Raw genomic sequence first — 57,877 nt, 5'->3', positions numbered from 1 at the left:
TTTGCCCCCCACACTTGCACTTTGCACTTTCTTTGGCATTATGGGGGAGTGCTGTGTTGCTTCATTAACTGGAATGTCAGATACAGTCACTCTTATCTTTGTTTATTGGTGACAGGATATGCAATTGACAGACACTTTCGTCCTGCAAAGCCAATCAACTCACCCTTGCCTGGACTTCTCAAGGTTGAAGCTGTATCCAATTCATTTGCTTGCTGAGTTTAAACTGTCTTCATTCACCATTCCTCTGTTCAGAGTCTCAAAGCACATCCTGACTCATTATACAGGCCCACTGGAGGATGGTCTCACCTCTACTGCTCTTAAAGTACCAGATAAACCCTTCAGTCACCCTTTCCTTTTTCCTGTATCTTCGTCCTCGTTTTACCTTCACAGAGGTATGTGGTGATTTATTTTCTCTTAATCGAGTCTTTTTTGTTGTATATGGTCTGAGGTTTAAGGCATTCTTTTGGCCAGTGATCCGTGTCATATTTTCACAGAAAACTGAGAAACTCAGCAGAGCAAAGCTCCTTCTTTCTGACAGTGACTTCTGTCAGGGTGTCAAATGTGTGCCTCTTGAACTGACTGACAGCAGATCCACTCCCTTGGCCACTGCTTTCTTGACTATGACTTCACTTACATGATTTCTTCTCCACAACCTTCAACAGCACTGATACTCACTGTAGATTATTTGGGTAAATCATCCTTAAATCAAGAGAAAACAACTACACTTATGGCAGCTCAAGGACTAAGTCACAGTCAGATCTAAAATGGCTTTCCTTTCTTCCATCTGACTTGAATTTCCTGACTGCTGACTAATTTCTGTTTTCTAAAAAAGTTAATTATAAATGTCAAATATAAAATAGTTTTTAAGTTTTAGTTATTTTAAAGGGATAGTTCACCCAAAAATGAAAATTATGTCATTAATAACCCTCATGTCGTTCCAAACCAGTAAGACTTCTATTTATCTTCGGAACACAGTTTAAGATATTTTAGATTTAGTCCGAGAGCTCTCAGTCCCTCCATTGAAACTGTGTGTACAGTATACTGTCCAGGTCCAGAAAGGTAAGAAAAACATCTTCAAAGTAGTCCATGTGACATCAAAGGGCCAGTTAGAATATTTTGCATTGAAAATACATTTTGGTCCAAAAATACTACGACTTTCTTCAGCATTGTCTTCTCTTCCGTGTCTGTTGTGAGTGAGTTCAAAACAAAGCAGTTTGTGATATACAATGTAACCAGATCTTTTTGAACCAGTTATTAATTACATAATTATGATTTTTGGGTGAACTATCCCTTTAATACACCAACTTAAACTTAAAGGGGGGGTGAAATGCTATTTCATGCATACTGAGTTTTTTACACTGTTAAAGAGTTGGATTCCCATGCTAAACATGGACAAAGTTTCAAAATTAAGTTGTACGTTTGTTCCTAAAATACTCCTTCAGGTTTGTCACAAGTTTCGGAAAGTTTTTTTTCGAGTATGGCGCTGTGTGACGTTAGATGGAGCGGAATTTCCTTATATGGGTCCTAAGGCACTTCTGCCGGAAGAGCGCGTGCTCCCGTATAGCGAGGCTGAGCAGCACAGACATTTCACTGATCAGAGCGATTCACTGATCAGAGCGAGAGCGTCGCGAAAAGTCACAAAAGAAGTGTGTTTTTGGTTGCCAGGGCAAGACAACCCTGCACAGATTACCCAAAAAAAACAGCATTAAGGGACCAGTGGATGGAGTTTATTTTTACAGAGCATCAACGGAGTTATGCAAGTGTTTTTGTTTGTTCCCTGCATTTCGAAGATGCTTGTTTTACAAACAAGGCCCAGTTTGATGATGGATTTGCGTATCGTTTATTTCTTAAGGATGATGCAATCCCAACGAAAAAGGGTCACGATCGTGTGTTGGAACCGCAGGCGGTGAGTAAAACTGCTTCAAATATCTCTGCCTCCTTGTTAGTGCATCCCCTCCCATGCCAGAGACCCGGGTTCGAGCCCCGCTCGGAGCGAGTCGTTGCTGCTGCTGCTTTCGATCAGTTTCAGCCTCTGGATCTGATTCTGGATGATAAATAAACGGCTGAATCTGACTGTAAGCCATGGTTTGTTTTGGATGATGGGTTTTCCCTCACAGTAATGTCACAGCTTCCACATGCTCTCAACGCAAAAGCCTATTCGCGCTCGTGATTCTTTAGCTCCACCCACACGTCACGCCTCCAGCCGGTCGTGTTTTTCCGGGAAAAATCGGTACAGACTATCTTTCTCTTATGAATATAATAAAATTAAAGACTTTTTGGATTTATGAAGGATGCAGTACTACTCTATAGGTACTCAAGATTAACAGGATATTGAGTGAAAACGAGCATTTCACCCCCCCTTTAACGAGCATGTTTATTTAATCTAATTTAATATTAATTTCAAAGTAATGTGAATTTTCTAATGGTAAGTTCACTACAGTAACAGTTCAGATATCTAAACAACTAGCTAATGCCTATGTAAATGTTTTAAAACATCAAAGCACAAAAACGGAGAAAACACAAACATACAGAAACACTGAAAAACAACGATAAAGAAGTTTTTTTTTTTTCAAAAAGGTGCGACGGGTCCATATTGGGAACTACTATAAATGTGTTTTTGCCTCTAAAGTCCATAATTGACCGCCATTGATTTTGCGTTGCCTATTGAGACTCGTACTTGAGCGACGCTCCCTGCTTTACCAAACGGCAGCTGACTGGATGTTGGAGGACTGAGAGGAGGAGGACTAGCTGTTGCAGTAACAACATCCTGGATATTGGAGCCTGGCGGCGCACACGGCTACAGAAATAAAGGAGGAACCGAGACGTTAGGGAGGCGGTGGTTGTAATCGCAAATGCCTTAGTGTATAGAAGCACAGACATGAACTTGGCAGCTTTCAGGCATTATTAATTGTGGATTTATGGTCTATGGCGCCGATTGATCCCGAGGCACCGACAAGGTGATGCAGCAGCGGCAGGACGGGATCAGTCCGCTACACGGCTGCCAGCTGAATGCCTTTACTGAAGGGAAACGGCGCAGCACACGTCCAGCGCAGGCCGGCGTGATCTTTCATTAAAACAGGACAGTATGTAGAGAGGATCAGCCAACAGCTGCTATACCCCCGTGTTTACTTTCATTATTGTATCGGCTCTCAATATCGCTCTCCGGCTAAGGAGTCACTGCCACGGCATCAAGCGGATCAGGCCTGGGCTGAAACACCGTGCGCACTTCGCGATATTTACCGTGGAAAGCGCGTAATGTGACGCGAACTTCTATCGTTAACGAGCATAACAAAAGCACCTAGTGCTATATCATTGTGTTTACTATCCGCTCGTCCGGTTTTCTTTATGTGTACTAGGGTTGCGATACAGTTTTCTCTTCTTCTTATCAAACTGTTTCCCCCATCGACAACAGATTTTTTTATTGCTAGTTTAAGATAAATAACACGCCTAACGGAGGTGAGGGTGGACTCGCCGTTTACCGTGAAGATAACGACTCGACCCAACCCGCCTTGACACAGAGAAGCGAGGATCATGGATCGGAATGATAAAAAGACCCTCACGGTATGTGCACACATCTGTTTCATCAATATATACAAATACTGCGTGATGTTAAAGATAAAACCGGCTTTTTTGCGCGTGAACCGCTTGGTGAGGCAGTGTAATCAACAGCAAACACTTGTACAGGTGTCACATTGGCATGCTCACCGCTAAAAGTGTCTCCGTGACGAACTGTATGTTTTTGGTGCACGTAAATTCACATGCTTTGATATAATGGCATTTTATTTGATTTTAATCTAACGTTACTTGTTGTTAACCAGAGCATGATAGTCCAAACATAGATAAACAAGACGTTTAGATAAACAAGAATGAAAATGTTTGGGACCATACCGTATGATAAATACCCTCTCTAAATGTTTACCATTTGCAAGGCTAAACCAAAGGTCCACGTATTTATTTATGGGTGGTGTAGTACTACGAATAAAGCTATGATTCCTCAAGCAATCCCTACAATTAATCACACAAGCGTGCATTAGAGTACTGTACTCAAAGAAACCTTCATTTAAAACAACTGTAGCACTTACTAGACAGTATGCAATTTTAGACACAGCTACTTTAATCGCTGGACTCCAGCTCTACATTTTCTATTTTTTGACTTGCTAGTGAAAGGAACCCCATTCAGAGCAAGGTGGTGTCAAAATAGCATTCTAGTAGTTGCATAGCACTCTATTTGTGGTATCTATTGCTGCCTCCAATTGCACATGGTAACGTCAAAATCTAGCTTTGGTTTTTGTAGCATGCCACACATTTAAGATGGAAATAAAACAGTCAAATAACTACGCCTGATGTATAACGTCATCTTTCACTTATTTACTTTATGCATGGTGTCACAGCTGAATGCTAAGCAAACCGTGAAAGTTGAGTGCTTGATGCATACCTATATATTTTCAAAACGACATATCTCAATTTAGTTCTCAATTTAATTCATCTATACTTGTAGCTTGGAACTCATAATTATGGTATTTACAACACCACTTGAAAAGCATATATTATATTACAGCAATATTAAACCAAATATATATTAAAGAAATATTAAATACCAGTTTACTTCCAATAACTACTAAAATGATTACAAGACCCAGAGAATCATATAAGAGGGCTGGAGCTCCCTGTTGTATAGTGAAATTTAGACTCCTGTCCTTTCTGTTGATAAATTGCCATGGAAACTGAGGTTCATTTTTAATGGCAAGCTTCTGTTGAATGCCTCATGATAGTCAGTTTCTGAAAATGTTTGTCTTTGTTTTCAGAGCAAGTGGAATCAGTTGTGATCTACTGGACAACTCCATTTCTAAGAGATAAGCAGACGTTCGCAGTCAAGCTCTCATTACCGCAATGAGATAATAGTGTGGCTCACACAAAAACAACCTTGACGCTTATCCCACCAGATTCCAGATTCATCGTCAAAATATGACCACGCCGGCTCTATTGCCACTATCGGGACGTAGGATACCTACCCTCTCGCCAGGTGCCTCCTCATTCCCCCATCACAGAGCCACCTTGCGGCTCTCAGAGAAATTCATCCTCCTCCTCATCCTCAGTGCCTTCATCACCTTGTGCTTCGGAGCGTTTTTCTTCCTCCCGGACAATTCCAAACACAAGCGCTTTGACTTCGGTTTGGAGGACGTATTGATACCGCACATCGAGTCGGAGAAGGAGGCCAGGCACAGCAGCAGACAGGGCATACATGGCGTGGGAGCTCACGACGAGCATCGACACAGGTGAGAGCGCGTAGACGGCTTAATCTCCTCAACAACACCATGTGGTTTTGTGTTTGTGTCTATAGGTCAGGGGTTCTCAACTCTGGCTCTCGAGGTCCACTTTCCTGCAGAGTTCAGCTCCAGTCGTGACCAGAAACACCAGAAATAAGCTAATCAAAGTCTAAATTAAAAGCTAAACCATAAGTCTAAGTTTCTGGCGGTTGAATTTGATCCAATTTGGGGCTGATGGTGCATTCCATTTGTTTTTGGAAGTCAGAATTTCCAAGTTCCCAGTTGGAACTTTTAACTGAAATGCACACCTTAAGTTGGAATTCCGGCAACAACCCTGACTTTAGAATCAAGTATGGCTTCTCTGAGCATCAACAGAAGTGATACAGTAGTAATATATTAAATTTCTGTTTGTCTGTGTCTAAATGCACTAAGTGGTGAACACAGTACTGTCAAACCTCTTTTATTTGTCTTTACAAAATACTGCGTTTTTATCGAATGGTATTGCTATCAGTGAACACGTCCGTCTTGGTTTTCCGACGTGTACTGGAATGTTGTCAACTCGGCTGTGACCTCATTCGCAGCTTCAACATCCGAGGTAAATGGAACGCAGCAAAAACTCTGCAGGAAGATGGACCTTGCGTGCTAGACTTGAGAAACCTTGGAATAGGTTGTAGATCATCTTTAGTGTGATGATTTATCTGCAAAACAAAATGTGCTGCTTTCCTACACTGGACTAAATCTTCATAATGGTTTAACAAACAATTTAACTGCATGGTGCTCATATAATGTTAAGAATGTTAGGATTTATTTCCCAAAAACATAAAAGTCGAAATGAATTAATTAAACAGTTTTCCTTTAAGACTTTTATGTTTTCTAGTGTTCGAGGATATTTAATAAAACAAAACAAAAAAAGATCAATCTTGATTTTAATCTGTCAGGAATTAATTGGACCATAAAAAGTGAGTGTTACAAACCATAATGGAGTTCCACCTGAATGAGAGTTGTGAAAATGATCACTGATGGAGCCTGTGTGCCCAGATTATGAAATGTCATCTTTCTTTTAATGCTGTAACTCATGTAATTGGAAAGTCGCATACCACTAGGTGTTTCATGACTGTTTCATGGAAGAAGAAAACATTTTTTTTTAGACATAAAATTCAAAAGCATATCTTAAAAAAAAGTGTATGTTAACCAGAAGGCAGAGATCCTCAGTACTCCTACTCATAAACACACACTCCATTCACAGTTTTCTTAAAAAATAGAGAGAACAGAACATACTTTTCCTTATTCTGAGATGGATGTTTTTATCTTCTTGATTTGTCCCCTAGCAATACTACCAAGATTATTAAAGGCTTTTCTTTCACGCCTGAGACGCTTGTAGCCACACAACTCTCATTTTCTTTCTTCAGCAGTGGACCACAATCCATTGAGAGTTTAAGTGAACTTCAGTGAAAAAGCGTTTTGTGCTTCTTTGTTGTTACAGGGGCCACTAAGTGTTGTTTCTGCCTTGGCCGTTGAGCTGTGGCTTGTTCTGCCTGTCTTAAGAATCAAGAACCATTCATTCAGCCTTTTATATTTTGAAAAGATTTTAAACCAAGTAAGGTTTGAATGCAAGTTCCGGAAAAAAAAGAGAGTTTGTATTTTGATAATGAATTTGCATTCTTAGGTTGCTTGAAAATCATATTATTTTTCCCAGCACAACATAAGATGAGTTATCAAAATGTCAGCGCTTCTCTTTTTCATTCTATAAAAATACATTCAGAGCTTTGGTATAGGGATTTTTTTTCTTCACTTTATAACAATATGATCCCTTGTCTTGCACTGTTGGAAATATTTGTATTAAAAACAATATTTATATATATATCGTTTTTTTTTTCTGTGGTCACCCAAGCTTTCACTGCTTCTGGAAATGTGTGGCACATTTTATGTAGCAAAGGCTGACTCTGTCTCAGCTAGGCATTAGTGTGACTGAAGACCATCTTGAAATTGCGTCGGCTAGACTGAACTCAGCCTCTTGAAAATGAGCCCGCTGAGCTGATGAAATGCTAACTTGTTTATATTGTCATTTTATTGGTAGCAAGGTAGAGTTGAAGTGCAGTCAGATGTACTGCATAAACGAGTGAGAGTGTGCAGATGATAGCATTGTTCTGATTTTATATCACAGACAATGCGGCATGAATTGTTAATTTCATGAATTCATTTTTCAGCTTTGTTGATTTAACTGTTAATTCTAAACATTCAATCAGTTGGTTTTGAGCATTTATTTGCACATCAGAGAGTAGTCAAATACGCAAGACCACATGATCAGCCATTAAGTTTTTCAGTGTTCAGGATGAGCATGTGATCCATCTTCAGCTGTCATTGCGGTGCTGTTTAATGTAATGCTGTGTACATATGGCATATCTCATCATGACCGTATATATTTAGCTTTGTGTGTTGTCTGCATTGTATTTTGGCCTGTCATTACAGATTTAGTTGCATTTATTTATCATGCTTAGCAAATCCTTGGATGGCATAGTCATATTCCATGCTCCATTTTCCACATCAGTCAAGCGTGATCGTAAAAAATGGGCATTCATGCTCTCATACAAGCATGTTCATATTCCCTGTCCTGTTATCATCATGAACCTTCCATTTAGCTTGACTTTCATGCAGGCACATACAATGGCAGTTTGACACTGCAGTCATGAGGCATTGTCTCAGATGGCCAATTGGAATCATTTGCATTAGCCCATTAGTGTAATGCAGTAGTCCTTAACCTTTTTGACTAGAAGATACCCCCCCATTGTCCACAACAATAGGCCCTATGATTTTTCCAGTTGTTTTGTGATTTACTGGAAAAAGATTCAAGATAAAGACTTGTACATGCTTGTATTTTGTACATAAAATGTCTACGTATTTATACCTGTTTTAGAGCTTGTGACTAGAAGGCTTAACTAGAAAAATAAATATTCATAAAATTGTAAAAGAGGGGGTTAAAATAAGATATATGTTGTTTGTATCTGTATTTTTAGTTGTTGGGCTTATTTTAATGCTGGTTTTGTTTTATTTTAAAATATTTAAGGTCATCCCGAGCTCCTAAAACCTTTTTATTTATGATAGATTATTTCTAGGCTAAATGTTCAACAACTGATGTGCAGAAAGGATTTTTTTATTTTTATCTCTGCAATTGAATATCGGGATGTATCAGTAGGCTCAACATTTAGAAGGATAGCCATTTAAGTAAATTGGTGTAAACGTATGTAAAAAATATATATTCATGATGATATTGACCAATTAATGAACTGAATTTACAGGGTTAGTTCACCTAAAAATGAAAATTCTGTCATTAATTCCCCGTAAGACCTCCGTGTTCATTGGAACTATACGTGAGGGTGAGTAATTAATGACAGAATTTACATTCTAGTTGAATTATCCCTTTAAACAACTACTTTTCATAAAACCTCACTGCACAGAGTCAGTAGACCAATAACCAGCTTTTGACTGAGATATATGCACCTCAGTTGTTTATTTGGTCAGTATTCTCATTCTGTGGCTGGATTTTTATATGAAATTAGTATGTATTAGCATTAGCGCCATATGTAACATGGGACCTTTTTTTGTACCAGTGAAATCTGAAATGTGGTTTCTTGGTTCTTAACCAGGTTTTTCTCTCATCCTAACTAGACTTTATTTCCCTGTTGCTGCTCACCTTTGTCTTTCTCACTTGGTTATGTGAGACCGTTTTAACATTTTGTTAAAGTATGTATTGTACTTTACAAATAAGTTGAACTGAATCTTCAGATAAATCCGCTTGATTTCATGAATAGAACAGTGTGTTCTGTTTGTGTACAGACATTACAAGTTGGCCACTGCATCATCATTCCAGAAAATCTATGTAATGCTCCATCTGTAGTTGGCTGAACTGTAAGTCAGACTTGGTAAATCCAAAAAAGCAAAGTCATGTTTGTGAATTATGAATAATGCTTATTGAACCTGCAGCCCATCTGCTTTCACTCATGACCCGAAGAGCTCATCCTGGCCATGAGCTCAGAAGCCAAACACAAGCTCTCTGTCTGTTTGCCTCTTACACCCGGGGGCACTGTGGTCTGCGCCAGCCCATGTCCTGTTATTCCTGTCAGTAGGGCAGCCTATACCCTTGTTTACCTGGGTCTGCTCATTGTTGGTTTTATTGGTCCACCAGTGTGATTGGTACCAGACTGGCAGTTATTCTTTGGTGCTTGGCATTTATTTTCTGTCTTTGGTGCCGTTTAAACTGGTGTAACTCAAACATTTGTTTATAAAAGTACTCTGTGTATCTGTGAATTCATTGAATTGTTGTTGTGGAATTGTTTTATTGTTTGGATGTGGGTGTTAGAGAAAGTAATTTCCTGCGTGTGTGTGTGTGTGTGTATCTGCCGATACCGATCCAATCCGATACCAGCACAGTATTCTTTTTGAATCAATGTAGAATTTCTATACATCTCTGACCTGATCGTCACTCGTGTTAAACACAATCTGCTACATATAGACAACTTCATTTTAATGAAAAATAACAAATGAAAAATTATATAATCATAATCTATGACAAAAATACTATTATAAAATAGGTTAGTGGATAATTCAGCATGGATACTTAAGGTGCCAATATAGGCGCATCCCATGCTAGGGCTGGACGATTATGACCTAAAATCAAAACCTTGATTAATTGAACATTTACCTTGATTACGATTAATTAATGATTATTTTGTCTCTGTGTAGTTTTTTTTTACCCTCATAGTTCACTGACAAGGTTTGTACTGTAAATATGATTGACTATTAAAGGCGAGATATTTTTTACTATTTAAAGAGTGATCTGACATCATAACGCACTATCAGCAGTTATTTTATCTATGTTCATAACATTTCTTACAGATTACTGCTCGGTGTAAGAGATAAATAAAGATCAGATACAGATAAATTAGCACAGTACCAGTACGAGTGATTGTGTGTGAATTAGTCATACCGTCACTATATTATTGTGAAGCTTAGGGTTGTAAATAGCCTAGTTCCTCCAAAAGTAAGCCATAAGTTTTGAGATTCTAAGCTACTTTAGTGATACATAGCAGGACAGCGCTGACAGCTAGTTTCTGCATTCCTCTGTGTGCACGATCTTCACAGCTACTGTTTATATGAGTGTTCGTGCCACAATGCAACTGCGCGAACATGGGAGCTCGATGTAATAATACATATCCGATCATCTAATCGCTTGATTGTCCAAACCATAAAACAAATACAATTGAGAAAGTTTAGTGAAGACGCAAGGCTCACTGCTCGTGTGCCATCACCATGTGTTGAACTGGCGTTCACCTCCGTGTTTTGCTTTTATGCCACTGACTGGGCGGGGCAGAGTCATGTGGCTACACACGCGCTAGTATGCTTTTAAGGGGGACGTATTAATGGGTTTAAAAAAATGATATAACCGACATAGGAAAAATACGTCGGTTAGAGGTTGTGAATTTTGGTTTTGATTACTTTTCGATTAATCATCCAGCCCTATCCAGTGCTCAGAATGAGCACACCGAGTCAGGCTGCGCAGCCCTCCGAATTCATCTTCAGTTCTCACTTCACAGCAGTTCAGTCAATGTACTGTTTCAGTAAATGGTTTACTCTGGGATATTGATTAATTTCCACTCAGAGAGAGTGGCCAGCCACGTTAAAAAAATTAATAACTTAAGTAATTAGTGGATTAATGCTATTAGTGTTAATTAGTGTTCCTGTAGCTCAACTGGTAGAGCGTTGTGTTAGCAAGCAAGCTAGTGCAAGGTTGGGGGTTCGATTCCCCGGGAACACATGATAGGTAGAAATTGATAGCCTGAATGCACTGTAAGTCGCTTTGGATAAAAAAGCGTCTGCTAAATGCATAAATTTAAATGTAATTTAATTTAATGCTTACTGGAGACATGACACATTTCAAACGATTCAGTCCGGTTTGGTGAACTGGTTCATTAAGAAGAACCGGTTAAATCACTGGTACAAAGGGAAGAGATATTGATACTTACTGTATTAAATCAGTGCATTAGTTTAATGAGCCTTTTCTTTGCTGAATGGAGGATGACAGACAGCCGCAGCAGAAAGAAGAGTTTATGTGAACTTGAATTTAATGACTTCAATATTAATCTCTACTTCACATGGAACTATGGAACAGCTTCAGAACACTTGAAATATGTGCACTAAAACATTTTGGTGCTTTATAATGTTTTTGTGCCTTTCGTGGAGTTTAACAATAAAACAGAATAGTATATGCACAATATCGGATTTGGATCGGTCTCTCCTGTCCGATACCTGATCCGCAGAAAATGCCAGTATCGGAGCCGATATTGATCCCGAGTATTGGATCAATGCATCCCTAGCTAAAACACATCTCTTCCATCTTTATTTGACCCACTAACTCTATATTGTAATTCTATTCTTTAAAAAAAACATCCCCCTTTTATACATGCACTCAATTTATTTACTAACAACTTAAGATAGTTTCTCTAATCTTTTTGTATTATATCTATTTTTTCTTTTTTATTATATAATTAACAAAAGTTAAAGAAAGGCCTCTAACACTTGCTTGCTCTCTTTAAATTTTTTAGTTTTCTATTTATTATATGATTTAAAAAACCTTGCTACATGTACTGCATTAAGCTAACTATAGCATTTGCATATCATTGATTTTCTGCTTATATTGATTGCTTCATTGTCCTCATTTGTAAGTCGCTTTGAATAAAAGCGTCTGCTAAATGACTAAATGTAAAGTTTAATGTAAATATACATGTAAATATTATTACAATTTAAATTTCTGTTTGAATATTTAGTAAAAAGTAATTTATTCCTGTGATGGCAAAGCTTTCAAAATATTCCGCAACCATTACTCTAGTCTTCAGTGTCACATAATCCTTTAAAAATCATTCTGATATGCTGACTTATAATTATATTTGTAAATCTGTCAGAACAGTGGCCATTTTCTTCTTTTTTGAGATATCAGATGGGGTGCCAGCAGGCATGCATGAACCACCAACTGTTATTTTACCCATAAAGTTGGCAAAAGGTCTGAATCCATAATGAAGGGGCATCAGGCAGATTTGCGCACAGTGGATAGCTATGATATCCAGCAAAGTTCAAAAGAAATGAGAAGCATTGTGGAAATATCCAATCTATACAGGCATTCATAACCAGATTGGATTAGATTTCTCATAGGATGGCGCGAGTTAACCAAACAACGCTGCAATATTTACATAGCTTCGCACAAGAAAAATATTTGATACAGACGGGATTGAAATTGTGAAGAACGTCTGCAAAAGACAAGTTTACTTGACCTCCTGCCCTGGGAAACTGAAACTGAACTTGGCTGTTTGGTACATATTTCTTCCAGAAAGCATTCTGCATTTGAGTCTGTCATTTAATTTGGTCTCTCAAGGAATCCCCTCTTGATCAGTGTAGACTAGAGTAGTGTGAACTTCCCCATGCGGTTGGCCTGTCGAGTTGTGGAAGATTAGTGGACGTGTGTCACTGTGGTGGGCTGATGTAACAGATGCCCTGTGACTCGCGCTAATTGAGTTAGTGCTCACACCTGCCAACCTGACAAAGAGCTCAAGGCGCCTCTGAAAGCGAGAGAGTGTTCAGCTTGTGCTAAACCAGACACTTTCTCCAAAATCTGACACTTTATCTTTTTAATTTTAGTTCCTTAGGTATGCCGATCCTTTTTTTTTTTTTTTTTTTGGGATGAGCTACATTTGATGGCATGTCAGAGATTTGATCAGAGTGAAAAATGTACCTGCTCCTTCCGGAGCTTAAATAGGAGGTAGATTAATTTGTAATGTCTGAGCTTAAACACTATTGGAAATGGCTTTCTTTAAGAGTGAGGAAGCAAAGACTTGTTCACATCATAATGTGCTGCTCAAAAAATGATGATAAAACTGCTGAAAACGTGTAGTTTCATTGCAGTTAGAGTTGATAGAAAAATGCAAGTGGAGGGGACAGCTTTTGTGAGTGAGGAAAAATCTATGCAGATTATCTTTCAGAGCTAAATTATTGGTTAAAATGATTTTCATAATCAGCATCAGTAGCAATACACAAGAGACCACAAGAGTATTTAAAGGCGCAATATGTAATTTTTCTGCTTTAAAAATAGCAGAAATCACTATATCTATGTTATATATATTTTTTTAGTTGTGTACTTGCATCATCCCGACAGTTTCCACAAACTTTCAAATCCGGAGAAAATTATAGTTTAATTAGAAGACACGACACGTTTCTTTATTTTCGTTTTGTCGCCCGTCTATGGTGTCATATAAACTTTGACCCCTCTAGTTTATCTAACTTCCTGCGGAACCGCCAAATACAAAGGTAAACAGAAGCAAAGACGAGACGAAAAAGAAAAGTAGTAGCTAGCCTTGATCGAGACTATTATATTTATATTTATATTGTTTATATTCGTATTTAAACCTCAATCAATAACTTAGTTATGGATCATGATTATGCTTTGCCTGCACGTTCTGTGAAGCGCAAAAGTACGGGTGAAATAAATGACCCGAGATGGTTTTGGGACAAGAGAAGCAACAAGACACGGGTAAATATTGGAGTTGCATTTCCAAGATTCGTGACAAGCTGAAACTACAGAGAGATGCCGAACTCGCTTGCATTCTGATAAACAGGTATGCATCCATTCAGCTAACTGTATCTATCCGTATATTTTGTGAAACGATGATGTCTTGTGTAAAACACAGACGGACTAGCTCTCATGTAAATCTACATTTGTTTTATATCTAGCTGGGTAAAGTAGCTTCAAATGCAGTTCACTAACTTGTTCGATATAATATTGTAACGTAATTATTATTATTAACGAAAGGCGACCGTGTTTTTTAACATATATTACTACTAGCTAGATGGAAAATTGATTTGATAGGGGTCTCATAATTCATATATCTCTCCGTTCGAAAAGACGTGATTGTCAAAATACGAAGTTAGAATGAGTGAGGAATGTGGGAAGCGACAGAGCGCGTGTTCCAATGAACAACAACTCACATGAGCCTTACGCTCTTTCCCGACGTCATCAAAGTACGTCTTATGTTATTATTTTGATTGAGTGACCCCTGGTGGCCAAAAATTCCATACTGTACGTTTAATGTAGAAACATTTAGTTTAGATAATTTAGAAGAATCTGCCAGACTTTTGCTGCATTCTCCATTCATCTAGTGTTTGTTTATTTTGTAACATTTGCAAACTTAAATATCTAGAAAATGATTAAATGATAATGCTATGATTTTCTTTTACTGCAAATGAAAAACTTTTTCAGATTAATCGAGAAAAAAAAAACATTTTAATTTATTCACTGTCATCTTGTCCCAAACCTGTTTGACTTCCTTTCATCTCTGGAACACAGAAGAATGTTGGTGACAAAACTGTAAAGTAAAATAAAATAACCTCTCTCCATATATATTAAAACAATAGGCCAATATATTGCTAAAAATAAAATATTTGCAGGACAGTTAAATCTATACTATCTATACAATGTTAAGATAAATATTACAAACACTTGAAGGCTAGGTTGTTACATGACTTTACTATGTTTAATTTCTACGTTTAATTCAAGTGGCATCCAGTTATTATCTCTAACGTAAAAAATACGTTTAAGTAAATTTTTAGTCCTATTGTGTGTAAAAATGTCTAAATCTAATGTCTTATAAAATGAGTCAAGATAGCAATGTTAATAATCATGGTCGACATTGCTTCCGGTTTGCTTTTTCCATTAAAGTGATTAAAAATGACTCCGAGTCCACTGCACACAGCTGTCCATCCTCATGAGGCAGATTTTTCATCAAATAAGACTGGAAGGGAAGACATACAAAGTAAGAAAGGATATTTGTTTTTAAAAAGAGACATGAAAAATGTAGGAAGGAATAAAGAGAAGCTCCGCTTGGCTCAAGTGTTGTCCACTTTAAAGGCTGTAGTCAGACCTGTATGCATCATTTGATTCCAGGAGGCTGTTATTCCCTAGAGCAGCTTCAGGCTGAGAGTGATACAGTAAGAAACCGACACACAGCGTTATGTCTTTGAACTCTTGAAAGGCAATACAGGCCGAGAAAGCGAGGGATGCTGGGGAGGCTGAGGAAGAAGGCCCTTCCTGAACTATATATTGGAAATATGAATTGCTGACCTTATTTTCTCGTTTTTTTGTGAAATGGGCCAGTAGCCACGTGGCTCCGCAGGTGTAGGTGGTATTTTGTTGAAACTGAGCTCAGTTCTCAAGGGGATTGTCTGCAAGTACGATCACATAAACATTTGCTGGCACTGTGGATCTGTCCTACACTACAGTAAATACTAATGGAAAGCACATACAGTTAAGCAGTGTGTTCCTCTTATTTCTTAATAACAGTGCTGAATACTTCAAGCTCTCCTTGATGATACAGATTTCTATCGGTCTGTTTCCATTCTCTCTGTATATCCTCTGTCTTTATCTCATCTGTTTTTTGTATGTGAGCAAGGCAGAAAATGAATCCTGATCAAAGCCTAATGACGGGGCTGAGGAATGGGTCTGTCTGAGATAGATTGGGTCTCCTGAGGCGTACAAAATTAATCTGCTGTAACAGAATGAGAACCTGCTTTACACCCAGTGTGCCCAACATGGGGGATAACGGCTCCAAAAGTGCTTCTGGACCTGTAGACAGTGTTTGGAGCACTTCCACGATAAGCCCTCACTAGTGAAGCAGCTGAGGTTTGAAGGTGGATGTGTGGGTAGGTTGATGCTAGATGGTGTTGAGCACACAGAACTGAAGGAAGCTGTGCATCTTTAACACCTGCTTGTGGTGGGTGTAATAAGATCAGGGTTTATCTCTTCTTCACAATGGCAAGTTCTGTGGAATTTACCAGTGTTCTGTTGGCATGGCAATGCCATCTAACATCCATTATACAATGCTTTTGTCTCAGTGTATCTATCATAGTTATAAGATCAGCTAGTATATTTTTATCTTAAGATCAACTAGTGTATTTTTGCTTCTGTAAGCGATGGATATGGCTAGGTGATGCGTCTGTTATTTACCATATATTCAATATTTTGTTGGGGATATTGACGATCAAAGAATATTTTGCTAATATGAGTGCAATTTTTACTTGCATTTAAAGTTTCCAAAAGAGAGCAAAAATGTGTCTCTCAACATACAACGATAAACACAACAATAAAAACAACGCCGTCTTAAGACTGTGCCAATTGGTTTGTTTCATTCCACTCCTTCTGTGAAACGTAGTGGGGTTTTTTGGTTCATAAATTTAGTCCGGTTTAAAGGTTGAAATAAATGTATTGGAATCATTTCCAAACACAACAGGGATTCATGCATCATGGTACTCTTGTGAATGCTTAGTAAATAATGACACGAAAGAGCAGAATTGTTGTATAAAGCTATTTTAGTTTTATTTGGACAAACAACCCTCTATGGATAACTTGGCAATTGAATTGCTATTGGCTAGTAAATTTTTTTTGTTTACTCGCCAGACTGATATTTTATATATATATATATATATATATATTAGGGCCGGGACTTTAACGCGTTAATTGAGATTAATTAATTACACAAAAAATAATGCGTTAACTAAGATTAATTAATTACAGAAAAAAAATTCCCGCATTTTTAATAACTTATTTTTGCACCGCGGAACGTTTCTCACTGGATGAGTTTCGGCGGACCGATTATACTGGAGCACCAACTAGCATTCACATATCACCGCAGCACACATCGAGTCTCAAGTATCACCTCAACGCAAAACATATAGCAGCTAGCGTGGACTTTACACTTTATGTTGAACTATGTATTATTTTGTTGGTGCAACAGTTTATGTTGAACTCTTTATTGTTTTGGCCAAGGTTGTTGAGAGTTGGACTTAGTATGTTATGGCCTCTGAAGCAACAGAGAGATGTTTTCTAATAGTCAGTGTTTCCAATGTTCTGAATGTAATTGACAGTATTGTGTTTTACTTAAAAAAAAAAAAAAAAAAAAAAAAAAAAAAAAAAAAAAAAACACTTTATAGAAGGTTCCAGCACCTATAAGCTTCCTGAATTTCTGAAATGTACTATTTCTAAATTGTTTCTAAATATGCTATTGATACACTTCATGGCAAAAATTGCACTGGTCTGCTAGACTTGGTTGAACAAAAATAAACAATATTTTGTTGCTTAAGCTTATGTATTCGGTCATTATTCAATGGTATACTATAAATCCATGTGAAAAAAAAATTACTTCTCACTTAATTACATTAATTGATTAACAATTTTTTGTCCCTCTCTGTAAATTTTTTTTATCCCTTATAGAGAAAGTTTGGTCCCATTAGGCTAATGACAGTCATGACTCGTGCCGCTGTAAACTTTTTCTTTTGTTTTCAATTGTGATCTTTGCTCTCAAATCGTGAAAGTGCTCTCAACATCAGTTCTTGCATCAACACATGCAGACGTGTGTGAGACATAGTGACAGCGAGTTCTGTGTCTTCACATTAGAGTACGTCAAATACAGCTGCGCTGCACATCCATTGAGATAAACTGTAAAATAGCACAGATGGCTTGACTGAGAATGAAGCTCTGAAGCGCTCAGTGTGTTCGGCGAGTAAAAATATATCTGTGCTAAACTTATACTCCTCCAACTCACACACTGGTGAGTAAAAACTGAGAATTTATTAGCCAATGGCTAATATTAGACATCATTCAGTCACCCAGACTGAAGATTTAGTCACTTATGCAAGTGATTTACTCACAGTATATAGGTTTGACACAAAAAGTATTCTCATAGCTTCATAAAATGATACATGCATACATTGAGCACTTTTACGTTCCAAAGTATATTCCAGCTAGAGCATGTGAATGTTGTACTGTAGGTGGGTTCACATAATGCCTGAGATAAAAGGAATTTATCATAAAAAGTAGTACCATACGTAATTGATTGAGCTAAACATGTTAATGCAGCCACACTTTGATTTGCCCGAGACTGACTTTGTCTCAGTTGGGGTAATTGATTCAGACAAATGTTGACATGCTGCTGATTACATGTTTGACATAATGAACCTTCCATGAAAACACCTAGACTCTACTGCAGTTTTGAGAAAGCCTCTCAAAGAAAGAGAGATTATGGAGCAAAAAAAATAAATGAATCCAAAAGAATAATGTGAGAGGCGGCGAGTGGTTGCAGGCTGAGATTTGTAGGTGAATCCATTATAGTGGAGCTTTACCATAGACATTAGATGTCTCTATTTTAATGCAATGCAGAGTTTTATTGGTGTTTACTGTCATTAGCAAAGCCCTTTGCTCTCATGTCCCTCGCAAGGAGCCATTAGTGCCCACATTTGTCCAGTTCACGCTCGCCCCTGTCATTTAACCCGCACATCAAAAATGCATGTATCAGTACTCAGTAAAGCTTTACTGTAATTACAGCTTTTATCCTTCAGTACAATGACGCTACTGTCCGTTGCATGTATCGTTTATGCTAATGAAGCACCATGATGCAAAATAGTGACTAAATATTGTCATTAATACACAATGTACCAGGGCAGTGGTTCCCCATCCTGGTCCTGGAGAACCCCCAACACTGCACATTTTAGATGTCTCCCCTAAGAGAGACCCCAAAACCATGCAGTGTTAGGGGTTCTCCAGGAACAGGATTGGGAAACCCTGCACTAGGGAAAGCATTCAAATGAATGTTCAGCCAGTATGGTTTAGCAGATGTTTTGTCGGTCTTCCCCACCCAGGCTCACTGTCACCTTGGGAACGTTTCCAGGCCGTATTTAACAATGAGCGAACCAGTCTGAGATAACCCGCGTCGCCCCAGCATATCACTGTCTGTGTCACTGTATCCACCTGACCTCTTTTCCTCACAATCCCCTCCTGCTCTCTCTTTAGTCTGGTGTGCTTCATTGATTCACAAGACCTAAATAATCTTCTGTCTCCACCCTTATTCTTCTTTGTGTGTCTGTGGTATCAGATTGTTACTTTGTGGCTTGTATTATATGATTAGTCTCTTGTGTGTTCTCCCACACTCGGCTCCCATAATTGCTTTTAACTACACACATACGGAACAAAATCACATTGTTTCTTTTAATTCCATTTTATTCCCATTTATTACAAAGCACCATGTAAATGATTTCTGAATAACCTACGCGTGGTTATGAAAAAAGCAGCCAGTAATTATGGTAATTTAAGTCACACAGTCTAAGTGTGTTTGGTAAACACTTTTGGTTCATTATATGTTGAACATGAATGGAAATAATAATTTGGGGTTCACTTAATCAGTCAGATGTTTACTCAAAAACTACTGATTCAGTGGAAGGTTCATTAGAATGTTCTAAACTGATGATTCTGGAGTCTCTCTGACTGATTCATTATGAGAATCAACTCTCACTTGTATGTTTGTTTTACGTTTTATGCCAGAAAAATCAATGCAGTTGAAAGATGTATATGTCTGTTCACTGTCTTTCTTTTATTTCACAGTATCTGGCTCTTTTTAACTCGTCGCATTCAATTCAGACTGCAAGCTTATAATGTACAAATATAATTTATTTTGCTTTGGTGCTTTAGATTCAGCAGCGGGGCAGAATCGCAGGCTCAGTGGCATTACATAAGCTGATGTTGCGATGTTCTGTGTTTTTCAATTGTAGAAGAAATGCCTGTAGTAGATTGTCTGCCTTATTATAGAAGCTGCGAGCAGTGTAAAAGTCTGTGATTATTGTCCCTGCAGTCAAATAACTGCCATTTTTCCACTGACTGGAAGATTTACAACAGAACCCCAAGATATTTATATGAGCTGATTGTTTGGTTCTAAACCTATGTTGGTTTGTTGGAGAGATTGATGTGGTTTGTTTGTTTGTTGGTGTACTGTCCTCTGGGGGTGGAGTTCAGTTCTTGCGTCTGTGGATATTTGTATAAATACATTTTTTTTAAATAAATAAAAAATAAAGTTTTTTATTTTAATATTTTAAAATGTTTTTTTTTTCTTTGACATCTGATTTTTCAGTCTTCAGTGTCATATGATTATTTGTAAATGTTTATAATTTTATGATTTCTATATGATGATTTGGTGTAATTTATTCGAATTAGAATTATTTTTTAAATGCAAGGTCTTGCTGAATAAATGTATTCATTTCTTTTTAAAAATTAATTCTTACTGACACTTAACTTTTCCACAAGCAGTAGATCTGTAAAAAAAAAAAAAACTGGCACACATTTATATTTATATGAACAATTTATATAAGTTTTACATTTTACAAAACATGTTGTAAAAATAACACCTTTTTTTTATTTTTATTGAAATTAAAGTTATTCTTTGCTGATGTATTTCACTGTGCGTCTGCAGGGAGGAAGAGGAGAGCCTTCGTGACAAGATCCGGGCAGATCACGAGCGGGCACTGCAGGAGGCCAAGGAAAAGCTCCGTAAATCCAAAGAGGAGCTGAAGGCAGAGATCCAGACAGAGAAGACCAAGGTAGTCGAGGACCTGAAGAAGAAAGATGGACCCAAACCACTGCCTCCAGTACCTATGCCCAAACTAGTAGGGGTCAAAGATGGTGACCCAGGGGACCCTGACACCAAGGAAAAAAGGGACAAAATCAGAGAGGTGAGGGGTGTGTGTGTGTGTGTGTGTGTGTTTGTGTGTGTGTAAGTAAGACCCAGTATTTCGGTACCAAGTCAGTACAAAAAAACAGAAAACATAACAGTACCAGGTTTTCTTAAGTACTGGTGGTACCAAGTACCCGGTCAACCTCGGTTCATGATGCGCTATCTGTTAGCTATCCTCTTCATAAAAGCATTGAGACTTGACGACCTTAAAAGGAGGAAACGCATCAAACTATCAAAATGCAGACACCCGGATCAAATGAAAGAGTTCAAACAGTTAAGTTTAATTAATTTGAATTTGAATGTCAGATTGACAAACATCGCCATTAGCGTAGTTCATCGTTTGAATAAGTGTGGCTAATGCTAATATAATAAGCATTAGAAAACCAGTTCTGAGCTTAAAGGGATACTCCACCCCAAAATCAAAGTTTTGTCATTAATCACTTACCCCCCTTGTCATTGCAGACCCATAAAAGCTTTGTTCATCTTCGAACACAATTTATTTTAGGTGATATCTGCTCTGTTAACATCCATGTTAGTATTTCCCTTTTGAAAATAACTAATGAAAATAGATCACAAAAGTATTTAGTGTTTTCAGTTTGTGCATCCTTTACATTTCATTGGGACCTGAGGCAGAGAACAGGAAAGATTGTGTTTTTTTTTTTTGTTTTTTTACCTATGATTAATGCTTTAAAAGGGATAATAAAGAACAATGCTAATGTATTATTAATATAAGACTTCTAAGTTTATTTATCCTGCAGGAGAATCTATTAATAATGAGGGAGATAAACTAAACTATTATTATAATCAACCGTCATCCATATGTATTCATTTTAACAATTCATATGATTTTACATGTAGCCTGATAAAATAATCTATATTATTTTGGTTTGTGAGATCAGAGATCGCGCTGTGCACACATACAAACACTCAGGCGGACACACACTTGTTGTGAACGCTGTCCCTTGACTTTTTAATTGCTTAGATACTGAATTGCTACATTACATTTATCAGCAACAAGGGGTAAAAAAAAAACTAGCATGTTTGTAGAGAGGCGCAGGTTCACACACGCACTTTTCTTTCTCTCGATCAAATAATTAAAGTAGCTAAATGTTATAAATTAATTAATTCAAATAAATGTGATCTTACCGCACCATTTCATCTCTGTCTGATGTAAAGCAGGCAGAATGCTGAGCTAACGAGCCATGGCTTCGCGTCAGTCTTGCCTTCATGTCGTGCGTTAAAATAGTTTAAAGCTTTGTATTCGCTCTTTAGCAGCAGTTTCCATGGCAATATTTTAATGAGACACTGGTCATTCTTGGTGTACCCAAAATGGTCCCTCACTATCGACTTCCCTATATGGACTAGCATCTGTAACTATTAATCTGCAAAAGTCGATTTAAATATTAATTCTGCATGTTCTGCATGACTCGTTTATAAATGCTGCAGACGCAAGGTTTGATTTGTTCATTTACACACATACTGTAGTGCGCGTAACGCTTGCGGTGATTTCAGCATCTGCAGTCTCACGAAATGAGGACGTAAACACATGAACAGCATCTCCAGAACTTCTCTGAGAGATCCTTCATGAACATCTGATCATTTGATTGAAGTAAAACTAGCGTCATATCGCATGCACAGAACTATAAAGGTATTCACTGCAACCTGTCAAAATAAAAGTCCGGTTTGATTTGAAGTCTATTTTTCAGTAGAATGTACATGGCTTACTACTAAAATGAAACCAACGTTATTTTTTAAGGAATAATCACACAACATTTCTTCCATGTTTTAATTTTAATAGTAAACACCTTTTGTTTGCCTAAAAAAAAGTTTTTAATACTACAGTTTCCATCTGTTGGTTATGTACATTTTTCTAAACGTATTATAAAAGCTAAGGTTTGTTATTTAGTGTAAAGTTATATTTTAGCTGGTGTCAATTATCTTGCATTTGGTCAGACTTAGAAATATGACAAACTTTTGGGTGAAACTTGTTTTCCTTTTTTCATACTTTTTTTTAATTGTGGATATCGAAAGACAATTTTAAATAAGTATAAAGAATGGTATTGGTTGTTTAATGTTTTTAATATAAAATAATGCTGTTCAATTAGCATGTTTTTTGTGTTTTGCTTTGGTACCGAGAACCGTTTCACTGACATTGGTACCGAATACTATAATTTTGGTACCATGACAACACTAGTGTGTTTAGTTTACGTGCTTTGAACTTACAAGCACTCTGTATCTTCTAATATTTGCAACACCTGCAAATGTATTCTCTCTCCATCATTGTTTTTCTTCTCTCTCACTTAATTACTTCACATTCCTTTTTAAATTGAACAGTTTTGGCCCATTTAATCTGTAGCATTTGAAATCAAACCAGGCTCTCTACAGGTAGAATTATCATTTTTTGAAAATGGGTTGCAATCTTGGATAAAAATAATTCTCGATAGTTATAGCCACTGGCTGATTTGCGCTTGACTGGAACAGACTGTCTTAAAACGCTCTTACAGATTTCTACTGATGTTATGCAGCATTTGATTTTCACTCTTCCAAATGTACCACAAAATGTGTCTTACTGTGTGAGATGTGTTCCTAAATGAAGCAGATTTGAAAATGTCTTTTTAGAGTTGTTTGCTAAGCATTACTGTTCCAGTTTTCATATTCAGGGTTTTGGGATTTCTTGCACCGCTCTTGTTACTAACAAAAATTATATTCAAATCTAGTTGACTTTTTATATTGATCAAGTTTAATGTATTTTAGTTGGTGGTGACACTTTATTACCTTTTACATAATGCTGAATAGCCTGTGGGCTGAAGATGATGAGTCAGCACTGCTTGCAGTAAATGCCATTATTTGCACTTTCAAATTGCTGCTTGTCTCTAAACTCCTAAACCTGGAAATAAATGTTTTTCTTTTGTTTTAGTACTTGGGGGGAATGATCATTTTGTCCCCACATAAGTGTGTGTTGGTAGGTAAGGCTTATGTTCTAAGAATAATTAGTGTTTTTGTGTGTGAAACTGAGATGATTGTTGAGCTTTTCAGCTAAACTCAAGTTAGCATCACCCTAGTTCTCTTGACAAGAACCCAGTACCATTTTCTATTGGCTTTTGGATTATTAGAGAAAATAATTCTGCAACATTTTTTTTAATCAAAAAAATACGGACTTTGTTCATCATAAACTTCACAAATGAACACAACATTTATTAATTTCGAAGTCTAAATACAGTCGGCAGCAAGTAAAAGTCTATACATGGGCTATAAACAAACAAACCCACAGTTGAGGAACTCTTTCAGTTAAAGACTGTTATAATAATTTACAAGAGCGTGATCAGAAACACATTGAAGCTGTAAAAATGGACTATTAAATAGCCAGTCACTCTGTAGCCGCTCGTTATCAACCATCAGTTTGTCTAGTGTGATTAAATTTGCTAAATTGATTTATTTTTTTTTATTTTTTTTGTAAAGCTTCTTGGAAACCATTTGTGTTTTATAAAGTGATACATAAGAAAATGTGGCTAGTACTAGTAAAAGTCAATAACCTAGGGCAGTGGTTTTCAACCTGTGGGCCGCGATGGTATTGCAGGTGGGCCGCCAATTACTATTAAAATAAATAATAATATTGTTCATATATGTAAAAATGTCATAACATAACATAATTTCATATAATTAACAAAAAATAAATATTAAACTAACTATGCTTCCACTATTCGAGCTCGCTTATTGGTTTAAGAATAAACCGTCAATTTATCTTAGATTTTTTGCTGCATAAGCTACAGAACAACAGCAGTTGTGCCAAGTGGTGCCATGCAGCCTGAGTTATTTTCTGTTGATTGCCAGTTCATTCAATAAAGACAGTTAACAATCTAGCTTCTGAGTAATAAGTTATTAACCCAACTATAGTGGGGTCAGTTAATTTTGTTGCAGTGGGCCGCACAAACATATGTGTTTGGTTGTGTGGGCCACGAGTTGAAAAAGTTGGGAACCACTGACCTAGGGTTTAAAAATGTAGCCTAGTCTAAAAAAAACATGACTACCTTTGATTAGTTTTGAATTCAGGGTATTGTGTGAACATTGTGGTACATGTGGAACAGGACTGTTTACCCAGGATTAAAAATGAGTTGTGAAAGTCCAGAATTAGCCGTAATGAGAGGTCTGCCAGGTAATGTGGATGAGGGAATATAGGGCACTGCCATCTGCTCTATCTTAGTGTTAATGTGTTTTAGATTGGGAATGTGGAGTCTTAATGTACTATGCAGGTTATAGAGGAGACATCTGCTATTCATCAAAAGATATCCACCACCTTTTCTTTTTTTCTCCTCATTCCAAACACATAGATCCTGTACATGCATTTGTATGAATACCCTGCAGGATGAAATCCAGCATCCCAGCATCTCTCAGCAGACTCCTCACAGCGGGGCCATCTGCTGCTCGCTTTGGGGCCTTAACCCTCTTTTTACTCTCTGGATGTGTGTGTTCTGCCTTCATTTAAATGCACTCTGGTACCGCGATACACATTACTCCAGTTTCCTAAACCCACCTTTGCCGTAGCTTTTCATTTGTATCACTGACCAATTTCTCTGCTTTCTGAGAGTGAGTGACAGACTGGCTGCTGATGGTACTTCTCCCAAAAAACACTCTTGTTTTGTCAGTGAATTATGATAAAACTGGACCAAAGTGTCCTGCTGTCCATTTTTTCTACGCAGTTTTCATTGCTTGTTTTAAATGCTAACAGCTGTGTTTGTGTTTGATGACTAAGAGCTGTCACAGTTTAATAGCAACTTAGTCAGTGTTTGTGTTTGTGTGAGTCTAGGACAGTACTCAAACTTTACCTTACTCATCACGTTTGTGACTTTTTTTTTATCATATGTATTTACTTTTATACTCTCCCACTCATGCACTAGTTTACAGCTCTCATCGGACTAATCTAACATAGGATGCGTTGGTATATTAACATTTATTAACATGCTGTATCAATTCCATGTTAGTTTTTGTCTTGATCAGCAAAAGCGGCATTTGATGGCTCAGTGATTTATCTTAGGTATGTGTTTTGAACAATATTAAAATTGATACTTTCCCTCAGGTGTTGAAAATAACTTCAAACTGTGAAGCCTGTGTACAAAAACAAATGTATTTGATGGTAAAGACTGTATCAAGTCACTGAGTATATGTTTTGAATAATGTTAAAATTATTTTTTTTATGAATTTGATTATGTACTTATCTGTTTTGTTAGTGAGAGACAGCGCTTGCAGAGAGAACCTACCCACAAGCTCTTTTGATTGACTGTATATTGTGATTGATTTTGTTGTGTCTTGTAGCCCTGTTGCATCTGGTCTGGGAATACAAATTGCTTATTGATATAATTTTATTACTTTTCATCTTGTTAGGACATAGTGTGTCACAAAACCACTAGTCCAACGCTAGATTTACTAGTCTTAAAATGCCAATACACCAGATTTACTTCATGTAAACATAGTGCTAACATATTCACTGTTCAATGCAAACATTCTAAATTTTCCTCAGTGTTAACATACTATATTTTCTTATGCACAAAAAAGTACAACATTCATTTGATTTACCTCACACATACAACCTTTGAAGAACTACATCTCGTTCATTCATGTCATCATAACGACACCTGCTGATTGTCGTCTTTCATCATTTTTTTTTAGTGACTAGTACAGATCTGCCTGTTGTATTTGTTTTGTATGATTTACTGAGCTTCTGTTGAATGAGCGCAGTGCTAGCTCTACAGAGCCTGTTGAAGGGACAGGAGCTGACAGCTGAAAGATGCTTCCATAATGCCTTTCTCTCCTCTGCTACGGTAACACACCTCTCTTGCTTCGTGTGATTAAACGAAAGTGCTGAATTCATCTTTCTTATGTGGATTAGCTGCTATGTTTCCAAAGCTCAGAGGAGAAAGATAAGAATGCAGAGAAGTTAGCTGTGAACATTGTTAATGGTGTCTGTCAGGGTTTGTTGTTTGCTTTTGCATGTGAAGTGTGTGTGTTAAAGGAGTTTACGTGATAGAACCTGATATTAAAGCATGAATCTCAGATCTGTTTCACAAGGTAAGCTTAGAAGCAGTGTAATGGAAACAGCAGACTCTCATTTTTATGCAGTGTAACAGAGGTGCAACTTTATACAGGAAAGCAATTATTTACTCTAATACTGGATGTAAATGATAAAATGGCTATTGGAAGTGTGATTATTAAGGAATATTACAAACTTGGTCATTATAAAATCTCATTAGATCCAAATTTAGATTTATGAATCTACTTGAACAGCACATAAACGCAGAACTCTAGCTCAAACTCAGATGCATAGGAGCTCCCATTTATTCGCGCACATACACTCACCGGACACTTTATTAGGTACACTGGTTTAATTGCTTGGTAACACAAATTGCTAATCAGCCAATTACATGGCAGCAACTCAATGCATTTTAGGCATCTAGATGTGGTGAAGACGACTTGAAGTTCAAACCAAGTATCGGAATGTTTTGTGCCAGATGCGCTGGTCTGAGGATTTAAAAAACTGCTGATCTACTGGATTTTCACTAGCAACCATCTCTAGAGTTTACAGAGAATGGTCCGAGAAAGAGAAAATATCCAGTAAGCGGTAGTTGTGTGGATAAAAATGCCTTGATGTCAGAGGTCAGAGATGATGGAAAGGCTACAGTAATTCAGTCAACCACTCGTTTAACCAATATATGAGAAAAACCATCTCTGAACGCACCACACAAAAAACCCTGAAGCAGATGGGCTACAGCAGCAGAAGACCACACTGGGTGCTGCTCCTGTCAGCTAAGAACCGGAAACAGAGGCTACAATTCGCATAGGCTCAACAAAATTGGACAATAGAAGATTTCTTCGATTTTTCTTTCCACTCAACTTTCTGTTAACATGCTTGGATACAGCACTCTGTGAACAGCCAGCTTCTTTGTCAATGAATGTTTGTGGCTTGCCCTCCTTGTGAAGGGTGTCAATGATTGTCTTCTAGACAACTGTCAGATTAGCAGTCTTCCCATGGTTGTATAGCCTAGTGAACCAAACTGAGAGACCATTTTGAAGGCTCGGGAAACCTGCAGGTGTTTTGAGTTGATTAGCTGATTGGCATTTCACTATATTCAAATTTGTTGAGATAGGATTAGGGTTAACCCTAATGGATTTTTGTTAAATGTAAGCCAAAATCATCACAATTAAAAGAACCCAAGACTTAAACTACTTCAGTCTGTGTGCATTGAATTTATTTAATACACAAGTTGCACAATTTGAGTTGAGCTACTGAAATGAATGAACATTTCCACGACACCCTAATTTATTGAGATGCACCTGTACGTACGTGTGTGTGTGTGTGTGTGTGTGTGTGTGTGTGTGTGTGGTGGGGTGGCAATATCTAATCCAATTTATGTCATCCAGTAAACTGAAGTATGACTTCACAAGCTATGTGTAGCAAAAATAGACTAAAATTCTATTCACTCGTATACTTTTGTATATTTCTGCTAACACAGGCTATGTAGGGAGTTCATTTTTTCTATAGCTCACTCCTTTCTCTTTGTATGTATTTGGGTTTTCACATTTTTGTCTGTTTGTTCAATCTTCTGCCTTTTAAATGGATTTATTATCCCAGTGCAGTGCTTTTTAGAATCTTTTCATAATCTCTTCTCTACACACTTACAGAAGTCTCATTTTGACAATTCTCTGAATGTAATTACTTCTAATACTCCCTCTGCATTAAATCAGTGATAAGCTTACAGTCATATTGATTTGTCTAAGGGGTCTTCAGCACAAGCTCCATAGTTCCTTCCTCCACAACACTCCGCTATAACGGATTACGGACTGTATGAGTGTGTGTGTGTCTTTTTTTCTCTTGCTTGGTCTGATGGTGGTTTGCTTGAGTGTGCCTGGTAGACAAAACTAGTGGTCAACCGATATATCACCAAGGCTGGTATATCGGCTGATATTTGACATTTTTCAAATATCGGCAACGACCAATACATTTTTTTTGCTTGACCAATGTGTTCGAGGCGGGACTTTTATTTTGAACGTGCTGAGAGCGGCAACATCTGAGCACACAGTGCTCACATTCTCACTCTTGTTTACTGTCATTGTTAACAGTTCTGTCTAATATGGTTATAGATCTGTCTTATTATCAGATAGAATGGTTAAACAAAGGAATTCATGTTTACAGAAAGTTTGTAGCAATTGCTTTTATATTATTAGTAATAGAAAGGCAAACATTATAATACTTTAACGTTTGCAGTTAACGTTAAGCAAATAAGCATTTATATAATTTAAACAAATCTTTGAATGACTTATGAACATGTAATTTCACAAACCTAGCAAACGTAATCGAATCCAGCTGTGAGATCTTGTGAAGTGTGCATTTTTATCCAGCATGATTGTGTGTTTCTGTGTGACGGTCGGTCCGTGTGAATTGAATGCTTTAAACTTTTAGCTATTGGCTATCTGCCCCTCTGCTTTCCAAGATATCAGCATCGTCTATCAAAAAAACAATATTGGTCAACCACTAGACAAAACTGCACCATTCATACACAGAACCACACTAACATTTAGAACTTGAACTCTTATTATCCGCTTGAGCTCCACCTTGTAATACGTCAAATCTTGTCTACTAGCCACCAGGCCAATTATCTGGCGTCTGTTGTGTTTGTGACATGTTGCTGTGAGAATCTGGATCTCTGTGCTGCTATGTTAATGTTAGTATTTTTGGCAGTGTGAGCATTTTCCCTGCAGGGTGCCAATACCTGAAGAGCATCAGAGGGCAGGTTCATGGCTGTGCATATGCATAGAAGATGAGATGGGGAGAAGGTGAGACTATATGCAGCAGTCAAGGTCACTGAGGGAATAATAATACCAAAAGCATAAGTGAAATCACAATACAATATGATACAACATGACATTGTAAAGTACAATATGACCCAAATGATATAAAATGTGAATTGTCAAAATTTGTATAATTGTTGTGCAATCATATTGTATTCTTCACTATACTTTTATACAATATGATGATATAAATATAAATATTATAAATAATGCAACATGATGAAATGACACAATATGATAAAACATGGCACTATACAATAGGCAGAATTTAGCCCCAACCTGCCTGGAAGTTTGTAGGGGTGCATTTCAATCAGACGGCTGCTTCCTAGCAGCCTGTGTCCTTCCTAAACCCCCAGTCCTTCTGAGGCTTCTAAGCTACAGTCCTTCTTTTCATTTAATGCTAAATTGAGACCATCTAGTAAGCCTGTATGGCTGCATTATAAAAGTTTGTGTCAACAGTCATGGCATGAAAATGCTATTAAAAAGTACTTTTACTTTTGTATACATAAGTTTGTTTTTGTGAAAAGTGAATTCATCCCATAGGTGTAATGGTTTTTATACTGTACAAACTGTATATTCTATGGCCCTACACAAACCCTACACCTAACCCTTACAGGAAGCTTTGTGCCTTTTTTTTACTTTCTCAAAAAAACTCATTCTGTATGATTTATAAGCGTTTTGAAAAATGGGGACATGGGTTATGTCCTCAAGTCACCCTTTCCTTGTAATCCCTGTCATACCCATGTCATTATACACAGTTGTTTCCTGATATGTCACAAAAACTTGCGCACACACACACACACACATAAGCCCTATAAAGTGGTCATACCCCTTCATTTTTTTCACATTTTATGTTGATACCTTATGTTAAACTGCTTTGAATTACTTTTTTCCACATCAATCTACACCTCACTACACCCTAATGAAAAAAGAAAAACAATTGTCATAAATTTATTTTATACAAGCTTTGCACATCAGAATTTTGTAATTATCTGCCATTCTTTTCCTCACCTCTTCACCTCTCAAGCTCTGTCAGGTTGGATAGGGGCAGAAGCACATTTTCAGGTATCTCAAGGAATAGCTGATTGCATTCAAGCCCAGGCTCTGGCTGGGCCACTCAAGGACATTCACAGAGTTATCTAGAAGCCACTTTTGCGGTGTGCTTGGTGTCATTGTCCTGTTGGAAGGTGAACCTTCTGCCCATTCTGAGTTTCTGAATTCGCTGGGCAGGGTTTCATTAAGGCTATCTCAATATTTTAGGGGACTGAGCTTTTCTTCTGCTCTGATAAGTTGTTCAGTCCCTGCTGCTGAAAAACAGCCCCACGGCATGAGGCTGCTACCAGCATACTTTTGGGATGGTACTCTGCAATTAATGAGAAGAGCTTGTTTCCTTCAAACATGATGCTTGGAAATTGAGGTTCATTAGACTAGAGTATCTTGTTTCTCAAAGTCTGAGAGTGCTTTAGCTAATCCAAGTGTGGTTTCATTGGTTTTCACTGAGGAGAGGATTGAGTTTGACCACACCACCATAATATTTGTCCTTCTGTAGGTTTCTCCAATCTCCACATAAGATCATGGAGCTCAACTAAAGTGACCATCAGGTTCTTGGTCCCCACTCTAACCAAAGCCCTTCTCCATCAGTTGCTCAGTTTGGGCAGAAGTCCAGCTCTAGGAAGAGGCCTGGTTGTTATAAACTTCTTACAGTAAGGGTAACGGAGACTAAATTCTACCGTTTTTCATTGAAGCAGAATTTTTTCTGTAATCTTCCCCGCATGACGCAGTCCTTTTTCTGAGCTCTACATGCAGTTTTTTTCTTTCTTTTTTTTAACCTCAGGGCTTGATTTTTACTCAGATATGCATTTTCAGCTGTTAAACCTTTTATTGAGATGTGTGTGTGCCTTTCCAAATCATACCCATTCAATTGAATTTGCCACAAGCCAACTTCAATCGAAGTGTTGTAACATCTACAAGCAATATGGATGCTCCTGAGCCAAGTTTAAACTGTCCCAGATAAGGGTATGATTACTTATGCAATGGAATCATTTAAGTTTTTTATTTGTGATAAATTTGCAAAGATGTTAAAAACTTGTTTTTTTTGCTTTGTAATTGAGTGTGGAAAAAAAAAGCAGTTTAACGTTAAGGCATGGACGTAACAAAATGTGGGGGGAAAATATATATGTAGCATTGCTTATTTTACACCACTTCTTTTTTGTGAATTAAAATGTGTGATTGTGGGTAGGGGTGTGCGGTATTACGATTTTTGATCGTGGACAACAAAAATACTTTTGAAGAAACCTTGTAGTATCATGCTACAGCACACATTCTGTCAACTGCAGCTTAGGCGCCTCCGTCATATACTGTACAATGCCACATGCATTCACAGCAGTGTTATCTCAGCGGTAGAGTTACACTCTCATTATCTGCATGTGCTTTCAAATGTTTCCTTCGAGCGCTGGTCTGACCTGTGCTTTTTCTGAGTGCCGCATACAACCAAAGCGATGCGTGCGCTAAAGCCTGTCAAATAGCATCTGATTATTGAACTAAGTTACCTTTTGCGCTAATACTGTAAAAACACACAAGGTTTACATGTAGACTAAAGCTGGTTATGTCTAAAATGAAAGTAAACAGTTGAGAGAAAAACGTATACATGTGCCTGTATATTAGATGCGTTCAGGTCTTAAAGGGACAGTAGGCCTATTAAACATGCAGCCTACTGTCATTGCTGTCAAGGGATAGATTACACAAAAATTTCATTTTTGTCATTATTTACTCAGTCACGTTGTCCCAAACCTGTATAAATTTCTTTCTTGTGCTGAACACAAAAGAAGATTATTTAGAATTATGTGGGCAACCAAACAGTTGTTGGTCCACATTGAATTTGATATTAGCAAAAAAATACTATGGAAGTCACTGTGGACCAGCAACTGGAATTGGTTTTCCACATTACTCAAAATAGCATTTATTTTTAGAAGAAAGAAACTCATTCAGGTTTAAAATCACTTTTGAGTGAGTAAATGGAGGTATAAAAATGACTATGACAGAATTGACAGACAGTTGACATAATTTGTATTTTTGGGTTTACTATTTAACATGAATAAAAACAAAACACAAAGAGAAAAATCACTCACTGCTCTTGACTAAAGAAATTTAAATTTAGGAATCACTTCATATAGTATTTTATTTTTATATTTGTTCATTCAACTTCTTGAAATGCTCCTGCTAAATACACACATTGTACCAGAAAATAAAGCACTGATAGTTTAATTTGTATTTTATGTGTAGTTGTAATGTGTATCTTTGTCTTTTATTTTATTTTTGTTAGTAAAAAATAAGAACAAAGATTGTTATCTTAGCCCTCTTTGGCCTAAATATCTGCCTTTTTTTTTTTTTTTTCTTGAAAGGCTTTGTCTTCATAATAAGGAAATTAGTTTGGCTGTAATGCTCAGACAACTTGCAAAATAGCAAAACCAACATGACAAAGAATTGTGATAAAATTGTGATATGATTTTCCATATCAGCCACCCCTAATTGTGGGTTATTAAAAGATACAAAGGAAACACTTAATGCATCCTTCAACATACACTGAATGAAGGACGTGAAAAGAAGGCTGCCTTCCAAGGATGTTTCAAATTGAGAAGGATCTTGGATGGTGCTTGATGACACAGCATCTGAAGTATGCAGGATATAGTCCTTCTGGTTGATAAGCACCCTAGAAATCCTGAAGAGCTGTAATTTCTGTTTTAGGTGTGTTTAATCAGGGTTGGAATTGGACTCTGCAGAACTGTGACACTCCCAAGTGGAGGTCTCAGCTTCCTGCACTATGCCATTTTGGTTTTGGGCATTCAGAGTCGAATAGACTAACAGAAGATGCTGGGATACAGGAGGCCTTGGTGCTGATCCTCATAATGTCTTGTTTAACACAACATCAAAGGCGGCATTACACCTGAATCACATGAACATCAGTGCATACTATTCACATAACACCTGCTGCTTAGATCCAGCTCTTCTTGAAGTCTACAAAACCAGACACAGTGGAATGAGGTCGAGAGGGAACTAAAATGAGGACCTTGAAAGGCAATTGAAAGACAATATATCTGAATTAGTTGAATGATGGATTAAATTTGACATCACAAGGTAGTGCAGTAATGTCTGGGTGTGATGTTTAGATGCTGGGTCTAAAACAGAAGAACTGTCTTGAGTCTTTCAATGTCTTGAAGTCGATTTATCACTTCACCTGGCCTCTATTGCATCATCGCATTTATTGTGCTGAGACTCTGTCTTTTTGAGCGAACAGGTTATAGTGCCGTAACTTTAAAATACAGCTCTGGGGCAAAATGGGTGGAGTCAAAATCAATCACTGGCACTGAGGCCGTCACCAGGGGCAACTGGTAATTGCAGCTCTGTTGCTTCATACTTTCAGAGCGGCAGTTCTCATTTGACCTCTCTGCGGACTTTTCAGAGTTGCTCATCTCTGTTGGTTTGCTGTAGAGCAAAAAGTGATGTATGAATGAATTCAGTGTGCCTGGTGGGGGTTAATGCTAATTAATGCAGCTCCCCCTAGAGGAAACTGTGGAGGGCATTTTCACATTGTGTGCGTGTTTGAGTTTTCTGCAGGTTTAAAATGCTGTATTTATTTTCTGCACCGCAGTAATTAGCTGACCACGTGAAACTTCACCATCCTCAGCAATGAGATATTTCATAAGGAACAAACACACACACACACACACACACACACACACACACACATAGTCATGACTATGTGTTTGTTTAAAACAGTTGTTTCTAAATTTTTGTCCTTAATTCCCCCATCCTTAAAATCTGAGATCCTCTTCTAAACCTCTTTCCATTCCTCATATGGTGTGTGAGTGCCCTTACATCTTTTGCGTCCATCACGTATCAAATCAAAGAAAGGGTTACATTCAGTCCCTGATCATTTGGAATAAGGCTGATATTGGGTTTTCAACACACTATCAGCTCCAAAAGTATTCAGAAATATTTATTTACATTTATTATTTTCTCTTTTTTGCAGATTGAATCACACTCAAAGTATGAGTGTAGGAAGCTTGTAAGCATTACTTGTATAAATAGATTTCTCTGTTTATCTGCACTTCCTGCAGACTGGTCTGTATAGCACACAATGTTTTTTTTTTTTTTTCAAATCCAAAACACATATTAGTGAGCAAACTTATTTGAGTGCATGTCTCAACCACACACTGTGGCCGTGTTGCTGTTTTCTTTTTTCTTTTATGACTCATGGCAACCAGCAGTATGTTGCCACCTACTACAGTGGTGGTGCTAGATTATTCATGATAATATTGTATGTGTAGTATTAAGGTATTTCAGTTTCTGAATTCTATGGTTATCAACTGGTATATTGTGACACCCCTAGTTTGAAGTAGGGTTTTTTTTGCATCCATGTTTGACCTCAAAGAATATAAGTTTCCTTTGCCTAAACTCTGACTGATTCTACTGGCTACAGGTTGGTAACTACTGATAAGATTTCATTTAATGGTTAGGGTTAGGATCATGGTTTTTCACTTTTTTAATGTTAGTTAATGTGTAATTTTGCTGTTTGAGTATAAACAGTATCTGCAATGTTACAACGCGTTACAAGTTACCTCCTGGGTTTGTGACGTCACAAACCCTGATAAACCCCAAACAACAAAGGGGGGTGAGGCCATGCTGTGCTGCTTTAGAGAAGAGATAGAGTTGTTGCCATGCTGACAAAACTAGGGGTGCATGAATAAATCTTTTTATATTTTAATCACGATTCTGTTTTCTAACGGTTCTAATTGATGTTCGAATGTTCTAATTGATGTTCAATGTTCTAAAGCAGTGGTTCTTAATACCGTTCCTCATGTCCCTTGCTCTTCATCTCTCTCTCTCTCTCTCTCTCTCTCTCTCTCTCTCTCTCTCTCTCTCTCTCTCATTCAGATCATCAGTTTGTCAGCTCCATTAAACTGTTCCAGTTATACACTTATATAGACAGACAGATATTTTTCACATAGCTATGAGAAGTATTAAACATCAACGCGCACATGGTTGCCGTGCTGTATCACCGTTATAATCAGGTTAAAACTGTATTTTAAAAGTTAACAAAAGCAGTAGTATTTACAAATAACAGCGTATCTAAAAGTATGAGACAACAACAAACAAGCATACCATTTAGAGCCGTGCTTGCACAGGTTCTGAACAATCCTCTTCACTAATATCCTCTGCGTCTCAATCGGGCTCAAACTGATAAGCAATATAGTGTAACAGAAATGAGTCGAACCAGACAAATTAAAGAGTCTATCAAAGCTGTGCGTTGAAACACGAGCTGAATTCCTCAGGAAGTCATAAATCAGTTCTAGTGCCACAAGAACCAAGCAAGATGACCAACCAACTTGTTCACACAACAGCTTTCAACATTAACACCACTAGAACAATTATTTACAATTTCAATTCGAAGAAGAGAAATTTGGTGTCGAATTTGTTGTTCGTAATTGAAATGCAACGCTGGACATCCCATGAGTTAAACACTTCCATTGACTTCCCCCACCCAGCAGAACCAGACTGAAATTCCTAAGTGGGGGAAGAGCTTTAAACCTCTGTCTCTACAGAACATCCCTATGTCATGAGAAAGGCAAAGAAACTGCTTTTTGTACACATATATGGACCAGAATGAACTCAAAAAGACTTATAAATGAATCATTCCATCGCTTAACTCCATATTCATTTATATGTAACCCACACATTCGACTATCATGTATAATCACTTATTGTGTATGTCTTTTGATAACTATAGGATACATAGTCATGATTAGTATTGATATAATCGAATCTGCTTGCTTGATATTGTCCAGCCAATAATTTATTTGTCCCATGTATCATATTCGTGTAAGAGGAATCATGTCCAAAATTAAACCCTGCAAGGCAGGAAAATTCGGACCACATGCTTGGTAAGATAAACAAATGATTTATGATACCCCCGATCCAAGACAATATCAGATTGGTCAAGACAACATTTGAGGTGTGGCCAACAGGCCACTTTAATACAGAGGACACCATAAAATCTGGCTTTTAGTCTCTGCTATTAGTCATGCCTGCTCTTAGCTTTTAGCTTGTAGCTTTGCTACCTAGCTTTAGCTTTTAGTCTCTAGCTATGCTTCTGCTAGCTTGTAGCTTCTAGCCATGCTGTTTAGTCATCACTGTTCTTTGAGCGCGGTTCCAGCGTGCTTCGGAGTGCAAGCCTGCTGCTACTTAGCCACGATGAGAAGGAACACAACCTTGTCTCGTCAAACTTTATTTCTTTTCTTTTCCATTTGAGAGTTTCGTGTTCGGAGTTAAGTTTTGTAACATCGACCTCATCTGCGCGTTTCAACTCCAACCAGCCACACAACTCCAGCTTCAGCCAACTGCCCCACCACGGGCTTCCCAAGACGTCACTTCAGCGACTGAACTTCCAGCCAATCAACGACCTCGGGATAGCCCTTTCACCGGGACTCTTTCACAGGAGACGCAAGTAACTTTACCTCCAGACTGTGACCTTTACTGGTGTATCTAATATAATTTTAACCTCACTGAGGAACTCAATGCGAGGGCTAATTACGTGATTGATGGTTGTTCATGTCTATGCAATTTAACGTATTGCTGTAAACTTGGGATTCCATATTTCCATTCTCTTAAACTCATCTTTCCCTAACTTTCGATCTTCCTGCAACTTGTATGAATGTGTGAGTGCATGCGTTTATCTGTTAGATTAGTTTATATGTCTTAGATTTATCTAATAAAGCCTTATTCATATTGAAAAGAGAAGTATCTTGTGTTTTGTGCTTACAAGTTAATGTCTTAAACTGCCGATCTTGTTACTGTGCTAATTGATAGTGTTTCACTATAGTTTGGATATTAGTATCCAGCGCAGATTTGATGTTAAACGGCTCGTTGACTGAATTGCAGGGCGTCTCAGTGACCAGCCGTGAAACAGTGATTCTGTTCAAATTCCCTTTAAAATCTTAAATTATTCCCTTTAAGCTAAATTGATCTGTTTCCGTTACATAGACAACATCGTTGTTTACAATACAACTGGAGCACATGCCGCTGAGACAAGTGTGTGTTGGCCAGTGTGTGTTGTGATTGGCAGCACTCGACATCTAGTCAGGAAATGTCATGCCCCTTACCATAGCTGCCTGCAAGCTTCAATGTAAATATTGCATCAAAATCTATTTGAGTGTGATTTAGGCCCCGTCCACACGGAGATGCGTTTCTGTGAATACGCACACAATTTTTTATCGGATAGGCGTTTCGTCCACACGCATCCGGCGTGACAGAATTATTGGGTGAACAATCCTTTTAATTAGTCATTTAGGCAGTTTTGTAGTTTTTGCACTTTCATAGTCTGCATCAAAACCTCTAGTATGTGTAGTGGTCTAAGAGTGAGCTCATCCATACCAAAGCGACTGATTCTCCCACTCACCTCTTTCTACCGAATGTTTGTCTGCCTTGTCTCTTGTTTCCTTTTTCCTCTTTTTGTTCCCTTGTTTTCTCATTTTTCTTTCTTTCTTTGAAAACCTATTGTAGGCTTTCTTTTGTCTCGCGTTCTCTCCATCCTTTGCTCCAGCGTTGGCTTTGTCTTTTCTCTAGGAATCCTTCCAGACAGTGTGATGTGCTCTAAAAGGATCTCCCTCTCACGCTTTAATCCCAGTGCGCAGTGGAAAAACCATCAGCATACCCCTTGTAACACACCCAAGTGCTTTTGCTGCTCCCTGGCAATCATGTACTCCAAAAATAATAGGCCAATGATAATGAGAAGAAAAATCATATTAGAGTGCCTGAAAGCAGCAAATGGTTTCAAGAAAGGTGGCGGTGCCCTTAAGAAAGAGGGTGATGCATTGTAACCACTAACAGGTTTTGAGAACATGCATTTTAATCTGTTTTACGCTCTGACTTTCATGGAGTCTGAAGGCAGGGCCTGACAGGCATAACCATTCCACCCACAGAGCTGATATGAGCACTGATCACTGTTCAAACAAGTGTGCCGGCAGCCGGATGGTAATTGAAATGCACAATGGGCCAGCCCCATCACTCAAGCAGTTGAGCACAAAGCACAGACAAGGCTCATCTATCGCTCTCTTTGCTCTCTCTACTTTGCACTGTGTTCAATTGATGGGAGGGTGGAGATGATTGTATCTGTCTGTTCTGGAATTGATATGAACACTACTGCCGAACCATGGGGACCGATCCACTAAATCAATTAGTGGCTTTGTGTGGATGCACCGAATACTGAGTTTACAGAGTAAACTAAAAAACTGCTTCAAGAATACAAATAGCTTTAAAAACCATAATATCTGGAAATCGCATTGCACAATGCCAATAAATGAAGAAGGCATGAGAAAGAAATTGTGGTGTGAATGGTGTTGTACAAATTGGCTTTGTGTTGAGTCTTCCAAATGATTCCTGCAGATTTGGTTTAAATTGAGGCTTTTAAGTACATTTTGGGGGAGGTTTTTTTTTTTTTTTTGAAGGACAGCTGTGTGCTCATTTAGGACTTTAATTTAGACTAAATGCGCTTTCAAACTCAGCGATACAGGCAGCCTTCATTTTCAGAAACCTCATTTTTCAGGAACCTGATGATCTGGAGTCTTTCGGCACCGCATGGTGATACACTGAATGAACACGCAGTCCATTGAGGAATACTGTGAAATGATGAATGAAAAGTCATAATGCATTTCTAAAATGTACATATAACTCGAGTGCTGTATTTTCATATTACATATTGGTTTTTTGCTCATTGTCTCTTGTCCCTCTCTTTAGTGTATTAGTTTTATTTCTGTTGAGAAAAGATAAAAAAATAATTGTATATTGTAAAAATATATATATATATATATGTGTGTGTGTGTGTGTGTGTGTGTGTGTATTGTTTTCATTTCTGAAAAGCACAGTAAATCAGTAAATTCTGAATCTTAATTTACCCAAATTATAGAGTTGGATTTTCTGCATAATAAAATGATTTGAAAAGGGCACTTTTAAATTAAGTTTACTCAAACTCTTAAGTTATTTGAAACTTTTTTTTTCTTCCATGGAACTTTAAAAGGAGGCTTTTTTTTTTTACAAAGAATATTGCGAGCTGATTTCCATGTATTAAGATATAGGCCTGCATAAAGGTGGTCCAGCTATCTCATGTTGAACTCTGGAAACGCACATTAAATGAATCATTTCTGTTGATCCAGTTCTTTTCAGTAAATTGATTGAGCTGATTCACAACTCAGACTGATTTGTTCCGAGTTCAGCACACTAAATCACAGTTTGCTGGAGTTTATAGGTTTATAGGTTTGCTGGAGTTTATAGTGTTTCTCACACAAAGCTATGAAATAGCCTCAGAACACCTGCAATAGAGCGCATTAATCACAATGACTGCTTTTATGATTCTTCATGGTAGTGGTGTTTTTTTATTTATTTTTTTAAGGTCCAGTTCTCCCTACTAACAAACCATTAACTTTTGCCTCAATGAACACTTAATTTGCTACTTATTAATAGTTAGTAAGGTAGTGGTTAAGTTTAGGTATTGGGTAGGATTAAGGATGTAGAGTACGGTCATGCAAATTATGTGCTTTCTAAGTATTAATAAACTGCCAATATGCTAATAATAGGCATGCTAATAAACAACTAATTAATAGTGAGAATTAGTCCCTGTACTAAAGTGCTTTTTTTTTTTTTTTTTTTTTTTTTTTAATAGCTTCACAGACATACAAAACATGCCCCTCAGGCCACTCATGACTGTCTAACCTTGTTCATCTCCCATGCATTAGTGTCCCTGTAGACACATCTTCATGGGGTAGTTAAAAGCCTGGGCTTAATGTAACCGCCAGTTTAAGTTCCATTCGTGTCGGATAGGCTCTGCTCTCAACGCTTCACAAGGCCTCCACTTAGTCAAAACAACTGTTAATTGACAGGCAGAACGACCCTGAACAGGCCTTGAATAAAACATGAGAGAGGTTGGAAGTTACGCATGATCAAGTGGGAATTTAGAGGAAAGAGAAATCTGTAGACAGTTCATATTTTAGGCTTCTTGCTTATCACAGGCTTTAATTTTTCTATGCTAAATGGGTTTAACAATCAAACTCTAATCAGCCGCCAGTCTTCGGTCCGTTGGAAACCAGAGGAAAGACTGCTTTGTGGTAATTCATATTGTTTTGTGTGCATGGCGTGTCATGGAAAGATTGAAAGCCGAGAACAAAATGAAATTATTGACTTTTCATTGCCTTGGCTCCCTCCTGGGATTCTGCTTTTCAGGCTGAGAACAGCGGAGCAAAATCATTGCTTGTGCTTGGGATGGCAGCCTACAACAACAGTTGACAGAGACGTCTACTGCATCTGTGTTCATAAGCTCCATTCCAAGCCTTAGCCTGCCTAGTCAGCATTTTAAGGCATCATTGGCGTGCTCCCCAATGCTGAGGCCATATTACAAAATAGACAACAATAATAAACCTTGTTTTGGTGAAAATCTACTTTAAAAAACATATGCTGTAGACAACAAGTGCTTGCTTTTAGAACAGGACCAAAATTTCGTTCTTGCGCTTTCCACGCACCTTATCAGCCTTGTCACAAGCGGTCTGCTTTCGGAGGGAGTATTACTCCAAAGTGGTAATGTTTGAAGACCTGTCTAAATGTGGAGTGGCTCAGAGCTGAATTTCCGCCAGCCGTTTAATGGAAGCGAGAGAGCTCAGAGAGGGGACGCCTAGAGCCACAGCTGAGACAAAGACACGCTTAGAGACGCAGACACACACTGTGTCCATTCATCTTTCCTCAGTGAGGGAAAAAAAAGAAAAACACACATGCACAGAGTGAAGATCCATCGACAGGGTGCTGCTGGCCAGTGACCTGAAAGAGGAACGACAGCACAGCAGACGCGCTCACGGTCCCAGTGGGGGCTTCTGGGTAACAGGACATCTCTGATGCGACGCTTCATCTTTCACATCAAAGGCCTTTGTGCATCCCTGGGTTATTCTAACCTGTTAAAATGCATCATACGTTATCCGACCAAACAGCCTTTTTGGCTTTCATGTTACTCTGGTATATTTTTTACAAGAACAATGGGGTTGTTTCCAGGCTGTGTTTTTAAAAGGTTTTCAATGAAGATGTCATGAAGGCAGGCACTTGTAGATGAACCAATCAGTAGGATTTGGCTGTATCAGGGTTCTGGAATGGAGATACTCACTATACTTCTTGATATATTCATGGGCAAAGCTAACTTCCTGTCCTTTCTGTGTTCTAGATGATGAAACACGCATGGGACAGCTACAGGCAATATGGCTGGGGCCACAACGAGCTCAAACCCATCGCCAAGAAAGGACATTCCACCAATATCTTCGGTAAGTAAGGAGCGCACATGCATGTTGGAGTCTCATTTACATGTAAATGACTGCTCTTGGGGGATGATTCGTTATGGGGTGGTTAAGACTGACACAGGCAATCCCATCTACACACACTTTTATGTGCCATCTACAGCTCGCACTCTCGAACGATGAGACGTGCTTGCACAGTTCGCCATCCTTAATCATTTCTGTGTTTGTTTGTGTGTGTGCTGTTTATCACTGGCTCTCAGCTGCAGAGCTAAAGAAGATTTGACTACTGGGACTGAATCAGATCTGTGTGTGTACATGCGAGCGTGCTTGAACAAAGAAATCTCAATCGATCCTGTTTGCTGATGTAACTAAGGCTGTGTGTGCATGAAAAAAAGAGTTGTATAAAATAAATAGTTCTGAATCCTGATAGGATCAAGAAAGCTCTTGTGAAATGCAGATAAACAAACCTTTGACTGCACATTCTTAAAGGAATAGTTTACCCCAAAATTTAAATAAGCTGAAGATTTACTCAATTATTTATTTTTTATTAGAAAAGATTTGAAGGAATTTAGATTTTTTTTTTTTTTCACTTACTGTCCAATGGATTGCTTGCAGTGAATGGGTGCCATCAGAATGAGAGTGCAAACATCTTATAAAAACATCACCATAATCCACAAGTAATCCACACGACTCCAGTCAATCAATTAACATCTTGTCAAGCAAAAATCTGTATGTTTGTAATAAAATTATCATAAAGACATTTTCACTTCATAAGTCCTCTATCCATAATATTACTTTCTCAAGTGAGAAGTTGTTTGAATCAGGGGGGAAATATGCAGATATCAAGCACCGTTTATAAGCAAAAAGGGTCCAAAATGGTTCTAAACAAATGTCTGTGGATTCTGACATTAGAGGACAACAAGAATTGGTGGAAGCAATATTACGGACTTGTTAAAAGAAAGCATTTTTTTTAAATGAGCCAATCACATCTTGTGCCACAAATCCTGTCCTACCTTATTTCCATCTGAAACTTTTCACTCGAATCTAATCACATTATTAAACTTTTTGAATGCGGTTTCATTTGGTCTTTAAATATTTAGCTTTGCAAATGCACCTCGAGCAGTTTTCCTCATAAACTTGCTACGTAAGATTTAGGATGAGGTTTTTGTTCATCTTTGAGATACCAGTGAGACACATATGATGCAGTTCTGTGGTTTAAACATAATATGAGGGAGCTTTTGAAGAAGAACAAAGATATGAGAAAGAGAGAGAGTGTGGAAAAACAAGGGAGATGTGAGAGACTCTGCGCCTCATGCTGCAGTGCGGTGTGTCGAAGTGTCTTTCACACTTCACTTTTATATTTAATAAGCCTCTCTCTGTTTCTACCTAACATGTGGAATGAACTCATCAGCCACATATGTATTGATTACTCTGTTTGAATGTACTCCGGTGTGTTTTGGATAGAATCCGGGGGAACCTTCTTCTGGATTCATTTGCTCTATTTTCCAGAGGTTTCACTCTCATATATCCTGAACACTGAATGCTTTGCTCCATCTTAAGTTCGGTCTTCAAGTGAAGAGAGACACCACTTCTCTATTCAAAAACACTGTTTATGTGATCTATGGGACACTCATGCTGTTGGTTGAGTCAGTGTTCCTGTGTCTGGCTGGTCGGGATGCTCAGGCAAACACAGCACTTATTAAACTATGATAGGAGGAAGTATTTTAACATCCCAAAAATGATGCACTTGATCACTTTGTAATATTTTAATTGTAATTATATTGGTAAGCTTGTCACAAACATCCAGATTAAACTCCAATCAAGAGGAAATCTTTTAGTATAAGCTCAATCATTAATAATGGATCTATAAATAGTTTAGGCCTCTTTTCTGGTTCAGGCCAGCAAAAAAACAAAACAAAAAAAATATTATATTCCCAAAATCAACAATAGTGGTAAGAGAAAAGATATCTATCTATCTATCTATCTATCTATCTATCTATCTATCTATCTATCTATCTATCTATCTATCTATCTATCTATCTATCTATCTATCTATCTATCTATCTATCTATCTTAAAACATTCATTCTAATATACAGTAAATTACATGTATACAGTACACAATGCATTTACTATATTATTATATAATTAAATATAAATAAATGTTTAATTTTCTTATTCAAAGGCTCTTTACTCGCAGTACAATTGTTGCTTATGTTGTTGTTGTGTTTTTTTTTTTTTTTTTTTGTCCGGCCTGAAATAGAAAAGCAGCCTAAAGTATTTATAGAAACATTATTAATGAGTGAGCTGGTGGTGCTGACAGTTTCATGATGTCACTTTCTGACTGAATTGATCCTCCCCACCCTACATCTACTGTATGATGTCTGCTGCTGTATTTTATCAATCGGACAACATTAACATTAACATTACATGGGTTAAAATCGATTGTTCATCAACTTAATAGCCAGTCAGTGCAGAGAGTTTTACATAGGGTTTTTTTCTTGGTTGCTTAGCCATAATTTCCTTTAGCAGCAGTGATTTTAGAAACATTGATGGCTCAGCATACTAAAAGCAGGCTTTTAGCATACTTGTTGTTTTGATGTGCATTCAAATTTAAGAGCATGTTAAAACCCTCTGCGGTGTGGTGGGTTGGGTTTCTAAACTGCTTACCTTTTCAAATACTCTGAAACTCCTTCAAAGCACTGCTTTTTTTAAAAATCCAGTGCCAGTAAATGTCAAAACAATTACCGTAAGAGTTCACATTGTCTTGTGAGTGAGGTTTCCATTATTATGCATAATCTGCAAGGCTTTTATGAGGATTATGATAGTTTGTGCAATAAGGGGTTATAGTTTTATCCAATTTGTTGTGTATCTGTTCATTTATTGCTACTTTTCTGACCTGTGTCTGGTGGACCAGACTAAATTGCCGCGTTTCCACCGAAATTACCCGGAACATTTGTACCAGGAACTTTTTTTCCCAGGAACTTTCCCCCCCCAGACCTCTTTCCACCACGGTGTAAAGTACCGGGAAGATTAGGCAAATAGACTGGTGACGTAGGTCTGCGCGCATTTCTCAATACTATAGTACAATGATTTTGGACGTGCATCATCGGTAGTGTGGACTTTGTGCATTCGTCTCTGGAATATGATGTCCGCTACGACGCGAATCCTGTAATCCTGCAAACAGCAGCGTACTTCATAACTTCAGTCAGCTCCCCTCGGCTACTGCTATTTTCCTTTCTGCATATTTACAATAAAACGAAATGGGGTATCAAATACCACTGCCTCCTTTCGTTTTCATTTAAGCATAATAACAGCTGCAGAAATGTACTTAATTCAGGGATAAGTGTATATACAGTGATTACAATGAAAATTAATATAATATAAATTTGCCTTTTTAATTTTAACATATAGATAAATTGAATACAGACCAAAGATAACCTTTTAGATTTACCCAAAACTAATAATATCTTATGTTTAATCATTAAAGAGACATCAGAGCCAGCGGCACACATCAGAAGATCTAGCCGAGTTGAGAGTGCCCTAGGCGGATACATGAGGACTGAGCTCCCACTGATCGTGTGGAGCTCACGTCTCCGTAAATCTGCTAAACACATTTTTAGATAGGCACTGTCTTTATAAATACACCACAGATTTGAGTTTTAAACAACTACATTCTCGCCTGAAATACTTTTAAAATTACATTTCATGACACAATAACAGTAATATTTTGAAAATGTTGATCCGAACAAATGGTGGTTGAACTCAACCAATGCTGCGTGGACTCAACCAATCAGGATGTTTAGCGCCCAAGTCCCGCCCCCGAAAGTTCCGGAACTCTAAAAAAAAGTACTCCCTTGCCAGCAGGGACTCTCTGAGGGGCATTCTTTTACCCGGAACTTTTAGTTCCTGGTTCCTGCGGTGGAAACACACTGAGTACTAGGCCAAAGTCCCTAGTTCCTGTGTAAAGTTCCTGCGGTGGAAACGTGGCATATTACTGTCTTTTTTAATTTGCAAGTCAGAGAATTTATATTTCTTATGGAAACTTTGCATTTAGTATTCAGCATTTAGAAACCTTATTTAGCCTAATACTGCAGACAAAATTATGACACAATAACACAATATGATCCAATAAACAAAAAGCAATGCACAATAGATGAAGTAAGCATAAATGGCAACATCCTTTTGTAAAATAAATCTGGACTACTTCTAGACTGTATATTTTTTATTCTTTATTAATGACCAATAAATAAAACCAAACTTTAGTCTGCTGAATGCAAAAGAAGATATTTTGCAGAACTTTTGCTGTCCATAAAATGAAAATTCAACATTGAACCCCACTGTATGAGCATAAACATATAAATTGTTGGAAAATTATTTTTTTGTTCCACAAGTTAATATCATGAAGGTTTGGAACAACATGTGGATGAGTAAATGATAACGGTTTTCATTTTTGGGTGAACTATCCCCTTAAAAACAATCTAGTCAGCTAGTTTTGTTTTGTATGTACTTAAGTGTAATCTTTGTAACATTCCAACAATCCCTTGATGGATAGACTATGTTTCAAAACACATTGCCTTTCGTATTCAAACCCTTTGAGGGCTTTGACCTCTTGGCAGTACATCTGACGTATTGGTCAAAAAGACTCTGACCATTCCAGTGGTCCACTGTTGTGCTGGGACAGGGACTCTCCCATATTGATCCTTTAATCAACATCTATTGATTTTCTTTTTTTGTGTGTTTGTGAAAACTTTTGACCCATAGAAGCCTGAGACTCTGCTGCTGGACAGATTGCTGATAGTAAGCACTTTGATCTGTAAACAAACACCCTGTTTACAGGGAATATTTTCAGATCAGACCCCAGGGTCAGATCACGTAACCCAACTTCCAACGTTACGCATGTGATATTATGATACTAAAATAACCACGTTAACATGTGGTCACACTGTGGTGCAATCTGTTTCTGATGTATTATGATTTAATGCTTAAAATGGAGTAGGGCGGAGAGCTCAAAAAAATCATATAGTTTTTTTTTAGGATGAGTGCAGATATACACACAAAAAATACTGAGTAAATTTCAACTGGCAAGAGAATTGCACTTTACTTATCAAAGCATAGTAATAATTTTAGCCTTTATTTGATTTACCCCATTAAAGTGGTCCCATTACAGTTTCTATTATCATAAAAATACCTTTACTTGTAGGTTTAAAATGCTACATATGGCAAACATAATGTCCAAAAACAAATATTTTGGCAAAATGTGAGTTTAGTGAGATTTATTGCGCTCTGTTTGTTTGGGGCACATGTACAGTATGTGACGGCGCTCATACACTGAAGTCTATATAATAAGACTTGTCCACTCCTGACAGGAATATGAAAATATTTGCATGACTTTCTAACATTTACAGATGGAGAAGTTATGCACTGAGGAAAACGCGTCTCAAATGCATTAAACGGTACGACTATCTGTCAGAGCATCTGTCTGGGCAAGCTGCTTAAAACTGGTTAACTATATCTTCCTAAATGATTTTGAAGCTTTTAAAGGATGTTTTATGTTTATGTTTTAATTTTATGCATTTTCCCCACAGCAGCTGATCCTGTGTCTTTCACTATTTTTCAGATGTGCATGCGATATTATACTAATATATATTGATATAAACTGGATTGCCTTATCCTTTATGGTGTATGAAAATAAACTGATATATTGTACAACTTCGATGTACCACCCAGATCTAATATGGAGCTGATTTACAGTACAATTAAAAAGTTTGGAGTTGATGAGAAGAAAGTCTCTTATATACAGTACTCACCAAGGCTGAATTCATTTGATCAAAAAAAGTCATAGTGAAATATTATTACTATTTAACATAATTGGTTTCTATTTAAATATAATTTTAAATTTCATTTTATCATATGATTAATTTGCGACATCTTTAGTTCAGTCTTCAGTGTCACATGATCCTTCAGAAATCATGCTACTAACATTTGTGCTGTTTTGTGGAAATCATATGCAGTTTTCTCAGGATTCTTTGAACAAAATTCAAAAGAACATAATTTGAAATTCATTTCAAAGAACATAATTCATTTGAAATAGAAATCTTTTGTTACATTGTAACTGTATAGACTGTCACTTTTAATCAATTTAATGCACCCTTGCTGAATTTAAATATTAATTTAATAAAAAAAGAAAAAAAAGAAACCCTTACCAAAGCCAACCTTTTGACCAGCAGTGTTCATGGGGACGGATGATCTATTGTCAGAAGTGTAGCAGTGGGCCATAACTGTAGTCATCAAGATTACCCCAATAAAAGGTTTTTACTAGACAATGATGAGGTGGATTTTTATTTTCCTAAAAAGAGGCTTTGTGTTTTCATTTCTTTCCGCCACATCATGTCTGAATGAAATGATTAAGCTTCATCTCTGTATGAGCCCTTCACACATTGAGCAGGAAGTTGTTCTGTCCTGTGCTGATGTGTAAAGAGAGAGCGAGAAGGCTGCATCTAGACGGTTTTAGTCTGGGCACAGCCCTCCAGACCCGCAGCTGGAGACGGGCCATTGTGTTCTCCATCATCCTGACGTCCAGTGTAGTTGCCATAGCAACGGCAGGGCTAGCTGAGGTCAGAATACGTATGCTGGCTGATAAGAGGCAGAGCATCCTTACTACGGGGTCTTTAATCAGCTCTCTGGTTAATCAATACCCACCAGCCTGCAACTAATCAGCTGAGGACACTCTGCATGAGTCTGATGCTCAGACCATTGTCCATAACTGGGTCATTTTTGTTCCTCATATCTGTTCCCAGGAATAAAAGGGCACAATGCATGATGAGCACTGCTGTAAAAATGAGAGCTTTGCGGTTCTCCCTGACTGTTTGAAAGGGACGATGCTTAAGCCTTGTTCACACTTTTGATTTGGCCCTGCCAGTAGATGCCTTTAATGATATTATTTTTAGAACAAAGAATCAGTTTTCTTGGGGTGAAGCATTTTCAAGTCCCTCCAGGATTCCACAGATTTTTTTTTTTTTTTCTCTGATTCTCCATAGCAAATAAAACCATGTGATTGAGAATCTGTTCTCAAGGAGCAAATATTGGAGATGAAATGTTTTTATTTTTAGAATTGAGCATAACTTATGTGTTCACTATAGCAATAATACAGTCCAGAAAATCACATATTTGGTATTAAGTGATATTTCCAGGATTTGAGTGACCTTCTGAACTTTGAACCTGCTCTTATATGCATTCATATGGTAAAAATATATTTAAAATAATAGATATCCCTTTAAATGGATACTTCACCCAAAAATGATAATTACCCCATTATTTACTCGTCCTCAAGCAAACTTTATTCTTTCAGAAAAATACAATCAGAGTTATATACATTTTTTTAAAGTCCTGGATCTTCCAAGCTTTAGAATAGTGGTAATGGGGTTTAAGATCAGGATGGGTTGATAGTCCAATAAAAGTGGATTCATCCATCATAAAATGTCCAGCTCCACATGGTGGGTTAATAAAGCCTTCTGAATCGAATTGATGCATTTTTGTAAGAAACCTACCCATATTTAAAACTTTATAAACCATAATCTCTAGCTTCCGCTAACCGTCACATGTACATTCATGAGAGAGAGGCATCCAGTAAATGGTGTAGGACGTAGGTGAAAGTAGTGAGTGTCGACAAACGTGGAAGCGCAGAAGAGAGAGAAACAAAAATACTGGTTAAAACATTAAGTACAAAATGAGGATTTGTAAAGAAAAATGTTGGGGGATTTTGATATAAGCCAAGAGAAGATGTTTTTTTGCTGTAAACAAAACTTGTTTCTCGCGAGACTAGCATGTTCTCACCGCAGCTTTTGTTTTGCCTACATTTTCTGTCATCCGCTGGATGCCACTCTCTGGTGAACAAGCATACGAAAGTTAGCAAAAGCTAAAGAATTATGGTTTATATAGTTTTAAATATATTTTTCTTACACAAATTATCAGTTCACTTCAGAAGGCCTTTATGTGGAACGCTTTTTATCGGATGGATGCAGTTTTTGGGCTTCAAAATCTCAAACCCCCATTCACTGCCTTTATAAAGCTTGAAAAAGCCAGGACATTATTTTTATATTAATAACTCAGATTATATTTGTCTGAAAGAAGAACGTTATATTCACTTAGGATGGCTCGATGTTGAGTAAATCATGGGATGATTTTCATTTTTGGCTGAACAATCCCTTACATTTTTTCTAGAAAAGTTGTGTAAACTAAATTTCGTATATTGAATAGACCGTAGTCATTATGTAGAGATGATGAGGAATGAAAGAGGGAGGAGGGAACCCAGCTGTCTAAAGAGAGGTTTGTCAAGACAAGGGATTGCAGTGAGAGAAAATGGCCTCAGTCGGCTGGTGCTTTCGACTTCATTTCGGTATTTATGACCTCATTTACGTAATTCCCATCAGCCACCAGCCTCGCCGAAATCTCCAATTATATATGCATCTCGATGCTTCCCAACGAATTGTGTTCCCTAGGTGGTTAATATTTCCTTAATGATGCGTGTGATTTTCTGTTTGACTGTGGAGAACATGGGGAAGGATTCTCAGCATGTCAGTTTAGTGCTCTTGGCTTGTGTGGGCTTGGTCTAGAGATCCATCAGTACGTGACCCACTGTGCTGTTAATGATGTAATGAGTGGTAGGGATGAAGCCTGGGGCATGTTGTCTTCTCTGTGGTGACTTCATAAACGACTGCAGAGGGGTGACCGCGGCTCCGCTCGGCTCAGGCAGGTGCCAAGCACCGCTATCCTCTCCTGCAATGCAGAGACAAAGCAGTTTAACACTGGGGTTTAGGCTTTTGTCCTCTGCGTGCTAAGTATGCCAGTTTTGTGCAGCGCTCTAAGGCAGAATACATCCCAAGCACGTGCTAAATGCCGATATGTGTACAGTACTAGACAGTAAGTCATACGTGTTTCCTCCAAATGTCTCACTTAGACACATTTCTGCTAAAGCCTGTAATGTATTCATCCGTCTGTGTTTAAATGGCTTATTTTCAGATGACAATGCAGAAGTAATTTCTATAACTTTGGCTCATTTAGTCTCTGAAATGTGTGACTGTACTTAAAATTTCAGTTTTCATGCACTTTTCTTCACTGATATCTTGCCACACTTTGTGTACCCATAATATTTCCTGAAAAGTTATATCTCAATTCTGATTGGTTGATTGAAATGCTGTTCCAGGATCAACAAGGATGTTAATTATTCTACTTGGTGAAATCTTGCTCACCATATATATATATATATATATATATATATATATATATATATATATATATATATATATATATATATATATATATATATATATATATATATATATGATAATTCATAATCATTTAAAAATATTGCATTCTTGCTCAGCGAAAGTCTATACCTTAGCCAATACACAGATTCCTGCAAACACATTCCATAAGTTTGGTTGTGCCAGCTCTACCATCTGAGTTTGAGGTGATGGATTCTTTGAGAACAGAACTCTCCATGCATAAATTAGTATGCGCAAAATGTAGGACTGTTTGTGTCACCCCCGAGGCGTAGTGCCATAAATTATGTGAATGTGTGTATAGCCTACACGTCTTGTGTGATGTCCTCTTTCATAGCTGCATTTTTCTGAAGAAAACTGCTGTCTGTGACTTTAAGGAGATTCATCATTCCTCTCCACAGCTTTTAGGGCAAGCATCCAGTATGAATGAGTTTTGATGGTCGCCTAGATTAGTAGCATCGACTACTTCATCTAGATGTCAGGACACCCTAATTTCACAGGTCCTTTTGTTGAGACAAATTAGTCGATGTTCAAGCAACCTACCAATGATTTGTTTTTGAAAATCTTTACCTTTGCGCATCCATATCATGCAGAGGGAAGCCCACAGCACCGTTCTGAAGTGACTTGTGTTTATTTATTGTTCTCCGTTTCGTGCTACGAGGCTTACTTTGAATTAGCATGTTTCCAGCTAGCACAGAAAGAGAATGCTGCAATTGCTCCCGACTGACTGACTGATTCCAGCTCAATTCCTGCTGCTTTTCCCGCTCTGCTAGGGTTCTGCTGGGATTCAACTTTTAATAGATGAGAAGATGCCAAGCGCAAGTGGGTAATCACACGAATTTGGTTCTGTGCAGTCCACCAGGAATGAACATAAGCCCTTGACATTAAACAGAAGACCTAGAAACAAAAGACTAAGGAGGTAGAAAAGAAATGGAAGATGAACAAGAAGAAAAAGTGGAATGAAAGTCATCGCATAGCTAGCAGTGTTGGGCAAGCTGCTTATACTGGACCTTGACAGCAATTAACACAGACAAGACATATAGCAACACTTTGAGCTAAAATACATTTTATTTTACTGTATTTATACGTTTTTTATTTATAACTGTATAATTTTGCCAGAAAACGTATTAGAGTACATGTTAATGTAAAAAATCTTGCGTGATATAATATTTGTTTCCTGGTTTTATTTTGCACTGGATGTAAAAACTGCCTTGTTTGTAATGGTTTTTTTTGGTTTTGTCAATAAAACATTTACATTTAGCAATGTCATATGACCCCTTTAAGTTTGCATTTTTATTTAGGCTATTACTTTGCTCCACCGATACCGACCCTGTCCTTGTCACACTATCTCAGAGAATGCCTTGCACCATGAGTCTCTGCAGCATTTAAATGGTGCAAGAGTATGTGTGTCTGAGAAACAGGAATCACTCCTCTCCCTAGGCATCACCACTACAGCCATTCATCAAAGTGCTGTGACTCAGTAAATATTCATCAGCCACTTACAGTGACTGACAGCAAGCACAGCACACAGCTAACACCAAATTACAAAGAGCGGAGATAGAGGACTGCAGGAGGGAGGCAAGAGATTTGGTGAGAAAGGAGACGTGCTGATGGAAATAAGCTGTTGAAATGTCTGTGCAGTTATTCATTAAGAGATCATGAGAGACAGACAGACACTAGTGTGCCCTTGAGAGCTGAATGTACGTGACTTGAGTGCCGATGTGTTATTTGGACCTGAGCACCTGTACATGGATTGTGATTGTTAGTTACAGTGCTAAAGGGCACATGGCAGCACCTGGCCTTCGAACTTTCTTTCAAAGTGCAGGCAGACTCTAAAGTTTAGATTGCAGTAAAATAAATTATTCAGGTTGGTAAAGGTAACATCTTTTGGAGCCTAAGAATTGCCCTTAGAAATGCAAAAAAAATGTCTTGCATTGGGTGCATGGTAATATTTTTTGGTGGGTGTTGTTTTTGCATTTAAAATTTTCTGTTTTACTTAATGTATCATTTATTTTTTAATTTTCTACTTAAATTTTAGACCAATTTAAGAGCTAAAGTCACAAAATATCTGGTCATAGAGAAATAATCTTTGAACGCTTAGATATGGATGTGAGATTAAATGCCATGGTGATTTATCTTGACCTTAAAAGTACTATGTCCTTAATTGTAGGTCACAGTCCTGCAGTGTGTGTGTTCTGACAGCCCAGCCACATCTGACTCCAGGCTTTAGACCGTTATCATTAGTGCAAGGACTTGGGTTTGTGCAGCAGTGTTTCGGTTTCAAGTGTAAATTAAGACTGCAGACTGGCCATCAACTGGTAACTTATAATGGACAGTCTACACTGTCAGTCATAAAAATCTTAGTTATGATGTATATCTTACAGTCTGACTTAAAAGACCATCAGTGTTCTACTGTCTGCCTTTGGTTTTACCCAAGATGCCTCTTTGGGTTTTATGTACAATCTAACAAGCAACAGTCAAGGACAGAAAAAAAAACAAAGTGCACCCAACTTTATAACAACTTGCACATCATCTAATGGAGAGTCATGGTCATCACTTCTGTTTTTCTATAGATTATTATATATTTTTTTATTCTTTGTTATTTGCTCTGCTGCAGAGTCCTTATTAGTACCTTGTTTTTTTTTTTCCGTTTTTTTACTATGTATCTAGGGCTGTTCGAAAGTTTAGGGTCAACAAAATGCATTTATTTTATTTATTGATTTACTTTTATTCAGCAAGGATTCATTAAATTGATCAAAAGTGGGAGCCAGGACTTTTACATTGTTACAGAATATCTATTTCACATAAATGCTATTCTTTGGAACTTTCTATTTATTAAAAATAACTATATCGTGCTTCCCATTAAAATACTAAAAATAAATGTTCCCTGAGCAGCTAATCAACATAGTAAAAGGATTTCTAAAGGATCATGTGACACTAAAATCTGGAGTAATTGCTCCTGAAAATTCAGCTTTGCAATTACAGGAATAAATTACATTTTAAAATATATTTTGTATTTTAAAATAACATTTTCTTTTAAATCTTAACATAATGTTTGTGAATGTGTGCATTGTCTGTAGTGCTATCAATTCTGTTCATTGTGCGCTGCAATTGACATTTATAAATTAAGAATAAATCAAAACCATAACCTTATGTATAAACTGTAGCAATGGCAAGCTCTGCTAATTATAAGCTTCAGCATGATTTCAGTCCTCCACTAACACACTTAACTGGGGTGAGGACCTAAGCATGACTTTTCCTTTAATATTAGTGCGTGACATTTCATGGCTACGTCTTGGCAAATTGAGTCCAGTAGTATTAAGCAATGTCATTTTCAAATCACAACCCGAAAATTAGAATGGGATTAATACAAGAGGAAAGAATCCTCAGGAAACCGTACAATTCAGATATGTCATTTGTTCTATTTCCAATAAACAGGTCTTCAAAAGAATTCCTCAACCACATCAAATTCACAGAACAGCCACTCAAGCTTTCCAGTATTGCCTTGTCTCAATTTTTATACTCAATCCCGCTACTACTTTCCACTAGCCAAGATCCGCAGTGCCTGTAGTTTCATTTGCAGAACCCACATTTCCAGTCACACTCCAGTGGGTTTGCAATCTAAGCCTGTAAGGATAAGTAATGGCCAAGACTGTAAAAAATAAAGGTAAATGCAGAAGTGATGGAAAAACACGGCCAAAAGCTTCCAGCAAATGTGCACGCCCCCAGACAACATGCTGCCCGTGTCTGTAGACATGAGCTCAAGTGGGCCAGTCTAACGATTGAAGGTGATCACTTCTGACAGTGTAGCGTTTTATGTGGAGAGGATATACAGTATGTTTTTTTTTTGGTTCTGCTTCAGATGCTTTCTCCTTGTGCTGCTCAGATTTCTCGGGGGGAGGAAATGCAGAAATAAGTTTGTGACCTTAAAAAGTCTAATATCTAATATCCTGAGCGTTAACTGCACTGGAGCTTGAAATTAATGTTGGATTTTCATTTCAAGAGCATCAGCAAAGTCGAGTGTCTTGGGGAAAAGGCAAGTTGTCCGTCTGAAATAGTCGGCAATACCTAACATGCGTGTCGTAATTTGATAAAGATTCTCAAACACCAAAGGCGTAGACCGAAAAGATGACAGGCTTTTAAGAAATCATAATGTCATGTCTGGAACTAATTCAATTGAGCTTTAGAAACAACCAAGCAAATATTTAATCACTACAATGCTTATTACTTGGCAAAACATTTAGCCATAAATCGGAAACAAAACGACATTTATAAATAAAACCACATCATGCACTGATTCACTGGGAGTGTGATGACTTGACCCTGCAAAATGCTGAAACCTTGCATTTATGGTTACTTGTATCAGATGCATCTAAAAAGCATCTAATCACTGCTGCTGTGTTCACCAGTTAAACAATTGACTGTTATCTAGAGTTCAGCATTGCATTTGGCCTTATGACTCATTTGTAGAAATTGCACTGGAAATGTTTTGTTTTTTTTTCTGTTTGTTTTTTTCTTCATGTGCTTGGTCTCAATGCACTTTATGGAGTACAGATTGGCCATCATAAAACATTCCTTGAGAGAGGTGCTGCATGCAGAATAGAGCCCCAAGGCAATTAGCTTTTATGGTGTTTAGTTCAAACCCATGTGGTACGTGCCTTACAGATACTTAAGTTATCATTGGAACTGTCTGATTTGTGGATTTTAATTGTAGGTCTTTCTGGAGGTCTGATCTCAGTTGTACTGTTGTGACTTAATTGCTTGAAGCATAGAAACCATATAAAAGTTATTTAAATAATCTGGTAAGGCAGTGTAACAGTCTTTAAATAGTTCTTGAGTTAGTTTATATTATGGGATAACGTTTTTTGTTCCTTTTATTTAGCAAGGACACCTTAAATTGATCAAAAGTGGTGGTAAAGATATTTATAATGTTACAAAGGAATTCTACTTCAAGTAAATGTGAACTGAACTTTCTATTCATCGAAGAATATTGAAAATAAATACATTTTGCACATTTTAATATTTGTAATTATTTATATTGCAGAAAGATTGTTATATTCTCACCAAGGCTGCAAGTAAATGCAATTTGGGCAATAACTTCTGAAAAATAGCATGGATTAAAAAAAGGAAAAATCTCTCACAATTCCATCTCTCTCTTTACTCTGTCTTTTTATTCTACTGTTCTCTCTTTCACACACTTAGCCATGGCAGTTTGTTGAGCGCAGCAGATGTTGCAATAAGGGTCCAGGGAGAATCAGTGGCAGCAGAAATAGTGGGCACTATTAAACTATCAGTTATGGAGAGGGTTTGACTCTCTCCACCTCTTCGTTTCCTTGATAAACCCCCGAGACAACACAGATAGAGGGAGAAAGCCTTCAGACTCATGCCTTTGGCTTGAGTAAGATCTCCTTTTTTGTATACATAAGTACTCGCATTCACAAACACATGCCTTCATTTAATTAAATAAACCTCTCAACTACTCAGAACCTCTCTGATGGTTTTCTCTCGAGATGAGACTGAATCTGAAGAATGAAATCATCACACCGGCTGCCACGTCTGCGTTCATATTAGAACAGCTCGCAATCTGTCGCCAAATGAAACTGGCATGGATGACACAGAGTGAGAGAGTGTGGGATGGAGAGATGGCTTGTAGGAAGCGGAGAGAGGAGCTTAGACTGATTGCCATTGGAATTCCCCAAGTAACTTTATTGAGTCCAATTTGATTTACACCAGAAAAGTCTGGCATCCAGAATGCCAGCCTTGTGTAAATGCCAATCAAGATTCATTCAGTATGATGAGGGCTGATTTCCAGTCCAGTAGAAAGCCAGAGAGTGTAGGTTTTACTCAAGATGGGCAGTGTATTTATGGGAATGGAAATGAGGCAGTGAGGGATGAATGTGTAGACAGTTCTGCGGGTCTTGGGTTGCAACTAATTTTATTTTATTTTATTATTTCATTGCAAAGTGAAGTCATAGATGAGATTCATCTTTAGTGATGGCGCCATAGTCAAATAGAAAGGGACCCACTTTACAGATATATAAAAAATACTGAAAATGAAATGGACAGGGTGATAAAGAGGAAGGCAGTAAAGATATTATAGTCTTAAATGACGTAAGAGCAAAAGGGATTCAAGTCTTATAAAAAGAGGGATAAAAAGCAAAAGTGTTTGTGGTGCATGAAAGTCTGAGGCCATTTGGGGTGCCTCTGGACAAGCTGAAGCAGCAGTCTGGACAGATTAGGAGAGCTGCGAGTCTGAGGGCTGATGGGTATTTTTAGAGTGATTTAGAGTTCCTGACAATAATCATGATGATACCACTGCGCTTCTACAGATTGAGATGGAGAGAGAGAGAGAGAGAAATGCCACACAGTATCTCTCAACAATTTTCCACTCTTGAGATTAGTTTTATTTGTGGGAAAACAGTATTTTTGAAATATGAGCTGAAACTTTAAAAGGCTTATTAAGTCAGTGCTGATAGCTTTGTGGACCGCACCGTTGTATCAGGGGCGTCCCGAGTTCAAATCCCAACCAGAGGACCTCTCCTGACCATAACACTCTTCTCTTTCTCACTT

The 57,877-nt window shown here is 37.6% G+C and overlaps 1 protein-coding gene across 3 annotated transcripts; it reads left to right on the top strand.

The window, feature by feature from the left end:
- The first annotated feature begins 246 nt into the window (after positions 1-246).
- Positions 247-54,021, top strand: LOC113108650 (mannosyl-oligosaccharide 1,2-alpha-mannosidase IB-like). 3 transcript variants are annotated; one of them, XM_026271898.1, is made up of 5 exons: positions 247-392; positions 4,806-5,276; positions 20,600-20,858; positions 41,955-42,051; positions 52,081-54,021. In XM_026271898.1, the coding sequence occupies exons 2-5, from the start codon at positions 4,966-4,968 to the stop codon at positions 52,110-52,112; spliced, it is 699 nt and encodes a 232-aa protein (XP_026127683.1). In that variant the 5' UTR covers positions 247-392; positions 4,806-4,965; the 3' UTR covers positions 52,113-54,021. The 3 variants fall into 3 exon arrangements, with proteins under 3 accessions (XP_026127683.1, XP_026127682.1, XP_026127684.1); XM_026271897.1 differs by lacking the exon at positions 247-392 and adding an exon at positions 2,719-3,561 and having other exon boundaries at positions 52,081-54,019; XM_026271899.1 differs by lacking the exons at positions 247-392; positions 41,955-42,051; positions 52,081-54,021 and adding exons at positions 2,720-3,561; positions 25,189-26,040.
- Positions 54,022-57,877: the final 3,856 nt, after the last annotated feature.

This window comes from Carassius auratus, chromosome 9 (assembly GCF_003368295.1).
Source record: "Carassius auratus strain Wakin chromosome 9, ASM336829v1, whole genome shotgun sequence".
In the NCBI taxonomy this organism is placed as follows: domain Eukaryota; kingdom Metazoa; phylum Chordata; class Actinopteri; order Cypriniformes; family Cyprinidae; genus Carassius; species Carassius auratus.
The sequence above is the reverse complement of the archived record's forward strand: the minus strand, read 5'-3'. Positions and strand labels throughout refer to the sequence as shown.

Excerpts from the sequence above, each read along its gene's own strand:
- LOC113108650 (XM_026271898.1), top strand. The coding sequence starts at position 4,966 with ATGACCACGCCGGCTCTATTGCCACTATCGGGACGTAGGATACCTACC. Across the intron at positions 5,277-20,599 it reads CACGACGAGCATCGACACAG|GGAGGAAGAGGAGAGCCTTC; the intron begins GTGAGAGCGCGT and ends GTGCGTCTGCAG. Across the intron at positions 20,859-41,954 it reads AAAGGGACAAAATCAGAGAG|ATGATGAAACACGCATGGGA; the intron begins GTGAGGGGTGTG and ends TCTGTGTTCTAG.